General features: G+C 37.2%; 1 long non-coding RNA gene across 1 annotated transcript; it reads right to left on the reverse strand.

The window, feature by feature from the left end:
- Positions 1-24,640: 24,640 nt before the first annotated feature.
- On the reverse strand, positions 24,641-32,339 carry LOC131651454 (uncharacterized). Its single transcript, XR_009298394.1, has 2 exons — positions 26,534-32,339; positions 24,641-24,929 (listed from the first exon to the last, which is right to left on the reverse strand). It is a non-coding gene; the product is annotated as an uncharacterized LOC131651454 (long non-coding RNA).
- Between the last annotated feature and the right edge of the window lie 39,750 nt (positions 32,340-72,089).

The following is a 72,089-nucleotide window of genomic DNA, read 5'->3' on the forward strand; positions in this document are numbered from 1 at the left end:
CAGTCAAAGTTAATTTTCTTTTTGTTGTTTTTTTGTTTTATGTGAAAAATTAAAGTTTATTTACATGACTTGTTAAAAACACAGACATAATAAATAACTAATATTTACTGTACGCGAGCAAAATTACCGATAATAACCCTGAAAATCATTTAATGCACAGAAAAATAAATATTTGACTGGCAGAAAACACACAAAATATTATCTGAATAATTAAGCAACATTATGACAAATAGTACAACATTTAATACTGACAGTACAAATATTACATACTATATTGAACAGTACGACGAATAAACGGTACATTTAAGAAATAAGAAATACGGCAAATTTTAAGAATGACGATTAATAACCCATGCTACAAATAATAACATGTAGATGATTGGGAGTGCAAGCATCCCAGGTCCACAGTGTTCCGGGCTATGTAGACAGAAAAAAGACATGATCACCGTAGCAATGGTGATGACCATAAGAAAACACGTTTCCCACCACTTCGCCATTTTGTCGGGGAAGAAGAAAGGATGGATATGAATTAGAAATTTGAGAGATGAGTTAGAATTTGATGTGAGATTTTTATGGAAAAATGAGAGGTATTTATAGAATGGAAAGAAGGATAGAGACGTTGGGGAATGAAGTGATTCCGTACAAAAGGAAAATTTGAGTGGAAGTAAGATTTGAAAGAAAGTGTATGATAGTGTTGGGAAAAAGAGAGATGTATAGAATAAAGTTAGGATTTGATTTTTTGAAAAAGAGATTTGAAAAGATTTTGAAAATAATGGAATATAGTACAAAAATTAATGGGAAACAAAAGATAATAATAATATACTTGTTACCAGCACAGTCTGAGTTTCCTGATTCTGCGCCTGCAAAAGATTTAACTCTGTACCAATTGTGTCAGTACTATTTATCTGTAAATAAATAAATAGCATGTGTGAAGTAATAAACAGTATTTGGCGTTTGCGTAAGAATAAATTCAACTGCAAGCCAAAATACTGTATAAGAAAAATTCTAAAAACTAAGTATTTCACATGTCAGGATATTTATTGAAATAAAAATCCATGATTATATGAGACTCTTAATTTTTAGATTGGAGTTTTCTTGAAAAAAGATGCGGGTAAATTTTGGGGTATAACATCATGCATACACTAAAAATTTCTCTTCTTTGTGTTTGACTTTTTAGGGTTAACCAAGATCCTCCGATTACACGCCATACCAGATCGAAACAGCTAAGTTTCTAATTCTTTTCTTGTTTAAATATCATTTTAATTCTTATTTTTTCCTTTTGCCCAAAATAGGTTTTACTTTAAATAGTCAATGAATTACTCCTACACTCACCCCCTTTTATCTTCCTTTCATTGATTTTTAGGGTTAACTAATCGATCAAAGCTCGAACCTTCGGTAACCCTTAACTCGTTATTTTTTAATTTAATTTCCCTTATATTATTACTTGTGTTACCCCTATTGCTTATTGGTCTATATTATTGCTTCTTCCCCATCCCCATGGCTATTATTTTGTAACTGCTTCCGGTTTCTATTGTGTGGCCTTGAAGGCACTTAAAACTGTTATCATTGTATTATAATTGCGTGGTTAGTAATTCTAGGGAGTGTAATTCTGAACTGAATTAGAATAACTAATATACAAGATAATTATCTGAATTGAATCACGTGATTGTGCACCCGCACACCTTTTATGGTAATCCCTTTTGTTGCCTGTTGCCTTGTTGCCTTTTCAGTGCAGAATAGTCAAGTCCCTCAGATAAGGGGACGCCTCAGCAAATGTTGCCCTCAATTCATTCGCATCACAAAAAGATCGTAAGTCCCTACGATGCTGCTTTCGATTATATGATCTCGTCCCTTGAGGTTGCCTACAAATGATATGATAGTCCCTTTCGAGTGCTGAGGTGTCCTCTTGGTTGCATAATAATGACTATTCTTATCCTTCCCTTAGACTACCTGCCCTCTTTATGGCAGGGACAGTCTTATGGCCAACGAACTCTCGATGACCCATTAACCTCCAATAAAAGGACTTCCTACCCTTCTATGGTATGGATAGCCCTGAAAGGCTAAAAGAACTCTTTTACAATGTTAGGGTAATTACATCCTAATTGCTTGCTCTAGTTTAAATCTTTTTCTTACCCTTTATCAAAATCCTTCAAAAAGGCTACGCTTATTTACAAGCTAAAGTCCTTGTTTCGAAGTGAGATAAGAAATTAAGAGCCCATGGAAAATAATGGATGCAAAGGGTGCCTTTCACCTTCCTCTGTATAAATTACCCCCGAACTCAAAATCTCTTTAAAAGGCATTTTTCTGTTCTTTTAGCCTTTCTATATATTGGATAAAATAAACGTCGGTGGCGACTCTTGCTTACCGCGACATTTTCTTTAAAAGTCAGTTCAACGTATTACACATATACTTTCAAATTCAGAGGTATCATGAATCGGAGGCGATGACCCACTCGATATGGTGAGCTTGATTCCCAAAGAAGAACATCCAAGAGTCAGAGTTCTTTAAGCGAAGACGCGACTAGATCATTTTCTAACGTTGCTAACTAGATTCGTAAAGATCCTTGAAAACATTGCATATGCATTCATAACATTGCATCACAGGTTTCCATAACAGGTCTCTCATCCTCTTTCGCTGTTTATTTCAGCATCATGAATCGTGAGCAATCAGTCAAAGACCTTCAAACCTTGAATGCTAAGTTCCAAGCCCTGATTCTGAATTTAGCCAAGGGGCAAGACGAGCTGAAAACTCTTCTGACCAAGAAAGAGAAAAAGACTAGAAGATCTGTGGGTATCCTTAATACGGGAAGAAGATTCCGAGGACCACTCAGGAAAGCTGAAGAAGTCAAGGTTTCCGAAGAGGATGACGATGAACAAAAGGACGACTAGTGTCAAAAATGATGTGAAAAGCAACCATGATTCTGTCAAGCCCTCTGAGGAAGAAGGGGACTATTACTATGAGGACGAACATCCTGATGACAAATACAAGCTGCTGGAAGAACGTATGAAAGCCATGGAAATTCATAAGGTACCTGGGTTAGATTTTGAGGAACTAGGACTCATCTCTGGAGTTGTTATCCCTCTGAAGTTCAAGACTCCCACCTTTTCTATATACGATGGGGTCTCTTGTCCGAAACTGCACTTGAAGTCTTATGTAAGGAAGATTCAGCCTCATACTGCTGATAAGAAGTTGTGGATCCACTTTTTCAAAGAGAGCTTATCTGGAACCCAACTCGAGTGGTACTATCAACTAGAGGGTACCAATATTCATACATGGGAAGACTTGGCCGGTGCTTTCTACAATAAATACCTATACAATGTTGATCTCGCGCCATCCCACATGTAACTTTAAAGAGTATGCTCAGAAGTGGAGAGACATGGCAGGCAGAGTTCAACCTCCTTTAGCTGACAGGGAATTGGTTGATATGTTCATGAGTACACTAACTGGTCCTTTCTACAGCCACTTACTGGGAAGTTCCTCATCTGGTTTCACCGACCTCATACTGAATGGGGAACGTGTTGAAAGTGGTATCCGAAGCGGTAAAATTCAAGCGGCTACATCTTCTAATACCACAAAGAAGGTGCACAATGAGAGTAATGAATCCAACACTGTTGGAACAGTCCTAGCCTCTAATCAAGTGCTATTACAACAAAAGGGCAACCAGCGTAAACAAGGCGTACATAAAAGACAATTCACAAAGATCAACATGACTCTAGCTGAAGCGTTACAACAGTTGCTGAAAGTAGGGTTGATCGCCTTGAAGGATCCTCCTCTGAAGCCTAATACCTCATCTCACCAATATAATCCAATTCAAGATGCACTTATCACTCCGACAACATTGGACATGACACTAATGATTGCTGGCAATTGAAGAACAAGATCCAGGATATGATCGACGCTGGGGAAATTGAGTTCAACCCTCCCGCAACCATGCCTAATCACCACAAGAGTGCTAATACTATGGACGGCTAGAAGGATGGACCTTAAGATCATTAGTTTTACTTTCAGTTGCAATTTCTTTTTCTGTTTATTTAAACATTCGACTTATGATAGACATTATCTGTTTTAATAATCATCATCAGTGCATTGCATATGTTTATCTTGAATAAATTATTTCGCTATCACTCATTTTAAATTATGTCTTTACTTTGCATATGTTTTGTGATATTCGACTCTTGCTAAAGTTGTATGCCTTTTGAGTGAGGATGACGAAAACAATACCGCAACCTCATACACTATGCTTTTGAACGGACTGCGCTGACGATGTACAAGTATTGCTTCAATTCCTAAACAATGGAGATATAAGGATGTTAATACCTCGTCAACCCCTTTGAGCCTAAGGAGTAGAAGTTTCTTTCGGTGCAAAATGAAACCTTAATCATAACCTGGGACAGGGTAGTTACTCGGTTAACTGAGTTATGCCAGCATTTCTTCTACATAATTAGTGATGAGCTCCTACAATCAATGAATCAGGCACTCAATATCTATCAAAAAGAAAAAACTGTTAAGTCAGAACCTATGAAGGAGACTTATCAAAAATTGAAACATCCCGCTGACTGTAACCTCAAAATAAATAGTTCAGGCAAGTTTGGGACAACAAAGAGGTCACTACAAATCCTCGACAAAAGAAAACATTACAAAAAAGATGAATGCATGTCCAAAAAAACTTCTGGTATTTTAACCATAATCAAATGTCAATGTTACAATTTCAAGCTTTGATAAGACTTAAACGCAAAGTTAACTGAGCATAGGATCGAAGAACATCACGAATAACGGGACGGGTACAAATAAACTTTGAGCCGTTATCCTTTTTTTCTTAAACCGTGAACCAAGCCACGTTACAACCCTTGAAAGTCCTAACTGAAGCACGGTTAGTTCGAAAGCATACTGTCACCAAAAGGTGTCCTGACTCCTTAAGGTTTGCCAAAAATGCTGAGTTGATAGCTTATTTTTACAAATATCACATATCACGCTTTTACATCTCCTGTTTTAATGTTTTTCAAAAACTCAAGACAGACATATGCATTGCATCTCATGAATTCATTATTAAACATACGCGCTACATAATTTCAAATGTTAGCATCAGGAAGAATCTGCACAGGATACGAATAATGACTAAAAGTCATCCTGATAGACGAAACCACTTCAACAGTAACATCTCTTACAATTAACTCAAATTAAAAGTCAACAAATACAAGGGACATGACATGCTTTGTCCAATCAATCTGGGGCAATCAAAATTCAAAGTATCTCTCAGGAGCACCGAACAATCAGTAGCATCATCCTCAGTTTATGATTACTGGGGGCATGTCATCCATAATACACATCTCATAAAGTCTTCACGAGGAAAATCTCTTCAAATTCCCTACTAGCAGGGGCAAAGCTATGCAAGGCCTGTTTGACACTTCAACCAACACTCATTGGTGTGTCCCAATCAAAGCAAATCCAGGAATAGAAGTTACTATAATACTGGGGGAAACGTTCCTACTAAAATGGAAGCTTTATACTCCGCATTCTTCACAACAGCCAGGGATTTAATTTCCCCGCCCAACACTGTTACAATTTGCTATCGTCATTGACAACATTTGACATACATACCTCATTCATAATCAATCATTACATAATACATACCATGCCTTGTGACATTGCATATTTCTAACTTTGTTTTCAGGTTCCATATCGACAAGCATTCCTCTCAGATATAATCAAGCTGAAGATTCATTCTGACAAAGTCTTTTTACATTCCAAAACTTCATCAAATAACTTATCAACTCTAACAAGCAAGCATTCCCTATCAGATATGGTCTAATGTATGACTCGTTATGGTATTCTCAGTTAGATATGGTCTAATGTATGACTCGTTTTGGCATTATCCAACAGATATGGTCTAATGTACGACTCATTCTGACATCCTTCCATTAGCTATGGTCTAATGTATGACTCGTTCTGGTATTCTCAGTAAGATATGGTCTAATGTATGACTCGTTCTGGCATTATCCAACAGATATGGTCTAATGTATGACTCGTTCTGGTATTCTCAGTCAAATATGGTCTAATGTATGACTCGTTCTGGCATTATCCAACATATATGGTCTAATGTACGACCCGTTCTGACGTCTTCCATCAGATATGATCCAATGTATGATTCGTTCTGATATTCTTCCTCAGATATGGTCTAATGTACGACTCGTTTTGACATCCTTCAACATATATGGTCTAATGTATGACTCGTTCTGACATCCTTCATTAGATATGGTTTAATTTACGACTCGTTCTGACATCCTTCAACAGATATGGTCTAATGTACGACTTGTTCTGACATCCTTCAACAGATATGGTCTAATGTAAGACTCGTTCTGACACCCTCCAACAGATATGATCTAATATTCACCTTCAAATATGGTCTAATGCATGACTCCTTCTGATGTCTTCTATCACATATGGTCTAATGCATGACTCGTTCTGACGTCTTATATCACATATGGTCTAATGTATGACCCGTTATGGTATTCAATTTTCAAGAATCTAATTCTATCACCATGAACGGTAAAAACATGATCACCTCTTCAAGATCTAATTTAGTTACAACGAACGGTGCTGACACCAAATCTCCAATCTTCAAAGATCTAAATCTATCATCACGAACGATGAAGAGACGATCATTTCCTAAGATCTAAATTGGTTACTGTCATACCCCAAAATTTGCCCATACTATTTCTCCTATCCCAAAGTCAAAACAAGAAACAAAGCTCCAAGATACACTCTCCTAAGCAAAGATTAGAGAATTAGGGTTTTGTTATTCTGAGGAAAAATCAATGAATCAGTGGCTCCAAGGCATCCTATATGGCTTAATATATCTCACATTATCTCTATGACAAGTATCAAGTCTCAACTCAAAGGATTGGTCACTCAATTGTTCAGAAAGTCAATAGTCGACTAGGTTAACCTAAAAGTCAACTGTGGTCAAAATAAAGTCAAAACTCCTGATTTTCTGTCAAAATCCTAATATTGAAGTATCATTCACCATTGGATCAAGAATTGATCATGGTTCATCAAGGAAAGATCAAAAATCAATAAATCAAAAAGTTCTAAATTAGGGTTTGTATAGGAGAAAGTCAACTAAACTTTGACCAGCCAGAACTCTCACCTGGAACATCAGAAATTGTCCATCCAAAGCTCATTTTGAAGGAAATTGAATTCTCTACAAATTTGTCTCTCACATGCCAAGTCTAAAAATACTCCATTTGAGAGATATGGACCAAAACATTACAGGTCCTTTTCAAAAGTCAACAAAAAGTCACTTTTTTCAAAAGGATATATAAAGAGCGTGCAAAATTATTTTGACATGAGACTAAAAACATTGGTTAGAGGACTCTTCAAGGTTTCCAAAAAGTTCAAGAACTCCTCCATACCTTAAAAATTGAGAGAGATAGGCCTTGTCAAAGTTGGGCTATTTTGGAGGGAAAAATGTGAAAGAATTTGGATATTTTTGCAAAGAGGCCCATGAGTTTAAGATCCAATCTTGCAAAAAAAGTCATCTAGAAGCTCTAATCTTAAGGCCACGAATATATGATGAATATTTGATTTTTATTTGAATTTTTTATTCATTTAAATCATATATTTAATTAATATTGGAAGAAAAATTGAAAAGATTTGTTTTCTCTTCAATTTCAATCATCATTAATCATCAAATATATTCAATATTCATTACAAATTTCGTGCAAGAGCAAAGTGGTGGAAAAAGATTGAAATTGGCCAAAATTAGGAAGTTCCATAACTAAATTTCAATCATATTTTCTTAAATTGCAAATCAAAGATTTACAAAGATTCAAATCAGTTTTGTTGACCTAATCTCTCCTCTATAAGTACTTCAAGGTTTGTGAGTGATTCCAATACCTTCCCTGATCATCACTGAACGATCCTCCATCATTCTCAAATTCCAGAGCACCAGGAATCGTCTCCTATTTGCCACGGTTTTTCAATTCTAAACTTGGTTCGATTTGCATCATACAAGCATTGCTAGTCGTATTTAATTGCATATCTATGTTTAGTATATCCTAATGACCGATTCTGGAAAGTTTGGAACGATTTGATGCTAGTATGAACATGATGCCATGTTAGGGCTCGAAGCTCCAATTTGGGGTTTTCTAGCACAGGTAAAATTAGGGCTAATTAGTGCCATGGTCAAATTCGCAAGAACCAGACGAGCATGTTGGTAAGGATGCGCCGTATTCCTATTGTGTTTTGGCCCTATTCGCTATTTCGTGCAGGTGTTAAAAGTGAGGTTTTTATAGCGCTTATGTAATAAGCGCTGTAAAAAAGCTAGTTTCAGAAATTGGACGAAGAAGATGAAGGCGTGGCGCAACGCCATTGGTCCATTCAAATCCCAAATGCGCGCGAAGCAGTCTGGTAATCCAGCGCGTTATGACTCACGATCGTATGGTGGTCCTCTCGCTGCCAGCCATCAGATGCCTCTCTCTCTCAATCCAACGTTCCAGGCAGCGCAGGCGTACCTTACTCCACGCGCATGTGCCACACACGATCAAAAGTTAAGTTTTTTATAATTTTTTTTATTTTTAATTACATAGCCTTATTTTTATTTTCTATATTAATATATATATATATATATATATATATATATATATATATATATATATATATATATATATATATATATATATATATATATATATATATATATATATATATATATATATATATATATATATATATATATATATATATATATATATATATATATATATATATATATATATATATATATATATGTTGTTTTAAATCCTTTTTTTATTATAATAAAAACTATTATATATATATTTTCAAAATGTTTTTTTATGATTAATAATAATAATTATTTTGTTTTAATTATTTATTTTATTCATATATATATATATACATATCATTTAATTTATTTACACATATTATTTTCTTTTATTTATTTATAATATATAATATTTATTTCATTTAAATTATTCTATTTAATTTATTTTCTTATTTTCATATTTATTTAAATTATATTTATTTTACTTATATATTCTCAAAAATTCATATATATATCTTATTTTAATTCTAAAAATTTCATAAAAAATACCTCTGCGTATGATTTTATTTTCTCTTCTCGATTTAATTAATTAGATCGCGAGACCAATAATTAATTAAATCGTCTACGTTATTTTATTCAATTCGTACCCTATTCAGGGTTGCTCTTCCAATACATTCTGACTATGCGCCCGATCAAGATCCGAAGTTAAGTATTTAATTTAATTATTATTATTTTAAAGTTTATTTTGTTTCCTTTTAATTAGGGTTTGCCTTTAAATATATCTTGCCTACATTCACTTTTCTGCCTTTGCTTTGCCATTTTTCAGGGTTAACCCCAAGGCTTCCTCCGACTGCCAACCATATCAGATCAAATCAAAGCTAAGTGCTCTTTTCTATTTTAAATATTTGTTTGTTTGATTTTATATTTATTTATTAAATTAGGGTTAACCCTAATTGACATTTGGACTGATAATGCACTCACCCTACTTTTGCTTGCTATTTTTCCCACCTTTTCAGGGTTTGCCAACCGTCAAGGCTCGAATAATCGGTAACCCTAAACGTTAATCTCCTTTATTCTTCTGCTTTTATTTATTTATTTATTTATTATCCTCCGCTGGTTTCATCTCCCCTTTCCTCCGCTGGTTTCTTTTCCCCTTCCCCGTATTGCTTTAATTATATTTCTTTTTTTTTATTTGACTGATGTGGTTAGTAATTTTAGGGAGTGCAACCTTGAATTAAATTAGAATCACTTAATTATTATAAGATAATATATTCTGAACTAATCACGTGATTGGTGCACATACACACACTTTTGGGGTAACCTCTTTGCTGCCTGTTGCCTTGCGTTTTTTGCAGAATAGCCGTGTCCCTCGAATATGAGGATACTGTTAGAACAAGATTTGTTCTTATCAATTATCTTAGTTTTGATGATAACAATAATATGAATTTTGCTTAAGATAATATGGTACTCTAATCCAATGCAATTTTCCTTTCAGGAAATATATATAAAGAGTACGCATAATTCAGCGCTCAGAAGAAGTGTCTCAAATGGTTCAGCGTGCAACATCAGAACATGGTCTGGCAAGACATCAGAAGATGGTCGAAGCAGAATCAGAACATGGGTCTATGGAAGCATCAGAAGAACATGAGATCAGAAGCACTGAAAATCAGAAGATGGTATCACGCTCAGAAGCACTTCAAGGTCAGAAGATCAGAAGATGCTGTGCACCAAGCTGTTTGACTCTGATGATATTCAAACGTCGTATTCACAAACATCAGATCAGAAGGAAGTACACGTGGCAGACTACGCTGACTGACAAAAGGAACGTTAAAGCTACTAAAGGCTACGTCAGTAGACACAGCGTGAACAAGGCTCGAGGTAGTTGACAAAAGCGTATAACATTAAATGCAAAGCTGTACGGAACACGCAAAGCATTAAATGCATTCAACGGTCATCTTCTCAACGCCTATAAATATGAAGTTCTGATGAGAAGCAAGGTTAACGATTCTGCACAAAATCAACTTATATCAAACTTGCTGAAACGCTGTTCAAATCAAAACTCAGAATCTTCATCTTCATCAAAGCTCACTACATTGCTGTTGTAATATCTTAGTGAGATTAAGCTTAAACTGTAAGAGAAATATCACAGTTGTGATTATCGCTTTTAAGAAGCATTTGTAAACTCTTGAATTGATTACATTAAGTTGTAAGGAACTAGAGTGATCGGTTGATCAGTATACTCTAGGAAGTCTTGGCAGTTGGCTGAGCAGTTTGTAACTAGAGTGATCAGGTTGATCAGAATACTCTAGAGGAAGTCTTAGCAGTTGGCTGAGCAGAAAGTCTTAGGAGTGAACTAAGCCTAGAGTGATCGTGTTGATCAGTAGACTCTAGAAAAAGTCTTAGGAGTGAACTAAGCAGTTGTTCCTGGAGTGATCAGGTTGTGATCAGAAGACTCTGGAAGACTTAGTTGCGGCTAAGTGGAAAACCATTGTAATCCGTGCGATTAGTGGATTAAATCCTCAGTTGAGGTAAATCATCTCTGCGGGGGTGGACTGGAGTAGCTTCGTTAACAGCGAACCAGGATAAAAATATTTGTGCATTTATTTTTATCGTCCAAGATTTAAAGTCACACTTATTCAATCCCCCCCTTTCTAAGTGTTTTTCTATCCTTCAATTGGCATCAGAGCGCCGGTTCTAAGGTGCAAGCACTTAACCGTGTTTAGAAAAGATTCAGGAAGAGAAAAACGCTTCATTTAAAAGATGGTTGATGAAAGTGAAAGGACTATACCTACACCTGCATCTACATCTGGCTCTGCTGAGCAATACAACGGTAACAATGGTTATACTAGACCGCCGGTATTTGATGGTGAAAACTTTGAATACTGGAAAGATAAACTGGAAAGTTACTTTCTGGGTCTAGATGGTGATCTATGGGATCTTCTGATGGATGGTTACAAACATCCTGTAAATGCCAGAGGCGTAAAGATGTCAAGGCAAGAAATGAATGATGATCAAAAGAAGCTTTTCAGGAATCATCATAAATGTAGAACTGTTTTGCTGAATGCTATCTCTCATGCTGAGTATGAGAAGATATCTAACAGGGAAACGGCCTATGACATATATGAGTCCTTGAAAATGACTCATGAAGGAAATGCTCAAGTCAAGGAGACAAAAGCTCTTGCCTTAATCCAGAAGTATGAAGCCTTCAAGATGGAGGATGATGAAGACATTGAAAAGATGTTTTCGAGATTTCAAACTCTTACTGCTGGATTGAGAGTTCTTGACAAAGGATACACCAAGGCTGATCATGTGAAGAAGATCATCAGAAGCTTACCCAGAAGATGGGGTCCTATGGTGACTGCATTCAAGATTGCAAAGAATCTGAATGAAGTTTCTCTGGAAGAGCTTATCAGCGCCTTGAGAAGTCATGAAATAGAGCTGGACGCAAATAAGCCTCAAAAGAAAGGTAAGTCTATTGCATTAAAATCAAATATCAAGAAATGCACTAACGCTTTTCAGGCCAGAGAAGAAGATCCTGAAGAATCAGAATCTGAAGAAGAAGATGAACTGTCCATGATTTCCAGAAGGCTAAATCAACTCTGGAAGACCAAGCAAAGGAAGTTCAGAGGCTTCAGAAGTTCAAGGAAATTTGAACGTGGAGAATCTTCTGATGAAAGAAGATTTGACAAGAAGAAGGTCATGTGCTATGAATGCAATGAGCCTGGACACTACAAGAATGAATGTCCAAATCTTCAAAAGGAAAGTCCCAAGAAAAAGTTTCATAAGAAGAAAGGTCTTATGGCAACCTGGGATGAGTCAGAAGATGATTCAGAAGATGAGCAGGCCAACTGTGCGCTGATGGCGACAGAAGATGACGGATCAGAATCTACATCAGAATCAGATTCTGAAGAGGTATTTTCTGAACTTACTAGAGATGAGTTAGTTTCCGGTCTAACTGAACTTCTGGAACTCAAGTCTCAGATTAGTCTCAAATACAAAAAGCTGAAAAAGCAATTTGAATTTGAAACAAAGAAGCTTGAGTTGGAGAATTCTGAATTAAAAGAAAAACTTTTAAAATTATCCAATAATGTTGGATCTCCTTCTGATTCAGAAAAATCCACTCCTAGTCTGAACCATATTCTGAAAGAATATGATTTAAGTTTCAGAAAGTTCTTATCTAGAAGTATTGGCAGAAGTCAGCTAGCTTCTATGATATATGCTGTGTCTGGAAACAAAAGAGTTGGCATTGGTTATGAGGGTGAAACCCCATACAAACTTGAACCTGTTGATGAAATGAAAATTACATACAAGCCATTGTATGATCAGTTCAAGTATGGCCACTCTCATGATATTAGGCACACCTCACATGCACAAAGTTTTCACATAACACACACTAAGAAGCATGTGACACAACCTAGGAAATATCATGAAACTCACATTAAGAATTATCATGCTGTTCCTCCTATTGCTTACAATGTTAAACCCAAGTTCAATCAGAACTTGAGAAAATCTAACAAGAAAGGACCCAAAAAGATGTGGGTACCTAAGGATAAGATTATTCCTATTGCAGATATCCTTGGCTGCAAGAAGGACAAAGCACAACATGTCATGGTACCTGGACTCTGGATGCTCGCGACACATGACAGGAAGAAGGTCTATGTTCCAAGACCTGGTGCTTAAGTCTGGAGGAGAAGTCAAGTTCGGAGGAGATCAGAAGGGCAAGATAATTGGCTCTGGAACTATAAAGTCTGGTAACTCTCCTTCCATTTCTAATGTACTTCTTGTAGAAGGATTAACACATAACCTCTTATCTATCAGTCAATTAAGTGACAATGGTTATGATATAATCTTCAATCAAAAGTCTTGCAAGGCTGTAAATCAGAAGGATGGCTCAATCCTATTTACAGGCAAGAGGAAGAACAACATTTATAAGACAGATCTGCAAGATCTTATGAGTCAGAAGGTGACTTGTCTTATGTCTGTTTCTGAAGAGCAGTGGGTCTGGCACAGAAGATTAGGTCATGCTAGTTTGAGAAAGATCTCTCAGATTAACAAACTGAATCTTGTCAGAGGACTCCCTAATTTGAAATTCCAATCAGATGCTCTTTGTGAAGCATGTCAGAAGGGCAAGTTCTCCAAACCTGCATTCAAGTCTAAGAATGTTGTTTCTACCTCAAGGCCATTAGAACTCTTGCACATTGATCTGTTTGGCCCAGTCAAAACAGCATCTGTCAGAGGAAAGAAATATGGATTAGTCATCGTAGATGATTATAGCCGCTGGACATGGGTAAAATTCTTGAAACACAAGGATGAGACTCATTCAGTGTTCTTTGATTTCTGCATTCAGATTCAATCTGAAAAAGAGTGTAAAATCATAAAGGTCAGAAGTGATCATGGTGGTGAATTTGAGAACAGAACCTTTGAAGAGTTCTTCAAAGAAAATGGTATTGCCCATGATTTCTCTTGTCCTAGAACTCCACAGCAAAATGGGGTTGTAGAACGAAAGAATAGGACTCTGCAAGAAATGGCCAGAACCATGATCAATGAAACCAATATGGCTAAGCACTTCTGGGCAGAAGCAATAAACACTGCATGTTATATTCAGAATAGAATCTCTATCAGACCTATTCTTAATAAGACTCCCTATGAATTGTGGAAGAATAAAAAGCCCAACATTTCATATTTCCATCCTTTTGGATGTGTGTGCTTTATTCTGAACACTAAAGATCATCTCTGTAAGTTTGATTCCAAAGCTCAAAAGTGTTTCCTTCTTGGATATTCTGAACGCTCAAAAGGCTACAGAGTATACAATACTGAAACATTGGTTGTAGAAGAATCAATCAATATCAGGTTTGATGATAAGCTTGGTTCTGAAAAACCAAAGCAGGTTGATAATTTTGCAGGTTGTGATATTGACATATCAGAAGTTGTTGAGCCAAGAAGCAACGCATCAGAAGCAGAGCTTCTCAGAAGCAAAGAATCTGAAGATCAAGTATCAGCTTCTCTGGAGGATCTAAGTATTTCTGAAGAACCATCTGTCAGAAGATCATCCAGACTCATCTCTGGTCATTCAGAAGATGTCATTCTTGGAAAGAAGGATGATCCAATCAGAACAAGAGCATTCCTTAGAAACAATGCAGACTGTCAATTAGGTCTTGTATCTTTGATCGAGCCAACTTCTGTTGATCATGCTCTAGAAGATCCAGACTGGATAATTGCTATGCAAGAAGAACTAAATCAGTTTACAAGGAATGATGTTTGGGATCTTGTTCCTAGACCAGAGGGATTCAATATAATCGGTACAAATTGGGTCTTCAGAAACAAGCTCAGAATGAGAAGATGAGAAATTCTTACGTATGAGTATCCTTTGATATGAAATTTTTGTTAAGAAGTTCTGATAGAAATCAATTAGAAATTGTGATTCAGTTATTACTAACGTTTCAGTGTCTAAGTTGATTCAGAATCTCTCTTTAAAGCAAAACAGCTGTAACTGGCTATCCAGATGGTAAACACGTGTTCACTATTCCTGGACAAGCGTGCGTGCAGTTGAGGGGACGTCTACTTAGGTAACTGTGCAAATCACGTCTTTTGTCATTATTATCTCTCCTCATGTCACGTAACATTAAATGCTTTTCATCATTTACTCTCTTTCAGTTTTTTTTTATATACTCTTCAAACGTTTCTTTTCCCTCTCATATTTCTCTCTCTCTGCATTTGGTTTCTTTCTCATCTCTCTATTTTCATATCATAAACCCTAGCAGTTTCCAATATCTGAAAATTCATCATGAATCCATCGTCAAGCTCTGGGAATCAAGACAATGATAGGAAACAAAAGAGAAAAGCATCTGCTGAACCAGAAACCAAATCTAAAAGAGTTAGGATCTCCTATGACCCTCTCAAAGTGTATCAACCCTTTGACGGTTCCCGTCAATCACCTCCCTCTTCAAAGACCTCCACCACCTCTTCCTCCTCATTCATCCTCTCGGAACCACCTTCTTCACCATCTGATATCTCCTCTCCTTTAACCCTTCCATCAGATATTTCTTCATCCCTCTCATATCCTTTTCCCACCAGAACACCCAATCCCTATAGTGTTGTTCTTCCCGACGCAAGGTTCACTGTCAACCCTCCAACCCCTACCACTCAAACATATCTGGAGCTTTTACATGCTGATGTAAATGGCTGGTTGGAGATTCTTGGTGCTGCTCACCTTAATCATCTGGATGAGTATGCTACAAACAACCTCTGGAATACCTTTCGTCAGGATTTTCTGGAGAAGGCTACAGACACTCAGAGAAGGATTATGTCTGAAGCTCCTGGTGTTCGTGGTCTCCGGTTGGAAGTTGGTGAGAGCAGCCACCACTGTCTCATCAGGAACAGAAGTGTTCTTGAAGAGAAGATACCTGCAGATGAGTTGGAAGAAGAAAATCTCTGCAGAGATATCGTGGTATGGAAACCCCGATCTTCTGTGCTCTGGTTTCCTGTGCTGACTGGAGATTTTCAGTGGCTGTTCAACTGGTTCAGAATGAACCCTTCTGAAAAAGCACCTCACATGGTCTTTCCAGTAGTGGTTTATCGTGCTGATGTTGCTGGTCCTACTCCTCCAACAAACCTAGCAGCTATTCTTCAAGCATTGGAAGATGGAACTTCTGAGCTGCCTGAACCAGAATATGCCAAGGCTCCTTCTGAGTCAGACTCAGATGAGGAAATGGGAGATGCACAAGCTGAAGATCTTCTAGAAGATCACCCTGCTGAGATTGCTGTCCCTCTGGGCAGAAATACTGGTGCTTCTTCTTCTGGTGAAACCTCAGCTCTGATGGAGACCTTGGAAACTCTTCATCAGAATCAAGCTATGCTGGCTTCTCGTTTGGACGCGCAAGAAGCAGCCAATGCTGAGTTTCGTTCCTTCATGACAAGGCAAGCTACAAGCACTGACGGGATTCATGATGTTCTGGCGCGGATTTTGCGTAGGCTAGGATCTTAGTCTTTTGGTCTTTGTAGTTTCCTTTCCTTGTTGCATCTGTTTTCCTGCATTCTTCTTGTAATCCTCTTTTGCTGATCAATGAAAAAGTTTCTTTGTGTTTTACATTCCAGTAAATGTTTTCTTTTGTCGTTTTATACATCTGAATTTTTTTTTATATATTCTTTTTGATGTTATGACAAAAAGGGGGAGAAAGATAAATGATAAATGATTTGATTAAATCTATCAGTTGCTGGGTAAAGGCTCCCACACATTCACTAACAAGAACTGCAAGTTCTATATGGTTTAAGTGTTTTGCAGGTACAGAGAAGTGAAGTGAATCTTCAAAGCAAACACTAGAAGCAAAACCATGGAAACTGAAGCAAGCTGAGTGCTGTCAAGCTTCAGAGATCAGAAGCAAGAAAGAAGAATGAATCAGAAGCACTGATAATAGAATTTGAATATCATTGTCTATCCTGTTATGACAAAATTCTATTTGCCCTGATACATATAATGTTATGGCTCTGATACATTATTTGCTCTGATACATGTTTTTAGCCTAAATGCTCTGATACATTTGGCTCTGATACATATCATGTATTTGAATATACATTTTATGTTCTAACTCGTTCATGCTGACTTTTGTCGTTTAGTTTTTGTTCTGTAACATTTCAGGATGTAGAGATGCTCAGATGATGCTCTGGTACATTCAACAATGTTCTGATACAAATCTAGCATGAAGTGATGTTGGTAGACATTCAAAGTTCTGAAGCTATCCGAGGGAAGCAGAAATCAGAAGATGTGAATGTTCTAAAAGATCAAAGAAATTCAAGTTCTGAAGCTGTCCTGAATGGAAGCAGAAGTCAGAAGCTGTGAATGTTCTGAAGATCAAAGAAATTCAAGTTCTGAAGCTGTCCAATGGAAGCAGAAGTCAGAAGCTATGAATTCTCTGAAGGCAGAAGCTTATATGATCGTCTCTACCGAAATAATCAGGGAAGTCTTTTATCAAAGTTCTTCGAGTATTTATTTCAGGGGGAGATTATTTATCTCAGGGGGAGATTGTTAATCTCAGGGGGAGACATATTCATATGCTTATGCTATAGCTGTGTAATTTGTCTTTTGCCGTCTACTCTTTCTGATCGCAAATTCATATCATTTATATATGTTTTTGTCATCATCAAAAAGGGGGAGATTGTTAGAACAAGATTTGTTCTTATCAATTATCTTAGTTTTGATGATAACAATAATATGAATTTTGCTTAAGATAATATGGTACTCTAATCCAATGCAATTTTCCTTTCAGGAAATATATATAAAGAGTACGCATAATTCAGCGCTCAGAAGAAGTGTCTCAAATGGTTCAGCGTGCAACATCAGAACATGGTCTGGCAAGACATCAGAAGATGGTCGAAGCAGAATCAGAACATGGGTCTATGGAAGCATCAGAAGAACATGAGATCAGAAGCACTGAAAATCAGAAGATGGTATCACGCTCAGAAGCACTTCAAGGTCAGAAGATCAGAAGATGCTGTGCACCAAGCTGTTTGACTCTGATGATATTCAAACGTCGTATTCACAAACATCAGATCAGAAGGAAGTACACGTGGCAGACTACGCTGACTGACAAAAGGAACGTTAAAGCTACTAAAGGCTACGTCAGTAGACACAGCGTGAACAAGGCTCGAGGTAGTTGACAAAAGCGTATAACATTAAATGCAAAGCTGTACGGAACACGCAAAGCATTAAATGCATTCAACGGTCATCTTCTCAACGCCTATAAATATGAAGTTCTGATGAGAAGCAAGGTTAACGATTCTGCACAAAATCAACTTATATCAAACTTGCTGAAACGCTGTTCAAATCAAAACTCAGAATCTTCATCTTCATCAAAGCTCACTACATTGCTGTTGTAATATCTTAGTGAGATTAAGCTTAAACTGTAAGAGAAATATCACAGTTGTGATTATCGCTTTTAAGAAGCATTTGTAAACTCTTGAATTGATTACATTAAGTTGTAAGGAACTAGAGTGATCGGTTGATCAGTATACTCTAGGAAGTCTTGGCAGTTGGCTGAGCAGTTTGTAACTAGAGTGATCAGGTTGATCAGAATACTCTAGAGGAAGTCTTAGCAGTTGGCTGAGCAGAAAGTCTTAGGAGTGAACTAAGCCTAGAGTGATCGTGTTGATCAGTAGACTCTAGAAAAAGTCTTAGGAGTGAACTAAGCAGTTGTTCCTGGAGTGATCAGGTTGTGATCAGAAGACTCTGGAAGACTTAGTTGCGGCTAAGTGGAAAACCATTGTAATCCGTGCGATTAGTGGATTAAATCCTCAGTTGAGGTAAATCATCTCTGCGGGGGTGGACTGGAGTAGCTTCGTTAACAGCGAACCAGGATAAAAATATTTGTGCATTTATTTTTATCGTCCAAGATTTAAAGTCACACTTATTCAATCCCCCCCTTTCTAAGTGTTTTTCTATCCTTCAGATACCTCAGCCATGTTGCCTCGGTTATGCAAAGGTCATAAGACCCTAATGATGCTGCCTTCGATACACCAATATGACCTCGACCCTCGGAAGTTGCCTACGAAAAGGCTGAGGTATCCTCTGGATGCCTACGAAAGGCTATTCTGGTTCTTCCCTTAGACTACCTGCCTCCCTATGGCATGGGACAGTCTTATGGCGAACGAACTCTCGATGACCCTTCAACCTCCAAATGAAAGGCTTCCTGCCCTCTTATGGCATGGATAGACCCTTTCACCCTCTAAGGCTAAAAGAATCTTTTTTATCAATTATCAAGGTAATTTGCCCTTAATTGCATGCTCTGGTTTAAATATTTTTCCTAAACCTTTTCAAGGCTACGCTCATTTATGAGCTAAAGTCCTTGTCTCTTCTTCTACATTTCTTTTCAAAACGAGCAAAGCAATTAAGAGCCCATGAAAAACCATGGATGCAAAGGGTGCCTTACACCTTCCCTTTGCATAATTACCCCCCGAACTCAGTTTTTCTCAAAAAGGTTTATTTCTGTTTCTTGTAGCCTTTCTGAATATTTGGATAAAATAAAAGTCGGTGGCGACTCATGCTTAACCGCAACATTTTAATAAAGTCAGTTCACCGTATTACAGTTACCCCACAAGGTGTCGAGACGATCAACAATCCAAAATCTAAATTCATCAATACAAATGGTGGAGACGATCATTACAAGATCTAAATTAGTTACCCCACAAGATACTGAGATGACCGACAAGTTAGGTAACATCTTTAAGCCCATCTCTAACAAACACTTATCAATACTTCAAGCTTAGATGTAGCCTAATGTTTGACTCATTCTGACTTTCATATTATCAAGATCAGATGACATCTTTAAGCCTATCTCCAGAAAAGTTGATAACACGAAAATGTATCGTTTATTTTGCTCGATTTATATCAATTATTTCCTTATTTTATCTTAATTATGTTATTTTATGTTGGTTTTATGCTGGTATTTCTATTGTTTCAGGTTTTACGCTCATATTGAGACTATTTGTGAAAAGGAAAGAAATTGAGCTAAAATCACTACTATTTGTGCCTAAAATATGGAAAAGAGGTACTGTAGTGAAGTGGAGGTGCAAATGGAATGAATCAAATGTGAAGGGTGAAAATACGATGGATCAAGTGTGGAAGCCCAGCCCACGAAGGAGCTGAAGCTCCCTCTATGATGAAGCTGAGACGCCCGTCTAAGGGCCCAATTGCATGGAGACGCCCGTCTCCAAAGTTCTAGGGCCACGTCATCAAAGGAGACTGTTATACCCCAAAATTTGCCCACATATTTTTCAAGAAAACTCCAATCTGAAAATTAAGAGTCTCATATAATCATGGATTTTTATTTCAACAAATATCCTGACATATGAAATACTTAGTTTTTAGAATTTTTCTTATACAGTAATTTGGCTTGCAGTTGAATTTATTCTTACGCAAACACCAAATACTGTTTATTACTTCACACATGCTATTTATTTATTTACAGATAAATGGTACTGACACAATTGGTACAGAGTTAAATCTTTTGCAGGCGCAGAATTAGGAAACTCAGACTGTACTGGTAACAGTATATATTAGTTATTTATTATGTCTGTGTTTTTTTTAACAAGTCATGTAAATAAACTTTCATTTTTCACATAAAACAAAAACAAAAAACAACAAAAAAGAAAATTAACTTTGACTGTTGATTTTTCACTCTAACTGCTACGTCAATACCTGAACAGTCAGTTGACAGCCAAACTGCTGGCAGTACAATTCTCAGTGTTTTGTACCATCAATCAAATCAATCTTTCACAATTCAAAATTCCAAGATTTTTGTTCTAGAAGTCTTCTAAATATCACGCGATTAGCAGAGACTCAACACTGCGCAAAAATCAGGTACGCTTAACTGTCTCCTACATAAACAGTCCCTGACTAGGGTTTTTCTTGTTTTTACAGGAGCAACAAGTTTTTGAGAGCTCAAATGGATTTCATACACATCCATATATCTCAAAGTACCGTCATACAAATTTTCAAACTTCAATTCACTCGGACGCACCGTCAGCAGCTCAAACAGTCGACAGACGACCCGTTTGACCAAAAAAGTCAACAGACAGTCAAAAATGAAATTTTTTGTCAAAGTCCATATTTTGTCAAAGGATTCATCATTTGATCATTGGATGATCATAATTCATCAAGGAAAGATCAAAAATCAACAAAACCCTAAGATTCAAAATTAGGGTTTTTGCCTGAAAAGTCAACTCAACTTTGACTGATCATAACTCTCTCATCCTTCATCCAAAAAATTCAAACCAAAGCTTGTTTTGAAGGAAATTCAATTATCTTTCAAATGCCATTGATCCCATGGTCATTGGATTCACCATTTGAAAAATATGATCAAAGACATTACAGGTCATTTTCAAAGTCAACAAAAAGACACTTTTTTCAAAAGGACACACAAGGAGCTTCAAAAATCATTTTGACATGAGACCAAAGACATTGGTTAGAGGACTCTTTGAGGTTTCCAAAAAGTGCAAGATCTCCTTCATATGACAAAAATTGAGGGATTTACACCTTGTTGAAGTTGGCTAAATTTTGGAAAATGCATGAAACCAACATTGTTCAAAATTGCATTTTTTCCAAATGGGGCCAAGTTTTCAGCATTCAAACATCATTTCCATGATGTTATGGGCCTCCCACGACCAAGACTAAGCCCATACCTTTTTTATCCATTTTTTGCATGATTTTATCTTATTTTAAGATTAAAATTAAAAGGAAAATGCATGGATAAATGGTAGCTTACAATCTAAGCATGACTCACCCAAGGAACCTTCAATTTTCTGCAGAGGATTGGTGCACAAGGCAAGAGCATTGAATGGAGTCAAGACTTGGTCAAAAATTCAAGGTTTTTAATATTTAAAAACCAAGTTTTCAACAAAGGCAACAAAGATTCTTAGCTTCACTTCCAAGCAGCCTTTGGCCTATAAAAGAAGTGGAATACTTCAGCAAACATAGAGACAGAGATAGAGAGCAAAACTCTTGCTTGTAACACACTTGTAATCTCTCAAAATATTCAAAGAATTTTGAAATTCGAATTCCAAATTTAAGTCACTTTCCATTCAAACTAAACACTCAAACACGTTCCTTGAGCTTCACTGAACATATCCAGATCATTTGCAAGCTCTGAAACTCCTTGAATCGAACGCTACAGGTCTCGATTCATCCAAACTAAAACTGACTCGTGTCTCATAACCTAAGCATATCTAACACGATGTAGACATATATTTGCACTTGGTGTGGTGTGTAGATAATTTCTGGAGCTTTAATTGAGTTTTAGATGCTTACACACGAAGATACCATTTTAGGGTTCTTAAGCTAAAATTTGGGATCCTCTGATTTAGGCAAAATTAGGAGAAACCAATGACATATTTGAACTCAGGGGACGATTTTAAGCTTAACCATGGTCTCCTAAGTAATTTATATTGCTTGTATGAAATTTTGACATGTGCAGGTCTTGTAGCTACGGACGAAAACCGTCACTAAAGGCTTTACCTACAGTTGCAGAGCCTATAGCAACGGAGAGAGGAAGAAGATGAAGGCGTGGCAGGCTCTGGTTGGCCAGAATGCGCGCGCCAGCTTTTATTCAAATTCTTGGATCCTGTGTTGCGCTGTCTATGCTTTTGTCATGCTCCTCAAAATCTGAGCCCTCTGATTCACTTCCAATCAGATCCAACGTGCCAGATCTCTCACCACACCATGCTCCCTCACAAATTACCACACAGGATCGGTATCCTTTTTATTTTCTATTTTATTTTCTATTTTATTTTAATTTCTTTGTTAAATTAATTAAAAATAGTTTTAAAAATCCAAAAAAACACAAAAAAAATATTTTTAGACTTCTAAAATAATATACTATTTTATGAAATAAAAATATTTTATTTTTCTTCAAAATTTCAATATTTTACATAATTAATTAGTATATATTTATATTTGCTTTTTAATTATTCTAACCAATCAAAAAATCATAAAAAAAATTGTTCTTTATATTAAATATTGTTTATATATTATAAACTAATTTTGTACATATTTTGAATAATTTTCTTTTTAAGTTTTAATTATTTGTATAATTATTTGCATAATTATGTTTTAATTAACTTAAATCAATTTCAAATCAATTTCAAAAAACCCAAAAAAATTAGTTTTGTTTTAAAATTAATTGACAAATATTTTGTACATATTTTAAACTTAATTTCTAGGTTTAAATCTATTTTCATCTTTTTTCTTCATTTTAATTTAATTAATCATGCATTAATTATAATTAAAATCAATCATAAAAAATCCAAAAACATGCCTTTTATTTTTCTTGCAATTTAAAATTCCTATATAAATGTATAGGATGTCAAATTCATGTAAATAGGCTAGTTTACATTTCCCGCACAATCGATGTAATAGCGTAGATTTACTTTCCGCACTTTACATTTCCGCACTTTAATTTCCAGCACATATAAACTGCGTGTATGTCAAAGATAAAATTGAACCGTTAGATCACTAACTTCAAAGATAAATATCTGAATACAATCACAATCACACTTGCACCTCTTAAGGTAATCCCTTCTCATTCCTTTCAAAATCAAAGTCAAAATTCCACTGTTTCGAGTACAAAATCGAACCTTGCTTTTATATCCGGTGAAAGGATAGATTTTTAAAGGAAATAGGATAAAGACCTTACAACTCAGGGTAGACCTCCTAGTTTGCTTGCTCAAATCAAAACAAACAAAATTCTCATACACTGTTGATTTTTCAAAACTTTCAAAAAAGACAATACTTTGTATACATCCAAACACGGGTTATTACAAAGTTAACGTTCTTTTCAAAACATCTTTCGAAAGATAAACAAGCATTTTGTATACATCCACACACGGATCATTACAAAATTCAATTTACAAAGGTATTTGAAACCACATATGAGCAATTTCAGAGCAATTGAAAAGTGATCGAAAAACAAGTGAGCTAAGCAAACTTAAGAGCCCATGGATAACCATGGATACAAAGGGTGCTAACACCTTCCCTTTGTATAACCTACCCCCTTACCCAGAATTTCTTAAAGGTCTTTTTTCTGTTTCTTTTATAAACCTTTCCTTAATTGGATAAAATAAAAGGTCGGTGGCGACTCTGTGAATTTTCAAAAATGCGAAAGCATTAAGCGACAAAAAAAGAGTCAGTTCACGTATCTCTACAGATCAGAGGTATGGCCCGGTATTAAAAAAAATCGGAGGTCCACAGAACTGGCGACTCTGCTGGGGAAATATACTTTCAAAAACAAAATGTTTTCAAAAGGGGTTACCTTAAGAGAATAGGTCGATGTTTTCAATTGTTTGACTTGATTGCTTTATTTTTCAAAGGCTTGCTTGGGTATTTTGCTTGTGTGAAAGATTCTAACCCGAATCTCGAGATACCTTAAGTATATGACATTAGACCAAGGAAACTGTACGGCATGTACCGATACGGTTGAGCTGGTAGTCATCGTTAGTGCGACACTTTGGTTTATACTGATTGTAACACCCTTCTAAAACCCCCACGGAAAATATAATAAAAATCCAGAGTAAACATGAAATACAAGGATGTCACAACTTCTTTAACATAAAATACTATAGTCATTTGTCATGCCACACGAGGAACCATTTAACATAAATACAATTCATGTTCAACACAGCGGATTATAATTCATAACATTGCATAATCATCATCATTCATGCAAGTTCTCTAATACAATTATAAACAACAAAGACCGACATAATAACTCGTCTCTAAACTAGCGTTCCCCAGTGTTACATTCAGAGCATGACTCGACACGGACTAAGGGCTAGCCTATAAGCTATCTTCACCCAATCAAGACGCCGCTACATCCTTAATCTGAAATCATCAAAGTAAGGGTGAGTTTCATTCGAATTAATAAGCATTATGCAATCATAAGCAATAAAATCTCATAGTAATTATCATCCACTCAATCATACATATAATCAGAATTATTACAACAAGTAAACATCAATCCAACAATATTGGCCATCGGCCCACAACTCATCAATTATACCAATGATCAAGTTATATTAACAACATATTCTTAATACATCAATCATATAAACACACCAAGGCATAACACTGAATTCCATCCAATCATGTTATAACCAATGCATATGATTAAACTGACACTATGCATGTGGTACCATACATGGGATATACCCATCCAACTGATATCCTCATCACTGAGATACAGTTTAACCAGCACCGATTCCACACACAGGGAATCATGCTCACCAAATATCCAGCACCGATTCCACACACTGGGAATCATGCTCACCAAAATATCCAGCACCGATTCCACACACTGGGAATCATGCTCACCATTTTGATCCACTTTCATCACCGGGATCCATCACCAAAAATGTATGCCAATGAATGCAACATATAACATGCTTACAACATCACCAATCCGATGTAACACATCGTCTCATTATCATCACCAAATCATCACCAATAAGCATGTATATATTCTTAGCATTCATACAAACATATCACACATACATTCACCACAGTTCACATGTTAATATTAAAAGTATATTAACATTCATAAATCATCAATCATCACCACGTTCATGCATCGTTACATCTAACATCATTGCACACAATGTAACCAATTATCAACACAACCCAACAACATAATCACAAAATATGTATTCATTTACGACATGTTATAAACCAACATCACCCAATGAATATCACAATCTCATCACCAATACAGAACACGCATCAATGGTCATATATATAAGCACATATACATATACTATCTTTCAATTCATTAATAATTAAATCGAGTTTAAAAAGTAAAGTTGGCTATTGCCCATTTTATCAATTCATCAGATAAAGCATCTCATTAGCTTCGCAACGCCCAAAACGGCACATAAATCGGATACTCGGATCAAAAGTTATGAGTTTTCAAAGATAAAACATTTTTAGAAAAAGTGCTGCAGGAACGGGGTTGTCCCTACGTGGGAACCGGTTCCTAGCAGCTTCAAAGTCACGTCTCTGATTTTTACTATGGGGAACCGGGTTGTCCCTACATGGGAACCGGTTCCCAACTGCCCAGAATCCATATTTCTCTGTTTTTACAAGGGGGAACCGGTTCGTCCCACATGGGAACCGGTTCCTACGTACCTGCACAGCAAAAATCACCATTTTGACAGCATTTACCATATCCCATTTCCCCAATTTCAGGTACATACGAACATACACACAATTATCATTGATTTTCACACAATTACACATTTCAAACAAGTTATTGACATGTATTAACATCATATATCACAAGTATCAACAGAATCATGTTAATTCATACAAGATTATCAAAACCTAACAAAATTCCCAAACCCGACACGTACAATTGAACTAGACAACAATCCTAATCAATCATACTACCTACAATCACATAAGGAATACTAACCCGAAGAATCCCCCCTTACCTCAGAGTCGAATCTTCGAAGGTCTTCTTCCCCTTTGGCCCTTCTCACTTTCACGTGTTCTCCTTTTTCCAAAATCTGCTTCTACTGCTTCTGCTTCTCCTTTCCCAATTCCTTTATTTTATGAAAAATAAAATAAAATATTATAATGGGCTTGCTTAGTCAACACCCCCTCTTCTGCTAATCACCACTCTAGGCCCAATGCCAATAACTCATCATTTTCCATATAATTCAACCAAATACCAAAATAATTCCAATTAATAATTTAATTTCCAATTAAATTAAAATTAGAAAATATGGGGCGTTACAACTCTCCCCCACTAAAATAGTTTTCGTCCTCGAAAACATACTTCTAGTGAAAAGTTCCAAATAGGAGTCCTCCATCTGACCCTCCTGTTCTCAGTTAACACTTTCTTAGTCGAACCTCCAAGTTCATCTGACATAACCAACATAAGCATACCTCATGCATTCAATCTCAGCTCTTACGTTGCTTTTGACCATCCCTAGATATACCACTCGCTATAATTCCAACGGTTAACAACAATGAAACTTCGAGGTGTGATCCATACAATACACTCAATAACTGAATAATACAATTACACAATCCATGGTATGATCACAACTGATCAACACCGTAGTAGTGGATTCCATTTACCCATGTACTAACCTTAGGCACACTCTTCCAATTGAGTGATGAGGTAATACTTACACTTTTTACCAACTGCTTCCTTCAAGAACTCAATACTCATATTCTTATACCATTGAATTCTAATTGTCTGGCTCCTCTTAGGTCACACCATCAATTACCCAACACGTTACATCCTGCTTTTGCTGCACTATCCTGGTTACTCATTGCAACCATCATTACCAATTAGACTTCTGAGTTATACCCAACTCTGGCCCTCTTTACTCACTCGTTTAAGAATCATTCTTTACCATCCATGGTACTAATCCACCACTCATCAATACTTACTCGCACTCAAAAACAATTCCTGATTTACTTCATCTATTAAACATTCCAACTATGGAAGTGAGTGCACATCAGTAGTTATAATTACATAGCTCATCATCCTCAATATACCATTGCTTACAAGATAGCTCAACAGAGTCCCACTTTCCACTAAGAATGAAATCAACTTCGTCCTTCGTAGAGTATAATCCTTCATTACAATTAGAAATCCACACAATACCTTACAACATTACAAGATTATTATAGCGTCATGTAATATCAATTCTTCTTCTTAACTCCTCCGAATACATACTCGTTAGCTACGTACAACCATAACAACATATCCATCGTCTCGGCAATTATTCAAAAGGTCCTAATCCTTTGGCACGACATCCTTATGTCTACGAGATTCCAAATCCAACCTATAGATCAACATATATTCTCCATGTAGGATTTCCGACATATTCATTCCTCACTGCTCACGAGTAGCACTCATAACACCCCTCTACATCATACTTTCGCTGTACGACTACGACTACTCGTCTTAAGTCACCGTCCAATACTTTGCACTCCTTCATATTCAATCCCTCATAAGTTCCCACAATATGGTGAGTGGTTGTTCTCACATCTCAGCATTCATCACATCTTATACTATTAAGGTAACAAGCAATCTTATACCATCTATATAATTCCGCCTATTATCAACAAGAGATTAAGGGTGATCAAGTCCTCAATTTGTCAATAGATAGCCGACAGTCATATTTAAGCATAAACCGTTGTTACTACATAATAGCGTCTTTTCCGAGTTTGCACCCAAACTCATTAACATTGTCATAGTCTAATAATTCTCTATGGTGTCCTTCTTCTAGAATATTCTTTCTCAACCCGGTAACACGCGGAACACAACAGCGACCACCAACCTCATTATACTATCCTCGTCAATTCTGAGTCCGTCATCTTTACCTTGGTAATCCAAAGTCGACTTATCGATCAACTCAACATCAGCTTTCTGACTTTCTCTATTCTCGTCAGGAATACCATTAGTCAGTTTCAGTATACCCAATCTAACATTATTAGGAGCACTTTCACATACCAAACTTAACTCTCTGAATTGTTCAATTCAATCCAACTCTTTCTCCATCAGCATCGATCTTTTTAGAGGTTCCCTACTCAGTGCATTGACACAACATCTTCCTCACCAAGATGATAATCCAAGAAAAATCTAACCATGTCTATTGCTTCACATTAAGCCCTTGCTGATCAAACGGGTACTCCAGACTCTTATGATCACTAAACACTTCCAATCTCAACCATACAAATAATGTTGCCACAAACAAAACCACATTCGTCAACTCTAAGTCATGGGTCGGATAATTCCCTTCCTGCGCTTTCAATCGTCCCGACGCATAAGTTACTACTTACTGATTTTACATCAATACACCATCCAAACCCATCAACGACGCATCACAATATACCACAAATGGTTCCAAATTCTATTTCACTTTTTCTATTGATTCCTTCATCACTCAAATCCATCAATATTTAAATCATCCTTATCATCTTATTTATCAAGGACATATTCTACTCGACTTCGTTCCGAATAATCGCGGTAATAAGCATTCCTATTCAAAACTTTTTTCGTGCTTCTTTAACCGACATCATAATATCTCATCATAGGACCATTCTACTGTATTTATAACTCTCCCATAAGGTATAACATAATCTCTCCTCTTCGTGGATTCAAACGGTACATTAATCTGACACTCAGAGCTCAAGACATGAATGTTTCCAACCGTTACCCAAGATACAATACCGATACCATGCAACGAAACTCTATACGACATCTCCAAAACTTCTCAATTGGCACATTTAATCTCTAAGATTGCTTCTCAACAAGCCTCCTCATTATTCCTTTATTCTGTTTAACTCTGACACTGACATCCCATGCCGCACCAACGAACAATCTAGTTCTAAGGACAAGTGTAACCGTAACTTCACCTCTTTCTAACATCATCCTAACACAATTAAATATGTTACAGCTGCTGCAACCATTTTTATAACAAGGTTCATCTCGTTAGCTTTCCGACGCTTCAAACGGAACTCAAATCGGATGTCCAGAACTCCAGTTATGAATTTTCGAAGTTTCATAACGATTCAGCAATCTTCCTGCGATTTGCTTACGAAAATTCTGCTCCAGAACTCATCCTCTTCAAATTAATCTCATTATTAACATCATCTTATCACATCTCTTCGCTTCCAAACTTCTTATAACTTAAACAACACATTTCATCGCTGAAGTTCGATTTCTGCAACATCCTGAAACCAAATTCGTGTACGCCATCATCAACCTTCTTATCCTTGAGATCATATTCGTCTCTTTGCATTACTCGCACTTCGAAACTTTCTCAACAACATCGATAACCTCTCCCATCATCTCAATTACTTACTAGTAATCCTACGACAAGGTCTACGACAATACTTCCTTTAATCACTGCTTCAACAACAACCTTTTACATAGGGCTACTCATACAACAACATCGCAGTACGTCAGTAGCACTTGAGGCATCACAACTTCCAAGTTCCATTTCTCAGAAATAACCATCATCTACTCCGAGACACTCCGACTGAACAACAACCACGGTCTTCAGTCCATGTCACCTTCGCTTCAGAAAACAATAACTCCACACTCTTGTACTACTGCCCCACGCATCTCTCTAACATCTTGCATCTGAGACATATCCGAGAAGCATGACTTCTCCCCCACTAGTTTCAATCCCACTTCTGCAAGCAAACATTTAGAACACACTGAGTACCGACAGTGTTTCACACACATGTCGCATACCGAAAGGAAATTAACAACAAGACTCTGGTCGCAAGGACCGACAATGCTCTGATACCACTATTGTAACACCCTTCTAAAACCCCCACGGAAAATATAATAAAAATCCAGAGTAAACATGAAATACAAGGATGTCACAACTTCTTTAACATAAAATACTATAGTCATTTGTCATGCCACACGAGGAACCATTTAACATAAATACAATTCATGTTCAACACAGCGGATTATAATTCATAACATTGCATAATCATCATCATTCATGCAAGTTCTCTAATACAATTATAAACAACAAAGACCGACATAATAACTCGTCTCTAAACTAGCGTTCCCCAGTGTTACATTCAGAGCATGACTCGACACGGACTAAGGGCTAGCCTATAAGCTATCTTCACCCAATCAAGACGCCGCTACATCCTTAATCTGAAATCATCAAAGTAAGGGTGAGTTTCATTCGAATTAATAAGCATTATGCAATCATAAGCAATAAAATCTCATAGTAATTATCATCCACTCAATCATACATATAATCAGAATTATTACAACAAGTAAACATCAATCCAACAATATTGGCCATCGGCCCACAACTCATCAATTATACCAATGATCAAGTTATATTAACAACATATTCTTAATACATCAATCATATAAACACACCAAGGCATAACACTGAATTCCATCCAATCATGTTATAACCAATGCATATGATTAAACTGACACTATGCATGTGGTACCATACATGGGATATACCCATCCAACTGATATCCTCATCACTGAGATACAGTTTAACCAGCACCGATTCCACACACAGGGAATCATGCTCACCAAATATCCAGCACCGATTCCACACACTGGGAATCATGCTCACCAAAATATCCAGCACCGATTCCACACACTGGGAATCATGCTCACCATTTTGATCCACTTTCATCACCGGGATCCATCACCAAAAATGTATGCCAATGAATGCAACATATAACATGCTTACAACATCACCAATCCGATGTAACACATCGTCTCATTATCATCACCAAATCATCACCAATAAGCATGTATATATTCTTAGCATTCATACAAACATATCACACATACATTCACCACAGTTCACATGTTAATATTAAAAGTATATTAACATTCATAAATCATCAATCATCACCACGTTCATGCATCGTTACATCTAACATCATTGCACACAATGTAACCAATTATCAACACAACCCAACAACATAATCACAAAATATGTATTCATTTACGACATGTTATAAACCAACATCACCCAATGAATATCACAATCTCATCACCAATACAGAACACGCATCAATGGTCATATATATAAGCACATATACATATACTATCTTTCAATTCATTAATAATTAAATCGAGTTTAAAAAGTAAAGTTGGCTATTGCCCATTTTATCAATTCATCAGATAAAGCATCTCATTAGCTTCGCAACGCCCAAAACGGCACATAAATCGGATACTCGGATCAAAAGTTATGAGTTTTCAAAGATAAAACATTTTTAGAAAAAGTGCTGCAGGAACGGGGTTGTCCCTACGTGGGAACCGGTTCCTGGCAGCTTCAAAGTCACGTCTCTGATTTTTACTATGGGGAACCGGGTTGTCCCTACATGGGAACCGGTTCCCAACTGCCCAGAATCCATATTTCTCTGTTTTTACAAGGGGGAACCGGTTCGTCCCACATGGGAACCGGTTCCTACGTACCTGCACAGCAAAAATCACCATTTTGACAGCATTTACCATATCCCATTTCCCCAATTTCAGGTACATACGAACATACACACAATTATCATTGATTTTCACACAATTACACATTTCAAACAAGTTATTGACATGTATTAACATCATATATCACAAGTATCAACAGAATCATGTTAATTCATACAAGATTATCAAAACCTAACAAAATTCCCAAACCCGACACGTACAATTGAACTAGACAACAATCCTAATCAATCATACTACCTACAATCACATAAGGAATACTAACCCGAAGAATCCCCCCTTACCTCAGAGTCGAATCTTCGAAGGTCTTCTTCCCCTTTGGCCCTTCTCACTTTCACGTGTTCTCCTTTTTCCAAAATCTGCTTCTACTGCTTCTGCTTCTCCTTTCCCAATTCCTTTATTTTATGAAAAATAAAATAAAATATTATAATGGGCTTGCTTAGTCAACACCCCCTCTTCTGCTAATCACCACTCTAGGCCCAATGCCAATAACTCATCATTTTCCATATAATTCAACCAAATACCAAAATAATTCCAATTAATAATTTAATTTCCAATTAAATTAAAATTAGAAAATATGGGGTGTTACACTGATGTCCCTTGAAAACGATCAAGGAGTATATTAGGCTTCCGAAATGTCATTAAACACTAATTTGTCTTAGAACCTTTTTAGTTGAACTTGACTTGTGGCCTATTAAGTGGCTAGCTTTGAAATTGATCGAAGTTAGTTATCCTCGAGGAATATTTTGATCGGCCGCTCGAGCGCCGTATTGAGATGTTACTTCCAAGGATCATAGAACCCGAATACTATTCTAGGACAGGTTTTAACCAACTCAACTTCAGTGGGGAGGGTATCACCTATCAGCTTCATGCAAGCCTTTGAACCTAAGGCTATTGTTTGATTTGTTTTTGTGTGCCACATGTTTGCATCATAAGCATATCATTTTTGCACCAAACACTTCAAGGATCAAAGAGTTTACCTTTGTTTTTGCAGGTAATGGCTCCCGCCACCAAAGATTACATCCGAATCAACATTTCAACGGTACCATCTGAGCTAAAAGACTTAGTGTCAGAATTCCCCAGGAATGTTCAATTCACTGAAAGGCATGGTCACCTACTCCATTTGGTTACCTCAAAATTTGAAGAAGACATGATACGGGTCCTGTTCCAGTTCTTTGACCCTGAACATCATTGCTTTACCTTTCCCGATTACCAGTTGGTACCCACTTTGGAAGAATTCTCTGAACTAATTGGATTGCCTGTTCGAAATCAATTACCTTTCACTGGTTTAGAAAGGATTCCAAAACCTGAAGTCATTGCTGCTGCTTTACATCTGCGGAAATCAGAAATCGAGTCCAATTGGGAAACAAAGAGTGGAGTTAAGGGTTTACTTGCCAAATTCTTATTGGAAAAGGCTCGACTACTGCTAGAAAACAAAAGTTATCCAGCTTTTGAGGAAGTTATGGCACTTTTGATCTATGGGTTGGTTTTATTCCCTAATCCCGACCAGTTCATAAGTGTACACATCATCAACCTTTTCCTAATCCGTAACCCGGTACCAACATTGCTGGGAGACATTCTACATTCTCTACACACTCGTACCATGAAGAAACGAGGAACTCTCATGTGCTGTATACCACTACTGGCTAGGTGGTTTACATTTCATATTCCCCGATCAGTGTTGAGAAAAGAACAAAGAATGCATTGGTCTCGCAGGATTATGTCTTTGTCTCATTCAGATATCCGGTGGAACAACTTCTTTCAAAAAGACATTACTATCATTGATCATTGTGGAGAGTACCCTAATGTGCCACTCCTTGGCATCAAAGGAGGCATCACTTACAATCCCTCTTTAGCTCTACGCCAATTCGGATATGCAAGAAGCAACGGTCCTCATGACATGATTATCCATGGCATTGTGTTTGATTACGAGAATGATTCTCATAGACACCGACAAAGGTTCATACATGCATGGGGCAGTGTCTATAGAATAGAAAGCAAAACTCTGGGGCAATGGAACTCTATCCCTATGGAACCCTACCTCAGATGGGTCCGCACTCAAACTCAGAAACTCCTTATGCCATATCCCGCTGTACTACCTGTGACTATTGAACCAGAGGTCGAAGGATATGAACCTCAAGTTATTCTACACCCGGACATGCCAACTGACCTAGAAGAGTTGCAAAAATCTTGGGTTCAACTCAAAGAGGAAAGAGACACCTTCAAATCATACTGTCAAGACTATGAGAGAAGGATATTGGAGCTCACCGGACAGCTTCAAGAAGAACAGCAGATCAACACATTCCTGGGGGCAAAGAGAAAGCGTCCACGGGAGACCTGAAGGATCATTTATTTTATTTCTGTCTTGTAAGCCCAAATGAGGCAAAGAAAAAAGAAAAAAGAAGCAAAAAAAAAAGAAATAAATTGATTAACTAACGTTTGTTTCTTCTTTAACAAATCTAAACTCTAAGATCCTTGAAACATTGCACACACATTTCACTTCATGCATTGCATATACATTTCATACATTGCATACACATGGCATCCAGTCATACACATTGCATAACAGGTTCACATGACGGATTTCTCATCTTCTCGCTGTTTATTTCAGCCAGAAGAGATGGAATCTGAAATGAGCATCAAGAATCTCGAAGCACAGAATGCCCAAGTGCAAGTGGCAATTTTGGAACTGGCAAAGGGGCAGCAAGAACTGAAAGCCCTGATAATCAAGAAGAAAAAGAAGCCCAAAGGATCTGTAGGTGTGAGTCACCTGAGAAGAAAGATCAAAATCCCAGTCAAAAAGTTCAAAAAGCCACCGATCCCTGAAACAGTCGGTGATGATGAACAAGAAGACAATCAAAGCAACCAGGGTTCTGCTAAACCCTCTCTCTCTTCAAATGAAGAAAATGATCATTCTGGGGACGAACCGGACGATGAAAAATACCAACAGCTGGAAGACCGTATGAAAGCTATGGAGATACAAAAAATACCTGGCTTAGATTTCAATGATCTGGGGCTCATCTCGGATGTTGTTATCCCTCCAAAATTCAAAGTTCCTATCTTTGCAAAATATGATGGAGTTTCTTGCCCGAAACTACATCTGAGATCCTATGTAAGGAAGATACAACCTCATACAACAGATAACAAATTGTGGATTCACTTCTTCCAAGAAAGTCTGTCGGGTACACAACTCGAATGGTACTATCAGCTGGAAAATACCAAGGTTCATACTTGGGAAGAATTAGCTGCTGCTTTTTACAAACAGTACCAATACAATGCTGATCTTGCGCCAACCCGTACTCAACTAAGGGGCATGTCTATGGGACCAAAAGAAAGTTTCAAAGGATATGCACAAAAGTGGAGAGATATGGCTGGAAGGGTTCAACCACCCTTATCTGATCGCGAACTAGTTGACATGTTCATGGGCACTTTAACTGGCCCTTTCTATAGCCATTTGCTGGGAAGCTCATCATCAGGTTTCACTGACCTGATACTGACCGGAGAACGTGTCGAAAGTGGCATTCAAAATGGAAAAATTCAAATAGGTTCCTCCTCTGGTACTACAAAAAGGCCCATCAGTGGGAGAAATGAGGTCAATACAACTCAAATTCAAAAAAGTCGCAAAAGTGAGCAGCATCAATCTGTAGGGGCAGTTCTGATCTCCGCATCTGCACCTCAAAAAGATCAACAGCCAAAATACACGCATCGACCAGATGCACCAAGAAGAAATTTCACCAAAATCAACATGCCAATTTCTCAGGCATTGCAGCACTTGCTAAAAGCAGATCTGATCACCTTAAGAGGTCCTCCAAAGAATGTCAACACTTCCTCTCTGAATTATCGCCCTGATGCGACATGTGCCTATCACTCAAACTGTCCAGGACATGACGCAGATCACTGCTGGGCCCTGAAAAATAAAATACAAGATATGATAGATGCTGGTGAAATTGAGTTCGATCCTCCAGAAACTCCAAATGTCATCACAGCACCTATGCCAAAGCATGACAAAACTGTCAACGCTATCCTGGACACTGTTTACATCTATGATGTGAACGAATTATCAACTCCACTCTGCGAAGTCAAAGGAAAGCTAATCCGAGCTGGTTACTTTCCAGGGTGTGACCCCGACTGCTTTTACTGCTCCTGTCTGCCCAATGGTTGTGAAAATCTGAGGATGGGAATTCAAAACTGGATGGATCGCCGTATCATTATGTTTGAGAGGCTCCCTTCAATGGACGTACTGTGCGAAGTCTTTGCAAACGGGATAAGAATAGAGGATGTCTCAGTGATCTCCAGCTTACCATTCAAAATCTCTGCCAAGGCTCCATTCAAAATTTCTGCTACACTCAAAGTGGCATCAGTAGTCATTGCTAGTCCAACTCCATTTCCATACTCCTCAGACAAAGCTGTCCCATGGGGATACGACACTAATGTTTATGTTCATGGAGTTAAGCAGGGTACCTCGACTGAAGAGACCGCAAAGTTAACTACTCCAACTGTGGGTAATATTGTGGGTACCAGCAAGATCACGAGAAGTGGAAGAATCTTTTCACCGGAAATTTCTCCAAATGTTGCTGCTGGTCCAGTCCGAGTCCCAGTTCCTAATCAAAATGTCAACGCTCGAGGAAAAGAGCCACAAGTTGAACAAATTCAAACCCCGGTGGAGATCACTGCTGAGGATCCATCAAAGCAAGAAATGGAGGAAATATTGAAAATCATCTGCAAGAGTGATTACAATATTGTTGAGCAACTGGGGCACACCGCTTCAAAAATCTCAATGCTGTCTCTGCTAAAATATTCAGAAGCTCATGCCAAAGCTCTGATGAAGTTCCTTAAAGCTGCGCATGTGCCTCAAGAGATCTCAGTCGACCAATTTGAGAATTGTGTTGCCAATCTAACCGTGAGCAATGGTCTCGGTTTCTCTGATGTGGATCTAACCCCTGCTGGAAAAAATCACAACAAAGCCTTACATATCTCCATTGAATGTAATGGCACCACTCTATCTCATGTGCTAGTAGATAACGGTTCTTCTCTGAACGTGTTACCGAAAACAGTACTAGAAAAGCTTGACTTCGAAGGAATTGTGTTACAACCAAGCGATGTTGTGGTAAGAGCCTTTGACGGGTCAACCAGAACGGTATACGGAAAAGTGAATCTCCCAATCAGAGTGGGTTCTCAAATCTTTGATTCTATCTTTTACGTAATGGAAATTCACCCAGCCTACTCCTGTTTACTTGGACGCCCTTGGATACATGGGGCAAACGCTGTAACTTCTACCCTGCATCAGAAGTTAAAATATCCAGTAAAAGGAAAGATTGTCACAGTCTATGGCGAAGAGGAATATGTGGTTAGTCACCTAAGCAATTCCAAATATGTCGAGTTGGAGGACGAATTCATCGAAACTCCATGCCAATCATTTGAGGTGATCTCTCCAGATGTCTCTACCACCAAGCATATTCCTGCTACTCCAACTACAACTATGGCTTCTCTCAAAGATGCCAAAGCCATGATTGAACAGGGTGATTGCACAGTATGGGGACAGCTTCCCGATATACCCTACAAGTCTGACAAACTAGGTCTGGGCTATGATAGTGAAAATCAAAAGAATGATCAAAGTCCTTGTTCTGGAGGATTAATGTCACACTTCGTCAGCCAAGAAGTAAACGCTATTGAAGATGAAGGAGTGTTCTTGAACCATATCATTCAGCCATATCCAGATGAAATTCCACCCATTTCCATGGGAATGTGGGATGCTGTTCAAAAACCAAACGGCGGGTATAACTATCAGTATGCCGAACCTCAGAATTCTTATATTGCTATGGAGGACCTTACCCCGACTGGATGGGGTGATCAAATTGGAAATAACGAAAGTTTCACAAATCCCGCCACTGAGCAATATCAAAATCCACCCAAAGAAGTATGGAACACGCTAGGAGAACCCAGCGGCAAATATGACTATATGGTGAAATACTCCGCTCCTCCAAGCTCACAAATTGCTATGAAGGACATTATCCCAACTGGATGGGATGAACAGTACGACGCCAACTTCGCTTTCGAAGAAGCCAGGGAAATACCAAATAACGAGGGTTGCTTTCTGTCAGCATACACTCCTCATCAAGATGCACAAGTCTCTATTTAAAACATCATCCCGACTGCATGGGACGGCCTTATCGAGCATCTTGCTCAGCCAACAGAGATATCTCAGCCTGGGCTCTCGTATCCAGCAGAGTATATCCCTTATCCCGAAGGATCACCGGCTCATTTTCCCACTAATGAAATCAATGCTGTGGAAGATGAAAAAGACAACTGCAACTGGAACAGCTGGGTACCCCCTGCTCACAACAGTGGATTGAACAACTGGAAAGCTGAGGATGTGATTTCCTTTGACCAGGAGTAAATGCCATTTCCTGTTTTCTTTGTGTATATTGTGCAAAGATAAAAGTGGTTCCTGAACAATCGAACCATGAGCTTGAAAGCCGTGTGCCTTAGCACACTGGTCCTTCTACGAGGGCTTATCATATCATGATCATGTGCATTCAATAAAATCATGGGACGCTTGCATATTTAAATTTTGTGATCCTTTTTCCTTCTTTCTTCGCCTTCTAATAGCTATGTTTTTTCTTCACACATACTCACATAATTAACTTGCAGATTCACATACACTCTGGATCCAGTCAACAACGATTCTGCTATTGCCCGTCATGACTTTGAAAATCCGATCTACCAAACTGAGGACGAAAGTGAGGAAGATTGTGAAGTACCAAGAGAACTTGCAAGGCTGCTAGAACAAGAAGACAAGGCCATACAGCCTCATGAGGAACCAATTGAGGTCATCAACTTGGGCAGCAACGAAGAAAAGAAAGAAGTCAAAATAGGGGCTGATTTAGAACACAGCGTCAAGCAAAGACTGATTCAAATGCTGCGAGACTACGTCGAGATATTCGCCTGGTCCTATGAGGATATGCCAGGCCTTGACATGGACATTGTAGTTCATCGCCTACCAATCAAAGAAGGTAGCATTCCAGTCAAACAAAAACTACGAAGAAGTAGGCCTGATATGTCAAAAAAGATCAAAGACGAGGTTGAAAAACAGTTCAATGCCGGATTCCTAAAAGTTGTAAGTTATCCTCCTTGGATAGCTAACATCGTCCCTGTACCTAAAAAAGACGGGAAAGTCAGAATGTGCGTGGACTACAGAGATCTGAACCGGGCAAGTCCCAAAGATGATTTCCCTTTACCACACATCGATGTACTGGTTGACAATACCGCACAATGCAAGGTATTCTCCTTTATGGACGGCTTCTCAGGGTACAATCAAATCAAGATGGCACCCGAAGACATGGAAAAAACAACCTTCACAACACCCTGGGGAACCTTTTGTTACAAAGTAATGCCCTTTGGTCTGAAAAACGCAGGAGCAACCTATCAACGTGCAATGGTAGCACTATTTCATGATATGATTCATCAAGAAATAGAGGTGTATGTCGATGACATGATTGCAAAATCCAACACCGAGGAAGAACATTTGGGTCATTTACACAAGTTGTTTGACAGACTCAAGAAATACAAGTTGCGACTGAACCCAAATAAGTGTACCTTTGGAGTAAGATCCGGCAAACTCTTAGGTTTCATCGTCAGCAGCAAAGGTATTGAGGTTGATCCCGCCAAGGTTAAAGCCATTCAAGAAATGCCTATACCTCGTACCGAGAAACAAGTCAGAGGATTCTTGGGACGTCTGAATTACATCGCCCGATTTATTGCCCACATGACTACTACTTGTGTGCCGATCTTCAAACTGTTGAAGAAAGATCAAGTGGAAAGGTGGAATGACAAATGCCAGTTAGCCTTTGACAAAATCAAAGAATATCTCCAAAAACCTCCAATCTTGTTGCCACCTGTGGAAGGCAGACCTCTGATAATGTACCTAACTGTGTTAGAAGACTCAATGGGGTGTGTACTAGGGCAACATGACGAATCCGGCCGAAAGGAGCACGCAATCTACTATCTTAGCAAAAAGTTTACCGATTGTGAAACAAGATACTCACTACTCGAAAAAACTTGTTGTGCCTTAGCTTGGGCAGCTCGCCGGCTAAGACAGTACATGCTAAATCACACCACTTTCCTAATCTCCAAGATGGATCCCATCAAATACGTGTTCGAAAAACCTGCTCTCTCAGGAAGAATAGCGAGATGGCAAATGATCTTGACAGAATATGACATTCAATACACTTCACAAAAAGCAATCAAAGGAAGTGTGGTAGCTGATCATCTGGCTCATCAAGTAGTAGATGATTATCAAGCATTGAACTTTGACTTCCCAGACGAAGACATTATGCTAGTCAATGACTACAAACAACCAGGACCAGAAGAAGGATCCGAGCCAGGATCCCGGTGGACTATGGTTTTTGACGGAGCTTCTAATGCACTTGGCAATGGCATCGGAGCTGTGATCATTTCCCCCGCAGGAAGTTACACACCGTTCACTGCCAGATTATGCTTCAATTGCACTAACAATATAGCCGAATACGAAGCATGTATTCTGGGTCTCAAAGCTGCAATCGATCTAAGAATCAAATTCCTGGAAGTCTATGGAGACTCGGCCTTGGTAATCTACCAAGTCAAAGGGGAATGGGACACGAAGCACCCAAATCTAATTCCTTACAAAGAATATGTGCTGAGTTTGATTCTTTACTTCGAAGAAATCACTTTCAAACACATCCCACGTGAGGAAAATCAACTAGCTGATGCTTTAGCTACCATGTCATCCATGTTCAAAGTCAGGTGGGACAACGAGGCGCCTATGATCACCATCTACAGGCAAGATGAACCATCCTATTGCAATGAGATCAATACCGAAGGAACCGAGGAAAAACCATGGTTCCATGAGGTAAAAAGATATCTCGAAGCTCAGGAGTACCCTGAAGGGGCATCCATTAACGACAGAAAGTTTCTAAGGAGATTTGCTGCCAAATTCTTTCTAAGCAATGGAACCCTATACAAACGCAACCATGACTCGACTTTACTTCGCTGTATAAACAAGAAGGAAGCAGAACAGATCATGGAAGAAATACACAATGGTGCCTTCGGTACTCATTCCAGTGGACATACAATGGCTAAAAAGATCCTTAGAGCAGGTTATTACTGGTCTACCATGGAAACAGACTGCCATCATCGCTCCCGAACATGTCACAAATGCCAGATATATGCTGACAAAGTACATGTACCTCCAGTTCCATTAAGCGTCCTGACGGCTCCTTGGCCTTTTGCAATGTGGGGTATTGATATGATTGGAGAAATCAAACCTACTGCCTCCAACGGACATCGCTTTATCCTGGTCGCTATTGACTACTTCGCAAAGTGGGTAGAAGCAGCTTCATTTGCTTCTGTCACCAAAAATGTGGTGGCCCGGTCCATCAAATACAATCTCATTTGTCGGTATGGCATCCCTGAACGGATTATCACGGACAATGGCACAAATCTAAACAACAGAATGATTACTGAACTTTGCACACAGTTCAAAATCAAGCATCATAATTCTTCTCCATATCGACCAAAGATGAACGGCGCGGTGGAAGCTGCCAACAAGAACATCAAGAAAATCATACAAAAAATGACAGTAACCTACAAAGACTGGCATGAGATGTTGCCTTTTGCTCTTCATGGTTATCGCACATCTGCGCGTACTTCAACAGGGGCAACTCCATTCTCCTTAGTCTATGGTATGGAGGCAGTTCTTCCAATTGAAATTCAGATTCCTTCCCTAAGGATTATGAAAGAAGCCAATCTAGACGAAGACGATTGGATTCAAACACGGTTGGACCAGATAAACTTGATTGATGAGAAAAGGCTCGCAGCTATTTGTCATGGTCAGCTATACCAAAAGCGCATGATCAAAGCCTTCAACAAAAAAGTCAAAAGTCAAGCATACCAAACTGGTGGCTTGGTTGTCAAATGCATCATCTTACCACAAGGTGATCCCAGAGGCAAATGGACTCCCACCTACGAGGGACCATTCATAATCAAGAAAATATTCTCCGGCGGCGCCATGTTGCTTACCACCATGGATGGCGAGGATTTCCCACACCCTGTGAATGCTGACATAGTCAAAAAATACTTCTCTTAAAAAGAAAAAAAAACAGCTCGCTAAGTTGAAAACCTGAAAGGGCAACTTAGGCAAAAATGAGCGTCTCGGTGGATTGAAAACCCGAAAGGGCGGTCCAGGCAAAAATTAGAGACTAAACAAATACTATCCCGGTAGGCTGAAAACCTGAAAAGGCGGCCTAGGCAAAAGTTAGGGAATGAAGCATACAACTATGTTCCGTTCAGCTGCCTACTCACCATCAAGATTCAACACCTCAAAGACACCGATCAGTCTAATCACTTTCTTCCAACAAGTGAGGGATGAGATGCTCGAAGACAGATTGGCAATAGCAGAGTTGAAACTTGACTGGATCATTTTCACATAGCTATTTATCTTCATAAATATTTTTCAAAACTTTCTGACAGTTTCCTACTTCTAGGATTATTGTCTCCCTGTGCTAACCCGCCTATCATGGCTCTTTTCAATGCAGCTCTTTCAAAAATCACTATTTTCACTTTTTCTGTTTTAAATACGTAAGCGTCCCAATGATAATTTTGAATGAACATATGCATTTGAATGTGATTGATGTTTACCAGGAAAAACAGGAATGGCATTCAGGAAATGTCCCGATCATCTGGACATCATTCCATCAGAAGGAAATCACCAAGAGAAACGCATTTCTCAGCAAATTCCTCAAAAAGATTTTCTCTTCAAAAGAAGTCTTATTCCCCAGCAGGGTTGTTCCAGATTACTATCTTCAGAAGATGTGATCCCCGCACCCGGACTTGGTCAGATAGTGCATCGGAGGATTATGCATCTTCCTCATTCCCATTTGAAAGGGCATCAGAACTTCCAGTTACCTTTGGTTCCCCAAGCAGTAGTCAAAGATCCTTCAACGAGATACCCGGGTTCTCAAAGAATTTCCCCAGACGAGGGTACTCAAGCAAGACAAAAGATCATCAACGATCACAATACATTCATGTCCAGCTGACTAGTGGGAATTTATTTTTCCAATTAGAAGCTTGACATTCATACATTCACATATTCATACATCATACATCATACATCATGCATCATGCGCATATTCATACACAACATAACATGCATATTTCTCCGGGAATATCTCACATTTACATGCATCATAAACATTGCATATCACTAACTTGATTTTTCAGGTAGGCAGATATCTTCAACAAAGATGTTCTCAATCACATGCCGTGTTCACCTGAATTCCATGAACGGTTCTCTCAGATATAATCAAGCCGAAGATTCATTCTGATCACTTACCAACTCAAAAACAAGCATCACAGATCAAAGTCGATACCTCAGACGGTTCCCAAAACGATCTAGCATCACAGATCTAAAGCGATACCTCAGGCGGTTCCAGAACGATCTAACATTGCAGATCTAAAGCGATACCTCAGACGGTTCCAGAACGATCTAATATTGCAGATCTAAAGCGATACCTCAGACGGTTCCAGAACGATCTAACGTTGCAGATCTAAAGCGATACCTCAGACGGTTCCAAAACGATCTAACATTGCAGATCTAAAGCGATACCTCAGACGGTTCCACAATGATCAACTTCCAAAATCTAAATCGGAAAAACTTTGGACAAGTTCCGTAACGATTATCTTCCAAGACTTAAAGCGGTAACCTTGGACGGTTCCGAAACAGTCAACACAAAGACTTTCAAATCCTTCATCAAGATATAATCAATGGATTCATTCTGATAAACAAACCCTCAACCCATTTACCAGGTGGCATCTGAAAGCCCATCTCAGGTAATGTTTCAATCTGCCAACAACATTTCGCAGACGACATTCAAATGCATCTTCCAACATCTCTTCTGATCAAGGTAAGTGCAAATTTTCAGGGCATCTAAATATTCAATCATCTTCTACCTTCAGATTTCAGACAATCTCTTCAGGTTTAAGAAGATTGAATAGGGGCAACTGTTATACCCCAAAATTTGCCCACATATTTTTCAAGAAAACTCCAATCTGAAAATTAAGAGTCTCATATAATCATGGATTTTTATTTCAACAAATATCCTGACATATGAAATACTTAGTTTTTAGAATTTTTCTTATACAGTAATTTGGCTTGCAGTTGAATTTATTCTTACGCAAACACCAAATACTGTTTATTACTTCACACATGCTATTTATTTATTTACAGATAAATGGTACTGACACAATTGGTACAGAGTTAAATCTTTTGCAGGCGCAGAATCAGGAAACTCAGACTGTACTGGTAACAGTATATATTAGTTATTTATTATGTCTGTGTTTTTTTTAACAAGTCATGTAAATAAACTTTCATTTTTCACATAAAACAAAAACAAAAAACAACAAAAAAGAAAATTAACTTTGACTGTTGATTTTTCACTCTAACTGCTACGTCAATACCTGAACAGTCAGTTGACAGCCAAACTGCTGGCAGTACAATTCTCAGTGTTTTGTACCATCAATCAAATCAATCTTTCACAATTCAAAATTCCAAGATTTTTGTTCTAGAAGTCTTCTAAATATCACGCGATTAGCAGAGACTCAACACTGCGCAAAAATCAGGTACGCTTAACTGTCTCCTACATAAACAGTCCCTGACTAGGGTTTTTCTTGTTTTTACAGGAGCAACAAGTTTTTGAGAGCTCAAATGGATTTCATACACATCCATATATCTCAAAGTACCGTCATACAAATTTTCAAACTTCAATTCACTCGGACGCACCGTCAGCAGCTCAAACAGTCGACAGACGACCCGTTTGACCAAAAAAGTCAACAGACAGTCAAAAATGAAATTTTTTGTCAAAGTCCATATTTTGTCAAAGGATTCATCATTTGATCATTGGATGATCATAATTCATCAAGGAAAGATCAAAAATCAACAAAACCCTAAGATTCAAAATTAGGGTTTTTGCCTGAAAAGTCAACTCAACTTTGACTGATCATAACTCTCTCATCCTTCATCCAAAAAATTCAAACCAAAGCTTGTTTTGAAGGAAATTCAATTATCTTTCAAATGCCATTGATCCCATGGTCATTGGATTCACCATTTGAAAAATATGATCAAAGACATTACAGGTCATTTTCAAAGTCAACAAAAAGACACTTTTTTCAAAAGGACACACAAGGAGCTTCAAAAATCATTTTGACATGAGACCAAAGACATTGGTTAGAGGACTCTTTGAGGTTTCCAAAAAGTGCAAGATCTCCTTCATATGACAAAAATTGAGGGATTTACACCTTGTTGAAGTTGGCTAAATTTTGGAAAATGCATGAAACCAACATTGTTCAAAATTGCATTTTTTCCAAATGGGGCCAAGTTTTCAGCATTCAAACATCATTTCCATGATGTTATGGGCCTCCCACGACCAAGACTAAGCCCATACCTTTTTTATCCATTTTTTGCATGATTTTATCTTATTTTAAGATTAAAATTAAAAGGAAAATGCATGGATAAATGGTAGCTTACAATCTAAGCATGACTCACCCAAGGAACCTTCAATTTTCTGCAGAGGATTGGTGCACAAGGCAAGAGCATTGAATGGAGTCAAGACTTGGTCAAAAATTCAAGGTTTTTAATATTTAAAAACCAAGTTTTCAACAAAGGCAACAAAGATTCTTAGCTTCACTTCCAAGCAGCCTTTGGCCTATAAAAGAAGTGGAATACTTCAGCAAACATAGAGACAGAGATAGAGAGCAAAACTCTTGCTTGTAACACACTTGTAATCTCTCAAAATATTCAAAGAATTTTGAAATTCGAATTCCAAATTTAAGTCACTTTCCATTCAAACTAAACACTCAAACACGTTCCTTGAGCTTCACTGAACATATCCAGATCATTTGCAAGCTCTGAAACTCCTTGAATCGAACGCTACAGGTCTCGATTCATCCAAACTAAAACTGACTCGTGTCTCATAACCTAAGCATATCTAACACGATGTAGACATATATTTGCACTTGGTGTGGTGTGTAGATCATTTCTGGAGCTTTAATTGAGTTTTAGATGCTTACACACGAAGATACCATTTTAGGGTTCTTAAGCTAAAATTTGGGATCCTCTGATTTAGGCAAAATTAGGAGAAACCAATGACATATTTGAACTCAGGGGACGATTTTAAGCTTAACCATGGTCTCCTAAGTAATTTATATTGCTTGTATGAAATTTTGACATGTGCAGGTCTTGTAGCTACGGACGAAAACCGTCACTAAAGGCTTTACCTACAGTTGCAGAGCCTATAGCAACGGAGAGAGGAAGAAGATGAAGGCGTGGCAGGCTCTGGTTGGCCAGAATGCGCGCGCCAGCTTTTATTCAAATTCTTGGATCCTGTGTTGCGCTGTCTATGCTTTTGTCATGCTCCTCAAAATCTGAGCCCTCTGATTCACTTCCAATCAGATCCAACGTGCCAGATCTCTCACCACACCATGCTCCCTCACAAATTACCACACAGGATCGGTATCCTTTTTATTTTCTATTTTATTTTAATTTCTTTGTTAAATTAATTAAAAATAGTTTTAAAAATCCAAAAAAACACAAAAAAAATATTTTTAGACTTCTAAAATAATATACTATTTTATGAAATAAAAATATTTTATTTTTCTTCAAAATTTCAATATTTTACATAATTAATTAGTATATATTTATATTTGCTTTTTAATTATTCTAACCAATCAAAAAATCATAAAAAAAATTGTTCTTTATATTAAATATTGTTTATATATTATAAACTAATTTTGTACATATTTTGAATAATTTTCTTTTTAAGTTTTAATTATTTGTATAATTATTTGCATAATTATGTTTTAATTAACTTAAATCAATTTCAAATCAATTTCAAAAAACCCAAAAAAATTAGTTTTGTTTTAAAATTAATTGACAAATATTTTGTACATATTTTAAACTTAATTTCTAGGTTTAAATCTATTTTCATCTTTTTTCTTCATTTTAATTTAATTAATCATGCATTAATTATAATTAAAATCAATCATAAAAAATCCAAAAACATGCCTTTTATTTTTCTTGCAATTTAAAATTCCTAGATAAATGTATAGGATGTCAAATTCATGTAAATAGGCTAGTTTACATTTCCCGCACAATCGATGTAATAGCGTAGATTTACTTTCCGCACTTTACATTTCCGCACTTTAATTTCCAGCACATATAAACTGCGTGTATGTCAAAGATAAAATTGAACCGTTAGATCACTAACTTCAAAGATAAATATCTGAATACAATCACAATCACACTTGCACCTCTTAAGGTAATCCCTTCTCATTCCTTTCAAAATCAAAGTCAAAATTCCACTGTTTCGAGTACAAAATCGAACCTTGCTTTTATATCCGGTGAAAGGATAGATTTTTAAAGGAAATAGGATAAAGACCTTACAACTCAGGGTAGACCTCCTAGTTTGCTTGCTCAAATCAAAACAAACACAATTCTCATACACTGTTGATTTTTCAAAACTTTCAAAAAAGACAATACTTTGTATACATCCAAACACGGGTTATTACAAAGTTAACGTTCTTTTCAAAACATCTTTCGAAAGATAAACAAGCATTTTGTATACATCCACACACGGATCATTACAAAATTCAATTTACAAAGGTATTTGAAACCACATATGAGCAATTTCAGAGCAATTGAAAAGTGATCGAAAAACAAGTGAGCTAAGCAAACTTAAGAGCCCATGGATAACCATGGATACAAAGGGTGCTAACACCTTCCCTTTGTATAACCTACCCCCTTACCCAGAATTTCTTAAAGGTCTTTTTTCTGTTTCTTTTATAAACCTTTCCTTAATTGGATAAAATAAAAGGTCGGTGGCGACTCTGTGAATTTTCAAAAATGCGAAAGCATTAAGCGACAAAAAAAGAGTCAGTTCACGTATCTCTACAGATCAGAGGTATGGCCCGGTATTAAAAAAAATCGGAGGTCGACAGAGACGTCTGTCTCCAAAGCTCACCCACGTTCATAGGCCACATCACATGAAGGAGACGTCCGTCTCCAACAATCCAGCCACTTTGAGACCCACGTCTCAAGACTCGTTCAAAGATAGTTTAAATTTGAAGGCCCACGTCTCCGTTCTATACTCCACCAACCAAGTCTTCCTATATTTTCTCAACTTCCCACTCCACTATCTCCACTACTTCTCACGTGATGCTGAATGTAACTTCCATTGCCATTCACTATATAAAGGGTCTTAGCATTCATTTGAAGGCATCCAAGTTTTAGGCGCGGAAGCGCTGTTCATAGTTTTAGGCATAAATTATCACTTTGTAAAAGTGGTAGTTTCTCACATTGAGGAACTACCACACCATTAGTTTTAGGCCTACAATTTATGTACTCTTGGATCACAATCTTGCCGACATTATTTCAAAGCTTTATTCAACTTTGTTTCGTCTGCTTTACTTACAGGTTTATTTATTTGCAATTATTTTAGTTTCATGTTCTTATAATATTGTTTTATCATTATAATTATAATATGGTTAGTAATTATAATTTCATGTTTAGTAATTATAATTCCATGTTTAATAATTATAATTTCATGTTTGTTTCTTTAAGTATGTCTGGCTAATTTATTTAGATGTCGGTATGTAAAGTAATTTAACCGTAGGGATCCGAAATAAATTGGCTTGATTATGTTTTATTAAATGTAACTTGTTTTTGGTTTGTATGTCTAATTTAATTAATAAGTCTTAAAACCAATAGAGCGAAAGTTTGAGGGGTAAAGACGGTCAAAGGTTAAAATCAATAGAGCGAAAGTTTGAGATCTTTAACTGGATAGTAGACATAGGACATTAGTTTTAAGGATGGCGAAAGCGTATTAAAACTAATTAGAACTTATTTACTTTCAAAAAGTGTTTTTAAACCCGCGCGGGATGGCGAAAGCGTACGTTAGGGATATTAGCATGTTCCGAGTTAACAGAGCGAGAGTTTGAGATTAGGAGATTTAAGTAGATAACGACTTCATAAAACAAGCATTTTATTAACTATTCTATTTCCAAAAAGCGTTTCTAAATCTGGTGGATGGCGAAAGCGTACATTAAGAGTTAGGATTGTAGTCTGAATCAACAGAGCGAGAGTTTGAGAGGAGGACTTTTAAACAACATAGTTAGTAAAGATCTTTGATTTAATTAGAATCTGGCCAATGGAACTTCGGATCACCTAAGTTAGATGAAATACATACTGATATCCGTTTGTTATTATATTTTACCTAGATTTAAGATTTTAGTTTCCCCATTTATAAATAAAACCCAAATATCATTAGCCTTAGCTTTACATAGTAACTTTAGATAACGGTAGGTCGATTTATAGTCCCTGTGGATTCGATATCTTTTAAAACTACACGACACGACTGTGCACTTGCAGTTATCTCGACTAATAGACACGCAAAGTCTCGATCAAGTTTTTGGCGCTGTTGCCGGGGACTATTCAAGTCGATATCGTAACTCGCTGTTACACCGTAGAGACTAAGGCATTTTTTTTCTTTCTTTTCATTTACTACTATGTATCACCCAAACTTTTTCTACAACCTCCACTCCCAGTATTTCGAGGAATCACGTGGATCCTATAAATCCGATCTCGAAATACTATTGGAGAATTTCAATGCTGCGCCGCCAATTCATTCTCACCCAAATTATCTCTGCAACTCCCAATCTCAACATTTCGAGGAACCACAAGAAACCTACAATCCAAACCTCGAAACATTAATTGGGGATTACAATTCGACACTAGCTTATCCTCAATCGAATTCCCTCTACAATCACCAATCCCAACATTTTGAGGAACCACAAGAATTTTATAATTCCAACCAAACCTATCCTCAACCGAATTCCCTCTACGATCACCACGCCCAATATTTCGAGGAACCACAAGAATCCTATAATTCTAACCCCGAAGCATTAATAGAGGATTTCAATGCAACGCCAACTTATCATCAACCGAATTTCCTCTACGATCACCACGCCCAACATTTTGAGGAGTCGCAAGATTATCATAAATCCAACCTCGAAATCTTAATGGAGGATTTCATTGAAGCACAAACTCTCTCTAGGATAGAATCTATGATGACGAAGCACTTTGAGGAAACGAAAAATGCAACGCTAGCTCCCTTTGAAGAACCTCAAGAATCCCATAATTTTAACTTCGAATCATCAATGGAGGATCCCGACGAGACGCTAACTCACTCTAGATTAGAAGCCATGATGGAGCACTTTGTAGAGACACAAACCGTCCAAAACCAAGAGTTTATCAAACAAAGTCTTCAAAACAATGAAACCCTTAGGAAACTGACCACTATGGTTGAGTCCCTCGCGACTCACAACATGGCATTAGAGACTCAAATCGCCCAACTTGAACAAAAGCCACTAGGAGACTTACTTGAGGAGTATATTGACATAACCATTAGTGAAGAACAAATTGAAATTCCCGAGGAGAGTGACAATGAGATTGAGGAGAGTGATTATGAGATTGAGGAGAGTGATAATGTGGTTGAAGAGATTTCTAGTGAGAAAAGAGGGGAGATTGAGAAAATCCACCAACACCATCTAAAAGGGAGGTTGTAGAAGAGGTAGAGAGGGAAACACCTATTGTTATTCCTCTTCCCAATACCCCACCGATTTCTTTCCCGCAAAGTTTTATGGAAGCTAAGGTTGAATCCAAATCCATAATGTATGTGAAGATATTGGAAAATATCCACACTAATGCACCCTTATTTGAAGTCTTGCATAAAAAGAGAAATTTAGACGACCATGAAACTAAGGATATCATTAGTGATAAGAGGGTAAGGTTAACCTTTGAGGTGGTGGATAATATCACTAAGCCCGAACTTGAAAAGCTGATACTTAGGATCGATCCAGAACCGCCACCACGATTTCAAAAGAATGAACCACCCCACAGAAGAAAGAAAAGAAAAGGTGAGGGATATGTGAGATGGCTTGATAAGTGGCCATGGAAAACGAGGTTTGCTAAAAGTTCAACCGAGGAGTCATTCTTGAGAGAACCACCTTGAGTGCTTGCACTCTTAAACCGTCGAGCTATCGACGTTAAACAAAGCGCTGTGTGGGAGGCAACCCACGAGTTTTCAGTTTAATGTTTTCCTTTTATCGTTTGAACTTGCAGATAATAAAGATATGGATCTCTTGTCACGTCTCAGCCATATCTAGGCGAAAAATCTATAGACGATCATCTCAAAGATGAGCGGGTCTCCACGCACATTCCTACGAGTGTTGTTGCTGGTGGTGACACCATTGATGAGCATGATAGGAGAAGATATTTCCTCCGGACGCGGAGTAGATTTGGTCGTGATAGCTCGCCGGTAGCATCCATATAGGTTCTGACTTTTCTTCTCCACCTTGGATCAAAACATTGAGGACAATGTTTGGTTTAAGTGTGGGGGAGAAGCTTTACCGCTTTCATTTGTTGCTTTATTGTTTTCTAGTTATGTTGTCAAGTCTTTATATATTATTTTCTGTTGTTATCGAATTTCCCCAAAATTTGAAAATTTTAACCTCCAACAAAAATTTGAATTTTAACGCATGGCATACACACTCTGAAAGTATAGAAGTTGTCACACTTTAGGCATTGTTAGAAAGACTTGGAGATGTTTCAACAACATCGATACCGTCCTGACACCCTAAACCTCCTCATTATGTGATATCAATTTGGATGCCCATTATGTCGAGACCTTAGGCTCAAGTTTTCAAAGTAACTCTTAAGTAGTTTATATTAGCAGTCGGCACCATCTTAAGCACAAACTACGTAGGGAGTCGATGAATATAAGTGAATGATCTTGTTTTTAATATATTAATGATTTAATTGAAGAATAACCTTCTAAGTTAGGTGACCCTCACCCGGTCATTTAGCCCAACGGTTGCTTATCCCATAAGATTTTAATTAGCACCCACTGTTGGTTGGCCTAGAGGTCACTGGTACTTGGCTTGGTAGGGTGGACTACGGTCTGATCCCCCGCAACCGCAGTTGGGAAAGATGGGGCTTCGCCATTTAAAAAACCAGAACCCCGTGCTAAAGAAAAGAAAAGGATCATAGTCGCTAACCGATTTCCCTACTATGTGCGTGTACGGATAACGGGCTTAATGTGATTGCGCTTGAATGAAAAGAGTGAAAGGAAAAACGAGAGATATAGGTTAAGTTATAATGGCATAATTCGAATTGGTTTGTATAAGGAGGGAGTTTTTGAACATTGTGTCGTCACGTTATCCTTGGTGTTGATATATACTACCAATCGATGTAACATTTGCCTATCACAAATATGATTAGGAGTCGTGTCATGCCCTTGTTTCGAATCTTGCTTAATTATTTCTTTTACCGTGTGGTTGATTGCTTGAGGACAAGCAATGGTTTAAGTGTGGGGATATTTGATAACACGAAAATGTATCGTTTATTTGGCTCGATTTATATCAATTATTTCCTTATTTTATCTTAATTATGTTATTTTATGTTGGTTTTATGCTGGTATTTCTATTGTTTCAGGTTTTACGCTCATATTGAGACTATTTGTGAAAAGGAAAGAAATTGAGCTAAAATCACTACTACTTGTGCCTAAAATATGGAAAAGAGGTACTGTAGTGAAATGGAGGTGCAAATGGAATGAATCAAATGTGAAGGGTGAAAATACGATGGATCAAGTGTGGAAGCCCAACCCACGAAGGAGCTGAAGCTCCCTCTATGAAGAAGCTGAGACGCCCGTCTAAGGGCCCAATTGCATGGAGACGCCCGTCTCCAAAGTTCTAGGGCCACGTCATCAAAGGAGACGTCCGTCTCCCAAGCTCACCCACGTTCATAGGCCACATCACATGAAGGAGACGTCCGTCTCCAACAATCCAGCCACTTTGAGACCCACGTCTCAAGACTCGTTCAAAGATAGTTTAAATTTGAAGGCCCACGTCTCCGTTCTATACTCCACCAACCAAGTCTTCCTATATTTTCTCAACTTCCCACTCCACTATCTCCACTACTTCTCACGTGATGCTGAATGTAACTTCCATTGCCATTCACTATATAAAGGGTCTTAGCATTCATTTGAAGGCATCCAAGTTTTAGGCGCGGAAGCGCTGTTCATAGTTTTAGGCATAAATTATCACTTTGTAAAAGTGGTAGTTTCTCACATTGAGGAACTACCACACCATTAGTTTTAGGCCTACAATTTATGTACTCTTGGATCACAATCTTGCCGACATTATTTCAAAGCTTTATTCAACTTTGTTTCGTCTGCTTTACTTACAGGTTTATTTATTTGCAATTATTTTAGTTTCATGTTCTTATAATATTGTTTTATCATTATAATTATAATATGGTTAGTAATTATAATTTCATGTTTAGTAATTATAATTCCATGTTTAATAATTATAATTTCATGTTTGTTTCTCTAAGTATGTCTGGCTAATTTATTTAGATGTCGGAATGTAAAGTAATTTAACCGTAGGGATCCGAAATAAATTGGCTTAATTATGTTTTATTAAATGTCACTTGTTTTTGGTTTGTATGTCTAATTTAATTAATAAGTCTTAAAACCAATAGAGCGAAAGTTTGAGGGGTAAAGACGGTCAAAGGTTAAAATCAATAGAGCGAAAGTTTGAGATCTTTAACTGGATAGTAGACATAGGACATTAGTTTTAAGGATGGCGAAAGCGTATTAAAACTAATTAGAATTTATTTACTTTCAAAAAGTGTTTTTAAACCCGCGCGGGATGGCGAAAGCGTACGTTAGGGATATTAGCATGTTCCGAGTCAACAGAGCAAGAGTTTGAGATTAGGAGATTTAAGTAGATAATGACTTCATAAAACAAGCATTTTATTAACTATGCTATTTCCAAAAAGCGTTTCTAAATCTGGTGGGATGGCGAAAGCGTACATTAAGAGTTAGGATCGTAGTCTGAATCAACAGAGCGAGAGTTTGAGAGGAGGACTTTTAAACAACATAGTTAGTAAAGATCTTTGATTTAATTAGAATCTGGCCAATGGAACTTCGGATCACCTAAGTTAGATGAAATACATACTGATATCTGTTTGTTATTATATTTTACCTAGATTTAAGATTTTAGTTTCCCCATTTATAAATAAAACCCAAATATCATTAGCCTTAGCTTAACATAGTAACTTTAGATAACGGTAGGTCGATTTATAGTCCCCGTGGATTCGATATCTTTTAAAACTACACGACACGACTGTGCACTTGCAGTTATCTCGACTAATAGACACGCAAAATCGCGATCAAAAGTCCCTACAAATGGGACACCAAATGGGACACAAACCATTTTTAAGCAAGGGCAAAATTTCTTGGTATTCTAGTGTTCAATCCTCTTCCACCTTCAGATACCAAATGGGACACAAACCATTCAACATCCTCAGGTTTAAGAAGATTGAACAGGGGCATCTGTCATACCCCAAAATTTTCCCACAACATTTTCATACTCAGGCTCATTTGAATATCAAAGGCTCAGGACTTGACTGAATGTACATTCTCCTAAACAACACCCCTCAAACTAGGGTTTTGACCTTCTCAAAGTAAAATTAGTTTCTGATACCCCAAGTGGATTCCATGGCCTCTCATATGCTTCAAAGGGTCTTCATGCCAAGTTTCAAGCTCTGATTCATAAGATTGCTCAGTCAACTGCTCAAATGGTCAATAGTCGACCAATTGGACCTAAAAGTCAACTATGGTCAAAGTATAGTCAAAATTCCTGATTTTTGGTCAACATCCTCATTTTTAAGTATCATTCATCATTTAATTAAGGGTTGATCATGATTCGTCAAGAAAAGTTCAGGAATCAACAAAATCAAAAGTTTCTAAATTAGGGTTTTTGCCTAAAAGTCAATTGAACTTTGACTGGCCATAACTCTCACATGGTTCATCAAAAATTCCTCAATAAAAGCTCATTCTCTAGGAATCTTGATTATCTACAACTTTAATGTTGGGCCCAAGGTCGAGAAATGCTTGCGCATAAGAGATATAAGCCAAAACATTATAGGTCCTTTTAGAATCTCGCAAAAAGCAGTTTTTAAGTGGCTTGTAGAAGACATCTTGGGCTTTCCAAAAAGTACAAGATCATCGTCATATGATGAAAATGAATGAGTTATGGTTGACAGAAGTTGGGTGAAACTCATAAAATGCATGCAACCCTAATTGACAAAATTCCAACTTTTGAACTAATGGGCCTAAGATTTGGACTTCAAACACATTCATGACATAAATAGAAACTCATAAATCCATCCATCTATTTTTATAGTTCTTTTTTAATTTATTTGGATTTTTTATTCAATTAAAAGCAAAATTAATTAAATAAAATATGAAAATAATGAGATTAAAACATGGCGTTTTATTTTTAATCATGTGAAGCCCAAATATCATCACAAAAACATACAAATTTCGTTGGTACATGATGGAGAGATCTTGGCCAAAAATAGAAAGAAATACAAGATTTTTCTAACTCAAATATTTTGCTATCCTAGTTCTTGAAGCCCAAGACCAAAACCTAACCTAATTTCTCCCTCCATATATACTGAGCCAAGGCAGACAATTTGGGGATGAAAGATCGCTGCTCCATAAACCCTAGCCATTTTTCAAAAACTCAGGAACTAGGTGGTGGTCGAATTTAGGGTTTGCAGCCATTCTCAAAGACAAAAAGCTTTCCTATTCTCTTCCTGGGACGAAATAAGGTAGGTTTGAAGCAATATCCAGGTGCCATATGTAACACCCGGTATTTAATTAATTATTTAATTAAATACTTTCAAATTATTTCGAATTTAATTATTGAATTTGTGGAGTGTTGAGAATTGTTGACATGGGTTTTATGATTAATTAGTCGATTAATTAATTAATTGATTAAGTTGTAGAAATAGTATTGAATAAATAATAGATTTGTTATATGGACTTAATTAAGTGATGGTGGTAGTAAAAGGTGGGGTGTGAATGTTAGGCCCAATAGGTTTAATGAAATTAAGTTAAGATAAGGATTAGGCTAATTAGAAGAGAAAAAGTCTTGGGGAATTGGTCATGGGAAGTTGTAGAGAAGAGAGAAAATAGGAGAGAAATTCATTCCCGTTTTTCTTGCAGCAGTCTCACTAAATCGAAGATCCCTGATTCGTTAACCGTTGGATCGTCGCCAAATTTTGTGGGTAGGTTTGCAACACCTATAGCTAACTTTTGACCGTTGGGATCTTCTAAATAAGGTCTGAGTTGTGAGATATGATCATCGCACTGTAGCTGCATATTTGGGAAATTTTCAGCTTTTGATTCTGATTAAAAGAGGCAATGGTTGGGAGCTAAGGCTAGATGGCTTCGATCGGTAGAATTGTAGAACGGACTCCGAATACAAGGTAAGGGGTGGGGTTCTAACTCTATAACCGGACTCTTGATGAATGATATGTGGGGGTTAAATTCGTAGGAAATTATTCCTGATTATTTGTTGTGATTCTGTCGTGTTGATTCGATGAAATTAGTTGTTGTTGTGGTGATAATTGTTGTTGTTTTATGCGAAGTTGAAGGATGTTTCAGTGACGATGTATACCTCTATTTATTAGTATAGCGACGATATAGGCTTATGCCTTGTGACGATGATGTTGTTTGTTGTGTGTGTTTGTTGCATTCATATACATATGCATTTTTGGCGACGGCCTGGATTGGCAAATTAGTGACGAAGGCTTATGCCTTGATGCCTCTGTTTAACTGGCAATTGGCGATGGGGGCTGAAGCCCTGGGTACCACATGCGTGTGCAGTTGTAGAGTCTCATTGTATGTGGCATGAGTGTGATTTAATTGTGATGTGATGTGACTTGAGTTGTTGTTAAATTGTGATAATATGGAATTGTAATTATAAATTGTTATACTAATGACGTGTTGTGACAGGTATTGTCTGGAAGATGAGAAATAGTTGTTATAACTATTAATATGTTGTTGTTATTTATTTTTGTTAATTATAACTGTTCAGGTTAATTGTTATTATAAATGTAGTCTGAAAGCTGTAACGTGATAATTTCGTATGATTAAATTCTAATATATTATTTATCCTGCGTTTGTTTATATTGGTAGATATCTCACCCTTTCTGAATGATGTTTCCCTACCATGGGAAATTGACAGGTACTCAAGATAGCGGTGGAAGTTTGAAGTGATTTTATGAAGTCTTTAGTTGTTGTTAGTCGAGTTGGTATCTTGCTCTGATACGTAGCACTCGGGGGGATAAAACGATTGTTTTATTTATTAATTCTTTTGCTGAATTTTTATATGGTTTTGGTTTAAATTGTAACTTAAAGTTACCGTGCAATGATGCTACGACTTGATTTGAATAGTTATGAAGTTTGTTGATTCCGCTGCGAGTTAATTATTGAATTTAAACAAAGTGATTTTTTTTGTAATGATTTGATTATCGTTTTAAATACTTGCGTTATGTATCTATATGAAGGCAAGTAAGTCGTAAATGTTTTTGAGATGACGAATATGTGATACCTCAAATGAACTTGTTTGGAATTTATGCTCTGATTTTCCGTATAATTTATCGGGTAGATTTGGGGTGTTACATTAGTGGTATCAGAGCAGGTCGGTCCGTCCGGCCAAGTTGTCTAATGTTATTTATTCCTCTGTACGCGACAAGTGTGTGAAACACTGTCGGTACTTGTTGCTTTCTGGTTGTTGCAGGAATTAGTTTGAGCGAAGTGGGGGAGAAGCTTTGCTTCTCGGATGTGGTTCAGTTGCAAGTTCGCAAAGAGGATTGTTGTCTGGGTGTTTCGAAAACTGAATTTCGACGAAAGAATGTGTCTCTCGAGTTATAAAAAGTTTGGGAGTGAGGAGATATGTTAAGAGTTTTTTTGGAATATGTTTAAGTTGAAGAAAAATGAGTTTTGGAGTGGAAATTCCGTAAGCAAAACGCAGGAAATTGCTGAATGTTTTGTGAAACTTCAAAAATGCATAACTTGAGTTCTGGACATCCGATTTGAGTCCCGTTTGAAGCGTTGGAAAGCTAACGAGATGAAATTTATTTTAAAAATGGCTCCATCAGCTTTAATAGAATTATTTGTAACAAGATGATGTTGGAAAGAGATGAAGTTTGCGTTTACGCTTGTCCTTGGGACCAGACTTGTGCGTTGGTGTCGCGCTGAACGTTAGTGTCAGAGTTGAGTGAATTGAAGGAGTAATTAAAGGGTTTGTTTAGAAGAAATTTTAAGAATTAAGTGTACCATTTGAGAAGTTTTGGAGATACCGTAAAGAGTGTCGCCGCATGGCGTCGATGTTCGCACTTTCGAATGGCGTTGGAATAGTTAACAAGTTAGTAACGGTTATGTTGAAGAAGTACCAGAATGGTCGACATATGTGTAGTCGATTTGAGATGTGTCAATGGGTTGTTATGTTTGATGGTTGGACGTGGAAGTGAAGTTGAAGATGGGTGTATCGGATAAATTTTCGAGGACGAAAATATTCTAAGTGGGGGAGAGTTGTAACACCCGGTATTTAATTAATTATTTAATTAAATACTTTCAAATTATTTCGAATTTAATTATTGAATTTGTGGAGTGTTGAGAATTGTTGACATGGGTTTTATGATTAATTAGTCGATTAATTAATTAATTGATTAAGTTGTAGAAATAGTATTGAATAAATAATAGATTTGTTATATGGACTTAATTAAGTGATGGTGGTAGTAAAAGGTGGGGTGTGAATGTTAGGCCCAATAGGTTTAATGAAATTAAGTTAAGATAAGGATTAGGCTAATTAGAAGAGAAAAAGTCTTGGGGAATTGGTCATGGGAAGTTGTAGAGAAGAGAGAAAATAGGAGAGAAATTCATTCCCGTTTTTCTTGCAGCAGTCTCACTAAATCGAAGATCCCTGATTCGTTAACCGTTGGATCGTCGCCAAATTTTGTGGGTAGGTTCGCAACACCTATAGCTAACTTTTGACCGTTGGGATCTTCAAAATAAGGTCTGAGTTGTGAGATATGATCATCGCACTGTAGCTGCATATTTGGGAAATTTTCAGCTTTTGATTCTGATTAAAAGAGGCAATGGTTGGGAGCTAAGGCTAGATGGCTTCGATCGGTAGAATTGTAGAACGGACTCCGAATACAAGGTAAGGGGTGGGGTTCTAACTCTATAACCGGACTCATGATGAATGATATGTGGGGGTTAAATTCGTAGGAAATTATTCCTGATTATTAGTTGTGATTCTGTCGTGTTGATTCGATGAAATTAGTTGTTGTTGTGGTGATAATTGTTGTTGTTTTATGCGAAGTTGAAGGATGTTTCAGTGACGATGTATACCTCTATTTATTAGTATAGCGACGATATAGGCTTATGCCTTGTGACGATGATGTTGTTTGTTGTGTGTGTTTGTTGCATTCATATACATATGCATTTTTGGCGACGGCCTGGATTGGCAAATTAGTGACGAAGGCTTATGCCTTGATGCCTCTGTTTAACTGGCAATTGGCGATGGGGGCTGAAGCCCTGGGTACCACATGCATGTGCAGTTGTAGAGTCTCATTGTATGTGGCATGAGTGTGATTTAATTGTGATGTGATGTGACTTGAGTTGTTGTTAAATTGTGATAATATGGAGTTGTAATTATAAATTGTTATACTAATGACGTGTTGTGACAGGTATTGTCTGGAAGATGAGAAATAGTTGTTATAACTATTAATATGTTGTTGTTATTTATTTTTGTTAATTATAACTGTTCAGGTTAATTGTTATTATAAATGTAGTCTGAAAGCTGTAACGTGATAATTTCGTATGATTAAATTCTAATATATTATTTATCCTGCGTTTGTTTATATTGGTAGATATCTCACCCTTTCTGAATGATGTTTCCCTACCATGGGAAATTGACAGGTACTCAAGATAGCGGTGGAAGTTTGAAGTGATTTTATGAAGTCTTTAGTTGTTGTTAGTCGAGTTGGTATCTTGCTCTGATACGTAGCACTCGGGGGGATAAAACGATTGTTTTATTTATTAATTCTTTTGCTGAATTTTTATATGGTTTTGGTTTAAATTGTAACTTAAAGTTACCGTGCAATGATGCTACGACTTGATTTGAATAGTTATGAAGTTTGTTGATTCCGCTGCGAGTTAATTATTGAATTTAAACAAAGTGATTTTTTTTGTAATGATTTGATTATCGTTTTAAATACTTGCGTTATGTATGTATATGAAGGCAAGTAAGTCGTAAATGTTTTTGAGATGACGAATATGTGATACCTCAAATGAACTTGTTTGGAATTTATGCTCTGATTTTCCGTATAATTTATCGGGTAGATTTGGGGTGTTACACCATAACGTATAAAACTTGCATACCAAACTCACCATGCTCATACGTATCTTCTGCTTTTCATATCTTGTAATTCCTAGCGTTTTAATTCAAACTAATTGTTTGGTTAAGTTCCTGTTAGCATTTAGAACAGGTTTGAACATTTTGCTTGAAGCTCTAACGACCAGAACATAATATGCCATAGTTAGGGCATTAAGGTCTCATGCGTTCGTTTTCATGGTTACAAGGGTTTTCCAACAAAACTAACCCCTCCATTGATCTCAGAGGGCCATGATTAGTTGATATGGGTTTAAAGGTTTAGATCTTGGTCATTGTTTGTTCGTGTTTAAATATGCAGGTTTGGTGAAGACGAACAACCAGGAAAAGTCTCGGGAAAAGTCGTAACAAGAACAACAACAGAATCCGCAGGAAAACTTGAAGACAATGATGAACAGGATGGTGGGTCAATGAGAGCTTTCTATCTCTGTTCACGTGGCTCAACCTCACTAGGCAGTCAAGAATGTGCACATCCTCTCTCTCCTTCTGGTTGGATGGTCAACAATTCAATGGATTCCTCCCCATTCTCGTTGGCACACGTACACGTTCAGAGGCCCAGCAGTTGACCAATTCATTGATTAACTTGTTTTTTTATATACTGTTTTTAACCATTATATAAACAACTAATACATGCAGCAAGAATGGAAAAGTCTTGGAATCGTAATCGACGGGTCACCAGTTCGACCCCTATGTGTGACAGACTTATTTTTTACAATTCATATGAACGCAGATCCATCGCTTCGTCCTCAACGCACGCCTACCATGCAACATCAAATCTGTGCCACTGATTTCTACAGTAATCTGATCCAATGCATATAAGCCTGCAGGCTTACCATGAACCTTCATAAGCCAATCACACTGGGTCGGTGCCAGGTTTTTTATTTTATTTACTTATATAAACTAATTTTACTCTTCTTTTTTAACTAACCAATTATCATTTTTTTAATCTTAAACAAAACCTTTCTTTTAAATAATCAAAACAAAATTTTATTTTTATAATATTAATCTCGATTTTATTTTTAAGTTTATAATTTTAACCCTAATTTTATTTTAGGTTTATTATTATCTTTTTAACTATAGTTATGATTTAGATTTTCTAACCTTTAATTTTTGCCTTGCCTTGCTGATTTATTCTATTAACCTTGGTTAACTTGTCCCCCATTTAGGGGCGTGCCTTCCATTACGTTTCATTTATTTTCCTAATTTGTGTATCTGCCCCAAAGCCTTGTAATGGCTTATTGTATTCCTTCTATATTTTTCCTCCATTCCCCTGCAGGTGTTTATTGTAATAGTTTAGGTTTATAATTCTTGCCTTTATTTTTTCTGCCCACAGGTGTTTATTGTAATAGCGTTGGACTTTTAAATTCTGCCTTTAATTTCTGTTTATTATAACTGTTGTGGTTAGTAATTCTAGGGAGTGTAAGCCTTGCTAAAATTAACCTAGAATAGTTAATTACAAGATAAGATAACTGAATTTAACCACGTGATTGTGCCACACACACCTTTAGGGTAACCTCTCTTGTTGCCTGTTGCCTTATTACTGTTGCCTGTTGCCTTAATTTGTGAAAATAGTCAAGTCCCTCGATTTCGTGGATACCTAAAGCAAATATTTCCCTCAGTTCATTCATCATCAAATTTGTCCCTCGATGTTGCCTCGGTAAATGATGATTTGTCCCTAATGCTAAGGTATCCTCGCCTGCTGCCTAAGAATGACTATTATATCCTTCCCTTAGACTACCTGCCCTCTTTATTGCAGGGTCAATCTTATGGAGAATGATAACCTCGATGACCCTTTACATCCAATGACAGGACTTCCTACCCTCCTATGGTATGGATAGCCCTTTCACCGTGAAAAGCTAAAAGAACATTTTTTCTAAACTTAGGGTAGGTACTCTTAAATGCTTGCTCTTTTCAAATTCAAATTCAAAATATTTTCCCACTTATTTTCAAAGAATCGTTTAAAAAAGACTACGCTTATTTACAAGCTAAATTTCTTATTCAAACATTTTCCTATTCACATACTACTTTTCAAACATTTTCAAAACAACGTGAGCTAAGAAATTAAGAGCCCATGGATAACCATGGATACAAAGGGTGCTTACACCTTCCCTTTGTATAACCTACCCCCGAACTCAAAATATTTCAAAGGTCTTTCCCGTTCTTTTTGCCTTTCCAATTGGATAAAATAAAAGTCGGTGGCGACTCTTGCTATCCGCAACATTTAAAAAAGTCAGTTCTCCCACCGTATTACAGAACCGGCGAATCTCCTGGGGATATTCGAATAAAAGAGGGGTTACCTTAAGGTTTAGGATTCACTTTAAATGTTTGTTTGTATTGTCTGCTTTATATTTGTGGGCCTGTTTGGGTTTACTTGTGTGAAAGATGCTAACCCGGATCTGAGTACCTTAGGTAAATGGCATGAGACCAAGGAGAGCTGATTCTGAATTTGGCCAAGGGGCAAGAAGAGCTGAAAACTCTTCGGACCAAGAAATAGAAAAAGACTAGAAGATCCGTGGGTGTCCTTAACATGGGAAGAAGATTTCGAGGACCACTCAAGAAAACTGAAGAAGTCAAGGTTTCTGAAGAGGATGACGATGAACAAAAGGACGACGCTAGTGTCAAAACTGATGTGAAAAGCAACCATGATTCTGTCAAGCCCTCTGAGGAAGAAGAGGACTATTATTATGAGGACGAATATCCTGATGAGAAATACATGCTGCTGGAAGAACGTATGAAAGCCATGGAAATTAAGAAGGTACCTAGGTTAGATTTTGAGGAACTAGGACTCATCTCTGGAGTTGTTATCCCTCCGAAGTTCAAGACTCCCACCTTTGCTATATACGATGGGGTCTCTTGTCCGAAACTGCACTTGAAGTCTTATGTAAGGAAGATTCATTCTCATACTGCTGATAAGAAGTTATGGATCCACTTTCCAAGAGAGCTTATCTGGAACCCAACTCTAGTGGCACTATCAACTAGAGGGTACCAACATTCATACATGGGAAGACTTGGTCTGTGCTTTCTACAAGCAATACCAATACAATGCTGATCTCGCGTCAACCCGCATGCAACTACAAAGCATGTCTATGCGTTCTAAAAAAAGCTTCAAAGAGTATGCTCAGAAGTGGAGAGACATGGCAGGCAGAGTTCAACCTCCTTTAGTTGACAAGGAATTGGTTGATATGTTCATGAGTACACTAACTGGTCCTTTCTACATCCATTTATTGGGAAGTTCCTCATCTGGTTTCACCGACCTCATACTGAATGGGGAACGTGTTGAAAGCGGTATCCGAAGCGGTAAAATTCAAGCGGCTACATCTTATAATACCACAAAGAAGGTGCACAATGAGAGTAATGAATCCAACGCTGTTGGAACAGTCCTAGCCTCTAATCAAGTGCTATTACAACAAAAGGGCAACCAGCGTAAACAAGGCGCACCTAAAAGACAATTCACAAAGATCAATGATCGCGACTTTACGTGTCTATTAATCTGATGACTGCAAGTGCACAGTCGTGTCGTGTAGTTTTAAAAGATATCGAATCCACAGGGACTATGAATCGATCTACCGTTATCTAAGGTTACTATGTAAAGCTAAGGCTACTAATATTTTGATTGTTCCTAAGGGAGAGTGGTTGTGAAAAAAATAAGAAATATAATAATAAACAGATATCAGTTTGTATTTCGTTTAACCTTAGGTGATCCGAAGGTCCATTGGCTATTGCATAATTTAATTAAAAATCTTTACTAATTCAATTGGTTAAAAATCCTCGTCTCAAACTTTGGCTCTGTTGATTTAGATTACTATCCTAATCCTAATGTACGCTTTCGCCATCCCATTAGATTTTAGAAAAGCTTTTTGGAAACAACGTAATTAATAAAATGCTTGTTTTATGAAGTTGTTATCTATTTAAATCTCCTAATCTCAAACTTTCGCTCTATTGACTCGGAACATGCTAATATTCCTAACGTACGCTTTCGCCATCCCGCTCGGGTGTAAAAACAATTTTTGAAAATAAATAAGTCCCAATTAGTTTTAATACGCTTTCGCCATCCTTAAAACTAATGTCCTATGTCTACTATCCAGTTAAAGATCTCAAACTTTCGCTCTATTGATTTTAACCTTTGACCGTCTTAGACCCTCAAACTTTCGCTCTATTGGTTTTAAGACTTACTAATTAAATCTTACATACAAACCAAAAAAAGTGATAATTAACAAAACATAATTAAGCCAATTCATTTCGGATCCCACAGTTAACTTACTTTACATACCGATACCTTAGTAAATTAGCCAGACATATTAATACGGTTAAGCATGCATGAATTAATTTGGCTTATAATAAAAGGCATGTTAATTGGCATATAATATATCATGCAAATAAATATATAAATAAAGGCGGTAAAATTTAAACCTGAATTAAATAAATTGCAATTGAATCTTCGAGTACTGAACTTCCACCACAGGTTGGCTGGATCGTTCTTCGGAATTTAAACGGACGGAAAATAAAACAAGGAAATAAAAGCGATAAATCTAACGTAAGGCTAGATTTATAAAAGGTTCACAACAATTTCCGGTGTAGAAATCGTTGTGAGAAAATAACTGTTTGAATGAAAGCATGAAGAAAATATAAAGCACGGTACAATTTCGGCAGCACTTCGTTAGCAGGAAATCGGACATTTAGAACTGAAGTAGAAGGTTCTATTTATAGGGGAGGCTTTGCTGTTGCGTTGCGTGAAAAGAGGGAGCTGAGCTGACTTGGACCTAGAGACGTGCGTCTCCGCTTCTTGGGGAGACTCCTTTGAATGACTTGAGACGTGTGTCTCAAGTGGAGAAAATATAGGGACTGGAGACGTGCGTCTCCCTTTTGCTGATGTGGCCAATGAGACGTTGGAGACGTGCGTCTCCACTTGCTTGTGTGGTTTGGGCCACGCGCATTTAATTCTTCAGTGGGCTGGTTTGTCTCTTTTGGGCCTTTGGGTCTTCTTTAGCACATTTGGGCCTTATTTGCACCTCCTTTTCACTTCAGCACCCATTTTTCATCTTTTAGGCATAAATAGTGGTCGTTTTAGCTCCATTTCCTCTCCTTTTCGCAATTAGTCATAATAAGAGTGTAAAACCTGAAACAAAGCAAATACTCGCGTAATATCACAATAAATCAACATAATAAACGAAAAATGCTATAAATATCTACGGATTTCAATCTGAATATACGATATAAAATCGTGTTATCAAATTCCCCCAGACTTGAACCTTTGCTTGTCCTCAAGCAAAATAATAGGATAAAGATAAGAAGATAGCGAAATGAAATACGCTTCCACCACGTCGTTCGGTCATACTCAGCTACATAGTGTTTTTGTTTGAAAAATAATGTTGCAGACCCTAGCAATAAACTTATAGTAGCGACCCCAGACAACTCCCAGCATGCATACCAATCTGAATCATGCCATTATAGCTTGATCTTGACTCGTCATCATGTTTTACCCTTTTCATTTGCGTGCAATCACATTAAGCCCATTATCTTGACACGTACATAGCAGAGTAGTCGGTTAGTGACTATGATCCTTCTTATGGAGTTCTGGCACAATTATGTGGTATACTCCTTGGCGCTCATTTGTAGATCGTGGGGAATTGGACAATAATCCTTCCTACCAAGTTCAGTACCAGATGACTTCTGAACCAATCAACAATGAGTTTTTAAATTCTTTGTATTTGAGATTTGCGACTGTTAGGTTAAATGATCTTGTGAGGATCACCTTACTTAGTAGGTACATTTCTTATTACGGTTAAGAGCATAATTATTATTATGAGGATCATACACTTATATTCATCGACTCTCTGCGTAGTTGGTATCTAAGATGGTGCCGACTGCTAGAATAAACTACTAAGGGTTACTTCAAAAATTAAAGTCGATGGTTTCGGTATAAAGGGTATTCAAATCGGTTACGCATACTTGGGGGTTTTAGAGTGTTGGGACAATAAGGACATTGATTTGAATCTTAATCAATTTCTATGCGTTGAGTATTTGAGTAGCTTCGTATTTCTCGAACGTGTGGGGTTATGCGTTTATCGTTTAGGAGCAAAAATTTTGTTATCGCTCAAGAAAATGGAAGAAATTGTAATAACTACGGAATTATACATATAAGACTTGAAATTCCATAAATATGTAAGTATCAAATATGCCTAAGAGGGGGGGGTGAATTAGGTACTTTATAACTTTTTTGGTTTTATGGTGTAAAGTGATTATTTTTCTGGTTTATGGTGATGTTACTAAAAATGTAAAGTGCAGAAAAATAAATGACACAAGGATATATCCTGGTTCCCCTCACAAACCGAGAGTACTCCAGTCCCCTTACGCAGTAAGAGATTTCAATATAGTTGGTATCTTGTACAAGCCTAACTAAACACCAAGAACAATCCTCTTGGACCAAGAACAATCCTCTTGGATTTTTCACTAAGACCACTTATGAGAACAATCCTCTCAAAGTGTCTAACTTGTTTCCAACAATCCTGGATAACAAGAATAAAACAAGTATTTGATTTTGTATAAGTGTTTGAATAGTAGAACAATGTATCAATCTCTTGATTGATCTTCCCTTCCAATGTTAATAATTCACAATTCTTTAAAGTAATAGATTGCTCAAAATATTTTCTGATTTGGATGATATGAAAGTGTGTAGAAAATATCTTGAAAATAGATTGAAGAATAATAATGTGAATTTCTGAAAATATCTAAGAGTTTTTGATTGGAAGAGGTGAAGCATGAATTTGAAATTTTGAGTATATATAGATGTTCATAACACCTCTTGAAATATCACAAGTTTCTGTATTTTAATCATGAACCATTGCCAAGATTAAAGGAAAGGTTTTAATGAAAAGGTGTTTGAGAAGGTGTAATGAAAAGATGCTGTTTTTCAAAAACGTTCAGCAAGCAATCGATTGCACCTTTGTGCAAATCGATTGCACAACTTCTAACAGTCAAAAAATTCAAAAAACCTTCAGTGCAAATCGATTGCTATATTGTGCAAATCGATTTACACAAGCAAAAACAAAAGCGCATGTAAAAACCTTCAGCAAGCAATCAATTTACAGTAAGTGTAAATCGATTTACACTTAGTGAAAAAGCAGTTTTTGTTTATGAAACTTGAGATTTAAGAAGGAGTATGCTATGCAATTTTGTGGTTTGATTTTTGAGCATCTAAGACTTTAAGTAATTGATAATTATGATTATACCTATTCCAAAGAATCCATAGCTTGAATCAAAGTCTTTACACATGATGCTTTATCTTGAATATCATCTTTTCCTTCTTGTCATGTATGATTTGTCTTCATCAAAACAAAAGATCTTCCATTGAGAATATTGATTTCACATTCTCCCCCTTTTTGATGATGACAAATAATCTTTACTAATGCATTGTTATTTCCGGAAAGCTTCTCCTTTAAGATGTATAACTCCCCCTCATTATGTGAATCTAGGAGTATTTTTGTCTTGAATGATTTTGAGATGAAAATTTTGAATTTTGTACCTTAAACAAAAAATCAAGGAAATACAAGCATATAGGTGTAACTTCCTTCTCCCCCTTTGACATTATCAAAAAGAAGGGAAAGATGGAAAAAAATACATGAAAGTATGAGAGATATAAAGAAACAAACATTCATTCATTAAAGAAAATAAGCATAACATGGATAAGTCATAATACTAAGAATGCAAGATAAAATAGCTATGGTACTAAGTACCTTACAAGAACTTAACATAAAAAGACATAACCTAAAACACCATAAGACATAATAGAAAAGACCATAAGCATAACATAAAAGACCATAATACATAACATAGATAAGCTTTAAGGTTGGTCCATGTTGTTGTTGTTGAAATCAAAAGGGCCTTGGTTGAAGAAATCTTGTTGAATAGGTGGTTCGGTATATCGTGGAGGAGGTGCAGCCGGGTTGGTCGGATCATAAGGAGGGATATAAAGATGTGAATAGAGATAGGAAAATTGTTGGTTCACATCATGGCGAAACTCATTAATCCGATTTGTAGTAGATTCATTGATTGAGTTCCATTGGTTGTTGATGGAGGTGTTAAGGTTGGCAAATTGTGAAGTCATGAAATCATAGAGTTCTTGGTTGCTTGGACCGTTTGAATCATGTGAGGGACGAGAATCTTCTTCACCACCTTCGACCTCTTGCTCATTTCCTTCATTCTCTACGACATCTTCACCAATGTAAGTGATAGTTTTTGTGGTCGGATTATATAAAACACCCATCCGCGCATCAACATTCTTAATAGTAATTTTATTACTATTTGAATCCATAAGACAAACTTCATAGCCATCAAAATCTATCTCAAAGAATTCCAAGATCTGAGTGATAAACCAAGCATATGGTAAGAATTTAGACTTATGATTGAATTTCAACATATGAACCATAATTAAACGAGCCCAATTAACGTCAATGTTGTTCTTCCTTGCATACAAGAGTTGCATTTCAAGCTCCGTAACAGTGCAATGATTTCCAGCCCTAGGAAACATGATATAGACCATAAAGTAGTGAAACAACCTATCATCTATATAGAAAATTCCAGCAAACCATGAACCTCTTGATGGTTCAACACCACCTAGTCCCTTAACTCTCTTAGCATGAAATTCTTGTTCAGTCATCCTTCCTATACTATAGTAGAAATTTCTTTTATTAAAATCAGCCCATGCTTCATCCTCCAGGTCATAGAGAGAGCTACCACTACTAGGGATATTCAAAATACGACCAAGTAATTTGAAGGTTAAACAAATTCTTTTTCCAGCAACATAAGAAATAAGTTTTCCTTTATCCATATGCATATTACAAAAGAACATTCTCACTAATTCCGGATAGTATGGTCCAAATGAAGATATGACCGGTTCCAAACCATAAGAGGCCAAGGTATTTTGAAAAGTAAAGCATTCTTGAGGAAAGGTAGAGAGAATACCATATTTTGGAGTTTGAACATTCTTGCTTGAAAAGAACTTTGTATACCTTTCCTATTGTTCAATGGTGAGATATTGGAGTAAAGGATTCACCATGGATGATGAAGAAGCTTTGCCCTTGCCTTTGCTTTGGTCTGAAACTTTTCTCTTTTGTCTTGAAGCCATGGATGAGAGGTTTTTCGTTTTAGGGTTGCTTTGAGAGAGAGAGTGAATTTTTTGACAAAGTGTGGTGTTAGGTTTAAGAGAAAGAATATTATATAATTGATTTGGTCAAGATAGATTTTAATGAGATAAGATTGGGAAGGGAGAGTGATAAGTGGGTATTAATAATGGTCAAGGATAGGTGGAAAGGTTGGTGGAAGAGTGGGTTGAAGAGAATTAAAAATTCTGACCAAAATTAAAAGCAACATAAAAGCAAAATAATGGCAAAACGTAACAGGTGCAATCGATTTGCACAAAGGTGCAATCGATTTGCATACCATCAGAAAATGCAAAAATAAAAGACAAACAGCAACCAATCGATTTGCATAGCACCAGAAAGCGTAAAAAAATCAAAGCAAACAGCAACCAATCGATTTGCACAAGGGTGCAATCGATTTACATAGCACCAGAAAGCGTAAAAAAATCAAAGCAAACAGCAACCAATCGATTTGCATATGTTTCCAATCGATTTGAACATAAAGAAAATTCAAAAATCATAAATAAAACATGTTTTTTGACACACATGAATGATTAGAAGTGTGTACCTTTGATGTATGGCAATGAAGAACATACTTAAATATCACCTTCATCTAAAATTCCAAGCTCTCGTCGAATTTTATAAAACGATTCTTTTGGAAGAGGCTTGGTGAAGATATCTGCAAGTTGATTATGAGTATCTACAAAAGTGACTTCAACATCTCCTTTAAGAACATGATCGCGAAGAAAATGATGTCGAATGTCTCTGTGTTTGGTTCTTGAATGCATGACCGGATTCTTTGTAATATTTATAGCACTTGTATTGTCGCATCGAAGAGGAATGCATCCGAGATCAAGTCCGTAGTCACGAAGTTGTTGTTTAAGCCAAAGAATTTGTGCACAACAACTACCCGCTGCTATGTATTCTGCTTCGGCCGTACTAAGAGCAACACATGCTTGCTTTTTACAAGCCCATGATACTAATGCATTTCCAAGAATGTGACAAGTGCCACTTGTGCTTTTACGATCAGTTTTACATCCTGCATAATCCGCGTCAGAATAACCAATTAAATTGCAAACACTACCTTTTGGATACCATAAGCCAACGTTGGTCGTTCCTTTGAGATACTTCATGATCCTTTTAACCGCCATAAGATGTGATTCCTTTGGATTTGCTTGAAAGCGAGCACAAAGACAAACACTAAACATTATGTCAGGACGGCTTGCCGTCAAATACAATAAAGAAAAAATCATACCTCGATACTTGGTAATATCAATTGGAGTACCGGATTCATCTTGATCAACATATGTACCGGAGCCCATTGGAGTATTCATTGCTTTACAATTGTCCATATCAAACTTCTTCAATAGTTCTTTACAATATTTGGATTGATTGATAAAGATTCCATCTTTGAGTTGCTTAATTTGTAGTCCAAGAAAGTAGTTCATCTTTCCCATCATAGACATCTCGAATTCTCCTTGCATCATCAATGAGAATTCCTCACACATTTCTTTGTTAGTCGATCCAAAAATGATATCATCAACATAGACTTGAACCAATAAAGTGTTACTCTTGATTTTCTTAATGAACAAAGTTTTATCAACCTTACCCTTTTCGAAACCCTTTTCACACAAAAAATTGCTAAGTCTATCATACCATGCTCTTGGTGCTTGCTTTAAGCCATAAAGAGCCTTTCTCAACTTAAAGACATGTGTAGGATTCTTGAAGTCTTCAAATCCCAGGGGTTGTTTGACATAGACTTCTTCATTGATGTAGCCATTCAAGAATGCGCTCTTGACGTCCATTTGATAAAGCTGAAAATTTAATGAACATGCATAAGCAAGTAAAAGACGAATAGCTTCTAACCTTGCAACCGGAGCAAATGTTTCTTCAAAGTCAATTCCTTCTTCTTGATTGTAACCTTGGGCCACCAATCTTGCTTTGTTTCGAACAATTATACCATTCTCATCAAGTTTGTTCTTAAACACCCATCGAGTACCTATGATGTGTTTATTACTTGGTCTAGGAACAAGTTCCCACACTTGATTTCTCTCGAATTGATTTAATTCTTCTTGCATTGAATTTATCCATTGATCGTCTCCTAAGGCTTCATCAACTTTGGAAGGTTCAATTTGAGAAACAAAAGCCATGTGTAAGCAAGCATCTTTGAGATTTAATCTTGTTGCAACTCCTTGACTAATATCACCAATAACTTTATCAATAGGATGATCTCTATGAGTTCTCCATTCTTTTGGTAGATCATTGGTGTTTGATTCTTGTTGTATACTTTCTTGTTGAACACTTTCTTGTTGAACTTCTGATGCCTTCACAGTTGTATCATTTGAAAGTTCTTCCGGGGGTAAATCTAAAGGATCATCATCATCACAAACAATTATTTCCTCTTTGGAAGTGTTAGTTTCATCAAAAGATATATGCATGGATTCTTCAATAGTTAAAGTTCTTTTATTATAAATTCTATATGCTTTACTAGAA

The sequence above is a fragment of the Vicia villosa genome, linkage group LG2 (genome assembly GCF_029867415.1).
Source record: "Vicia villosa cultivar HV-30 ecotype Madison, WI linkage group LG2, Vvil1.0, whole genome shotgun sequence".
Taxonomy (NCBI): Eukaryota; Viridiplantae; Streptophyta; class Magnoliopsida; order Fabales; family Fabaceae; genus Vicia; species Vicia villosa.